Here is a 72,089-nt window from a genome sequence, read left to right on the forward strand (position 1 = left end):
TTTTACATTAATGACTTTATTAATTTGTTATTAATAGCATTTATATTATGAATTTGATTAGTTTAATTATTTTTAAGCTATTTTTTTTTTGGGTACAGCTATATTATGTATTAATTATAAAACATCTCAATTTCTCATACATAAATTAAATTAAAAAATATCAAAATCATTAAATGTTAATTATATAAATTTTATAAAACAATAAAAGAAAAGCAAGTAAATTTTATATTTTTACATGTAACAAATATATGAAGTATCATAGTTATGTTAAAATATAAGAAGAATATATAGAATATTATTTCTTTAAATTTATAAAAATATTAGTAACTTCTCTATCTATAAGTTTTCTAAAATTATTCTACTAAACAAAAATTTATATCTACCCCCTAAGATGGTGTAATTTTGTTTATAAATATTTTACAATGATTCCTAATATCTCATTTGGTAAAAATGATTAATTTAATAGAATAATTAATTATTAAATTGAATTGTAGTCGGTCTTCACTTAACTCGACCCAAGCGATGCCTACATTAAATCAATTGATTTGTAATGGTAAAAAAGAAGAACGGGGCTCACGGATTGTATTAGAGTTGAATCTTCCCAGATGAACGAACGTGACTGTTGTTATTTATTCTGAACATAAGTAGTATATAACAGTTTCTAAGAGATGTTTCTCTTCACGAAGAGATGTTTCTCTTCACCAAGTGATGTTAGTCTCTCTATAAATAGAGAAACTTGGCAGCAAAATCAGATATGAAATTGGACATAACAAAGCCAATTTCTCTCTCATTTATATTATTCTAAATCATCATTCACTTCACTAATGCATGAGTGAACTGTGAGAATCATATTTTTGTAAACTATATATTATCAAAGATATGTTTGTTGTGTTAATGCAAATTACATCAAGGCATTCAATATCCTGAAGGGAATTCGTCGTTCATCTCAATTGCATCCAATATACATTAATTGGTAGGGGCGAATTGTGCATACACGCTTTGAATTTTCAAGTGCTTCCATCATCAACATCATTTTATTTAAGTGTTGCGGCATCTTTCCAACCCATATTTTCCCAACATAAGAGAGTGATATATATGATCACAAAAAATATGTGTTTTGTGGCAGAGAGATAATCAACTGCGTGTTCCATTTAATATGAAACTTCCATAAAATATTAGAACTTACATGTGAGTTTTACTTAATTTAAATTTTAAATAAAGCTGAGTAACTATCATTATTTAGTGTAAGAATAAGAATCATAATTTAGCATTTTTGATATATGAAGAAAGACATGTTGTATTGTTGCATGATGAATCAGCCATGTGAAATAGAATTTGTTAATATTTTGACTTCACAATCACATAACACTAATTGCAACGTGCACCATTGAAATGGCACCTCTTATTTTCCTACTAAAATCATTTACAATAAGATTGAAATACAAAGGTAAATATCCAAATTGAGTTACAACCACAATTACCATTTGATTGCAGTTCCATCTAAAACATTATTTCTCCCATGTAAACACACGGTCCAAATTCTTGTAGAACTGATGAATTATGAACACTATAGCAATTATAGAAACCAACCAACATAGTCCAAAGCTGCAAACACCACCACTTTGCTTAGAAACTGCTAGTCCCTGACTTGAAGTTTCATCCCTGCAAGTAAGAACCTCTTCAAACAGTTTTCTATCTAATTTTAGATCATATATATCAATGTATTTTCTCAGTTGGTACTATTTATGAGAACTTCATGCAAAAAATCATCTATGTTACATGATTTTTCTTTTAACATGTCTTCAATGATTGACTAAAACAAAAGAAGATTCATTTGGGGTAAATTGTACTTCATTTTTTTTGTTGCATAAAATAACTTGCCTTGTGGTTGGATTATATTGAATTTTTGGCTGTGTTGGTGCTGCTAATAGGGTTTGAGATGCTGCAGCTTCGGGTTTCAAGACCTTGGGGTTAGGTTGCACTTCAGCTGTTTGTTTTTTTGCTGCAGTTACTGACATTGATTTAGGATCCTCGGGTGCCTCACTTGGAATTGGTACCTTTCTTGCCTGCAATGCAATGAAATTTTTTCCTTAAATTTCCAATGATTACTAAAAATTTAGAATCAAGAAAGGAACACCGTTTGCAGAACTTACTAAGTTCCTGAATTGAAGATTATAGAACATTTGGATGTATCTTTCCTTTGCCAACTTTTGCTCCTTGTTCAGCTTTCTCCAAAACCCATAAACTGATCCCATGCTCAAGACTTTGTTTGCATATATCTTCCATGTATAACTGCAAGGAAAAAACATGCAATGGAATTAAGAAGAAATCCAACCATAAATTGTTAAAGTGCACTTGTTAGTTAAAAGTTACCTTTCATTGATACGCTGAAGAGCAGCTTTTGAGATCCTGGTCCAATATTCAGAATCAGTCTTGCACTTCTCAAAGAAATCAGCAATCTTGTTGCTTGATTCATTTCCATTGTGGATATCAATATGAAAACCTGAGACCCCATCAACTAGAATCTCTGCTGGGCCACCTTGATTTGTTGCAAAAGTAGGTAATCCACAGTTCATGGCCTCAATGACTGTGAGGCCAAAGGCCTCATACAATGCTGGTTGCACAAAAGCTCCCTTTGTGTCCGCAATGCACCGGTAGAGCTCTCCGTTGCGGTACCGATCGGTCTGCGCTGCAATCCACCTGAATTGACCCTGGAGTTTGTGTTCCTTTGTCAAGAAATGCATCTTCTTGATTTCTTCAGTTTCCTCTCTGTCCTTGGATTTGGATGGATTGAAGAATCCTCCAACAATCACAAGATTCACCAAACTCCGCAGCCTCTTATTCTTTGCATACCACTCAACTAGGCCACTAAGGTTTTTCACTTTGTCAAGCCTAGCCATGGAGAAGATGATTGGTTTCTTCCTGTCTTCCAAATATCCTCTGTTCCAAACAAAATTGAGTTTGAATTAGGCTGTTATAGACTTATAGTGACATACTTCTATTACTATAATAGAGACTCACATGTGTTCTTCATTGTCATCCTTATTATAAAGTAGTTCTTCAATGGCAGGATGCAATGTGGTCAATCTTTGCTTTTTCTCGGTGAAAGGGAAGTAGACAGATTGATCAGCTCCTGGGGCAGCAATGTTGAGCTTTGGATCAAACACATTGATGCCTGAGACCACGCGACAAAGTCCAGGCATAGTAAATGCAGTGTGGGTTTCATACTGTCCTGGCCTATCCTTGCTGATGATACAAATTACAAAACAATGCAAAGTTACCTTCTTGTTACTATTAACCAGAAGATAGTGTATAAGAATCTATAGTTCAGAAGAAAAGGCCAACCTTCCTGCAATCTCTTGGAATGTGCTAGTTATGATGAAATCAGCAGCATTCATTGCAATTAGGTCAGCTGTGAACTGACTTGAAAAGTGATACTTTTCATCAAAATCTTTCCATTTGGCATCTGAATCCTCATACTTGGTCTTCTCCAAAGCATGAGCAATGGTTGCCTTCATTTATTATGTATGCATAAAAGTTTTAGTTCAAAGTGATCATAAAAAGGAAAGAATGCACATGTTAAATGTGGACTCTTGGAATGAACCTGAGTTACTCCAAGTTTTGAAGCCATTAAGGATGACACCAAGTTTCCATCAGTGTAATTCCCAATAATCAGGTCAGGCTTTCCTTCCATGAGTTCAAGAATCTTGGTAGTAGCATCCTGTTTCATGAACAAAAAGAGGAACATAAGTACATTATCTGTTGCAGTTTTTTATTCTTCTTCTTTCTCTCACTGTGGAGGATAGGGGAGAGTAGAATCAAATGAAACATGATTGTCCATGCCTGAGAAAATCTTTCTAAATAAGGGTAGATATCAAAACGGGACACCCATTGGCGTAGAATTCCCTTCTCTGTATAGAAAGGGACCCTTAGAATGTGGGAGTGCTTAGTGTTGATGATGGGTTCCAGTTCTTGGTTACAGGTGGTCCCTTTGGCATCTGGTATAAGACGAGTAACCTGTACATGATGGAACATAAGTGTCAAGCCTTTAGGGATAAAGGAAGAAGAATGATGAAAACAAGAAATGTGATAGCTTTTACTTTTTTTTTTTACTTTAATTGAAGAATAGTTTGTTTTACGTATTAGTTCTTAGTAGCCTACCACAAGAATCTGGGGCTTCACATTTAGGCCTTGCAGCTCCATCCTCAGGAGTAACTCCTCCTCCATTGCTCTTACTTGATCAAGAATATATACCACCTGTTAAGAAAAGCAACCCCATCAAAGGAAAAAGTGTTATTCAGTTCCCGGGTAAAGGAGGAATGTTGTGTTAGGTCTTCAGCAACCAACGTAAAACTGGTCAATATTTTTAATATGGACCAAACAGGACAGAAGTCTGGTAATCCATATAGCTTACCTCACTTAGTGGGATAATGCTTTGTTATCGTTGTGAAATGTTGCAATGTATGTATTAGAGTGGTAATTTTGACAAAATTAGGCTAGATTTGAAGGGTGGTTGTTAGATAAATAACATGTTAAGTATGACTCATACATCTAGGAGTCAATATACAAAATTTTGATGATCTAGCTGGAATTTTCCTAAATTCAACCATGAAAGAGGAGAGATTCACACCTGGCCTCCAGTATCTGGCAATCCTAGGACATCTGCTTGACCAAAGTAACCATGAATAGAGAAAATGACTATGTTGAACATGTTTGGAAGCCTGTTGAAAAGTGATTCCAATTTCACTGGGTCTGCTGCCTCTAGTACCTCAGAAAACATTCTCATTGTCTCTGTAACCCTTCCTGCAGTGTTCCCCCACCCTTTATCAAAACCCCATTCTTTTAACCTGTTCACAGCGACAGATATCATCAATTCATAATCATAATGCATGATTGTAGTGGCCTTTCAAAAGCAAATTGAAATAATTCATAAGTACTTTAATAAATTTTTAACTCTGTTTGAACTTTTTAACCTTTTTCCAATCTGTTAGATGTACTTTGATTCCTTATTGTCACAATTCAGCCATAAAAGTAAGAGAGTTTTAGATGGTGACCTGTTTTCAAAGTTCTGGTATGGTGTGTCTTTAGGGTGTGCAGATACATATGTTTCTGCTACCTTTAGTGCTCTCTGAAGCTTCGGTATGGTATTCAAAGTGTCATTGATCATAAGATTCTGCAGAATGGGAAAAGAAAAATCCAGTGGTTAACCACAGTTTTCCACTATCATAAAATCATATTTACTATTTTTTTCTTTTGTAGACATTTCATTATGGAAAATGATTTGTTGACATCTACATAGTGCAAACACCCAATAGACATCGGTAGTCAGAAAGGAAGAGAAGAGACAAAACTAATGTGATATATAATGGATATGATAAGAAGAGAGACATAGGTGTTTGTTGTATGTCTAAGTATCATTACTGTTTCAATATTTGACACACTCATGCCTTTATTTACCTCTCCTTGATGGTTAAGGCTCAATAAGTAATCAAGCAATGGATTTGTACAATTTGAGCTCTCGCTTAACCTTGAGGACAAGACCCTGGTAGTAAAGTTTAGTCCATTTCCAATAGAAGAAGAAAGAGCCATGCGAGGTGTGGAGAAATCAATAGCTCCAAAATCCATCTCCAAAGCATTTTCATCACTTGCCCTGCACATTCAAGACATTTTAAGCATTTTCCTCACTCAGAGAGAAAGCTAACCATGAACAGAAAGAATTGGATAGCTGTTAACCGACATTAGCTCTCAGAGACAAAAAAGTTTATTGACCTCTCTTTATTGATTGAGAAAAAAGACTTTTGCTTTAGGTTTAACTTGTATCCAGACACGTACTTACCAGTTCTCATCAAACACCATTTCCTTGTATTTCAAGTATTCTGGAGCCTCAATACCTTCTACTTGCAAATCATCTGCATTCACTTTAATAAATTCCCAGAAGCCAGGATTAGGCCTCACTGCAAAAGCAACATATGGTGGAACAACAGCTGCTTCCTGCACATATATAGTTCCATTTCGTTCCAAAACTAAGTCCCTTTTTAAATCAATGTGTTGTAACTTGTAACTCTCTCAAAAGAGACAACTGTGAGTTGTAAAATTATATATACCTGAGTGCAACTGATGATGAAACCCAAAAGCCCTTCTAAAAGCTGTTTCCTCTCATCCTTGTCTTCAACTGTTTTAACCACAGCCTCCATTATATGATGCTGTTTTATTAACCTTTTCCCACTTGCAACTAATCTGTTTCATATTTTCCTCCCACAAGTTAAACAAGGAAACTAAAGAATGGAGCACAGAAAACAATGTGAAACTCGTATCAATGTGTTATGTAATTAGTACCTGGCAAAGCATTTCTTCATATGGAAGCGGCTCTGCCTCAAAGCATTTGGCATGCTCTCTGTAATTGTATCTGATCTCTTCAACAGTGAGCTTGAGGAAGAAGCCATTTTTTGAAGGAAAGTTGAAATTGACCAATAAAACAAATTGAGAAAGTTTGGTTTTCAAATTCTGCATGTTTTGGATAGTGTAGGGGATGGTATTTATATTGGATTTTGGTTACCATTTGCATGAAACAAAGACTGAAAGAAAGAAAAGAATATATGAAATATGGTGATGGGGAGAAAGCAAGTTTAGACTTTAGATTGCCCTTTGTGTTGTTTGTTTTAAAAGTGGAGGCAAAGAATGTTTAAGGAACATGAAATTGTCCTCTTAGGTAACATGGTTGTTCTTTTCTTCATGACATTTCAAATGCACACGTTGTTATTGAGCAGTTTTCTGACTTGCATGTAGTTTATGATATCTGTGTATGGTGTATAAAGCATCGACTTTGTGCATGGGAAACAATTTTCATTTTCAGGTTTTGCATTTTATATATTTTAACAGCATCTAATTTGCGCTACGCTATATAAATAGATAATCCTTTCTGTATAGCAAAAGTATCGTAGAAAAGTCAATTACGTATACAACAGTTCCAGTTAACTTCTTTAGTCCTTTATTTATTTACTTTAAGAAAATGAGCTTAAAATACGTATAAAACTAGTATCATAGCACGGGAAACTATTTTTTAAATTTTTTTTTCAATTTAGAAAATTTATATTTAAAATATATTAAATTTACATGATTTGAAATGAAAAAAAAAATTGATATAGAAGTATAAGAATTTAATAAATATCAACTTTGAAATAAATAAATCAATAGGTTACTGATTGAATATATAAATATAATCTACTAACGGTATGAATTATTATAATGTGTTTTAAATCCAAATCCAACCAACCGACACAAGCTCACTGGGTCGGCCTAAATGACTAAGGCCCAAATACAATGAGTAACCTTAAACAGAAAGGTTTTTTTTACCAAATTTTTGTCCAAAAAAAACAATGGTTTTTTTTATATAATCTGAGCGCCAAACTAAAGTATTTTTATTATTTGGATAGTGGGGAGAATGGAATGAGTTACAAACTTTTTTAATATTATCCTTACTATAAAAAACGATAGTTGTGGTGGTTTTTTTTTTTTAATTTAGAACCTTGATATATCCGTCGAAATAATAGTTGTGTGAATCATCCTCCGAATCCACAAATTGATTTACATATGGATACTACTCTATCTTTAAGTAGCATCAATTAGCATTACAAATTAACAAAATAGAGCTTGGAGGATGTTTCGGTTGAATTGTTTGGAGGTTAAAACATTTTTCAATGAATTATGGTGTTAAAAGGACAAATTTGCTCGTCATTTGCTTAATTATCTTTACATCAATTATGTTAGGGGTTCTACAAATGACTTTAGGTAACGTCTAGGCTAAATCATTATAACTCTAGACGGACCAATGATAGTATGATACTAATGAGTTAGAAATATTATATTTTATCACTTATCTTGAATATCATTAGTCATCCGGCTAAGGTTATTCACCTAAAATTTTGTCAATCATCATTTAGATATTGATCTTATTTTGGATAGCAAGCTTATAAAGCTACTTAGGCAATGCTTCTCTGTTTTAGTTTTGCCACTCATAAATAATGGTGAACAAACAAGTAAAGATGTGAAACTTATGGAACAATTGCTAGTCGACATATGCTAATGCGTGACAAAATCTAATGTTAGTAGACATTTGCTTCACAGGCACAAGGAACTGTTAAAAATGTAAGACTTATCAGCAAAGCAAACAATGATGCACTTGAAAAACGGGAAGGGAGAAGACAATACCATTAGTGCAAAAAGGTGGAGGGGAAGGAAGTTATGAAGAGGTAAATATGTATTTTGATAATTTTATAAGATGAACAATGATTTTCTCTTCCTCCCAAATTGAGGGAATAAAATTGTTAGAAAGCAATGGTATTGATCGAACTTTATCAGTGGGTTTCATCCTCTTTTAAAGGATACAAATAATGAATCATTTTTCTCCTTCCACTCTATTCCATCTCCTTCCCCTAATCTAAACAAAGCATTAGGGGAGTTCGTTTCAAGTTATAGAATCACATTTGTGGAGAACAATGTTGCCCATGAATTCATTACCATGGAATGTCATTATGGGGTAAAAACAAATATATAAATATATATATAATAAACACAAAATATATATATATATTGTGTTTATTATTTCCGATGATATTTTTATATTAAAAATTTTTAAATAGAAAATGTCTAGAAAAAACATGTGTTGGTGAGAAATAATTTTCATTCAAACGACAATATTAGATTGTTACCCTTTGACATCAGAATGTATGAATTTATGTGCTTGAAAATCCAACATCTCAAAAATGCATTTTTCAAAATTTGTACTAAACTTTGAAATGTAACATCCTCAATCTCACTAGAATTTTTAAGATCCCTTAATACAAACGGCCTACGGAGTGAACATGCTCACTTCCACCCCGAACCCCACACTCACTAAAACTACTATGCACACTTTAAAAATGTGTTATTCTATATGGTGTGATAAAAAAACAAAAGAAACACAAGAACTAATAAAAATACTAAGATGTATGGAGATGTGCATCTGCGAAATTGCACAATTGTATCATTCGGAAAGTAATTGACACATCATCAGTCTCAGTTCATATTGTAAAAAGTGGTGTCTCTCTCTAAAAAATTGTGTTTTTCTCATTCACAGGATTTGGCACATTGATAAAGGAAAATGGAAACTAGAAACGTTACACCAGCCATTGAGATTAGAGTGAGTAACAGCTAATTTGTAGTGTGACTATGCCAAAAGGGACAATCAGAGAAGAAGGAATGAGGGACAACATGTGCAACAAGGTGTGTACAAAAATGCATAATACGTTTTGAAACCATAACCAGGTGTGACACAAAAGGGTATGGTGAACAGAGACATTGACAAATCTTGAAAATATAGTGGGTATAATAATGTAAATGGGTATGGTGAAGAGTTTGAAAGGACTTGAGGGTATGGTGAACACCTCTGTTGCATGGGTACGGCTGTTTTGGCCGCGTACCCGTACCGGGTACGTACCCGGTACCCGGTACACTGTGGGTACGTACCCGGTACCTACCCGTTCCAAAAAAAAAAAAAAGGTTCCTGGGCTCAAAATAATGACGTTTTGCCCCCCCTTTTTTTTTTCTGGCTCAAAACGACGTCGTTTTGGCCTTTATATATTTTTTTCCTGCTCAAAACGACGACATTTTGCCTTTTTTTTTGCATAATTTATTTATATTTAAATATTATGTATATTTTATTATATATTATATTTAAAAAAATATGCATATATCTAACGTACTCGTACCCCTATTTTTTCAAAAATCGCGTACCGCGTACCCAATACCGTACCCGTACCGGGTACCGTACCCGTACCCGTGCAACACAGGTGAACACTAAACAGAGACATAAATGACAAATCTCGAAAATATTGTGGGCATAATGTAAATGGGTATGGTGATGAGGTTGAATGGACTAGAGGGGTTTTTGGGTTGAGGGAGGCTGCTGAGGAGAAAAATGGTTTTCATGTGTCAGCCAAATTTTTACACATCCAGTCACAATTGTCACTTGCAAAACAGCACAGCATAATTACCATTATAGACGGATAACATAGAGAAGTAACAAGTTCAACCACCAACATTGTTTCAAAAAAAAAAAAAACAAGTTCAACCGCTGACATGAGAAGGCAAGCCAACATGAGAAGGCAAGCCAACAAAAGCAAGTAACAAGTTCATCGACAAACATTATCAGAAATTTTTAACAAAAGCCAACACCAATGACATCAGTACTTCAAAACACCAAATGCTATCCTTCCTAACAGTAGAACATCACCCATCAGCTCAACTATATCCGGTTCAAATCGAGTTGTTTGCATGGCCGATCCAATGCTCAACTCGAACTGGTCTAGGGTTTGGTTCATAGTTCAACCGGTCGGTTCGAGCCGAATTTAATAACACTGGCTCCATCAATTAGTTGTAGCAATCCCCTTCAAAGTTCAAAACAAATAAGAATAAGAAAGAGAAGAGGATGGAGGAAAAATAAATCTTGAATGGAAGAAACATGGTTCGTGACTTCAAAATGAGAATGTCATTATTGAGTAGCAGCTTTGTTCACTTCGGATTTGATGCAGAAAAAACGAGGCAATAGGGAGAAGAAAGAGAGGCACAGCCGCACTAGTTTTTTTTGTTATACACAGCCGCACAAGTTAATTGTGGACGTTAATGTGTTGAGTGTAATTTCTATGCACCTACACCGTCAACCAATCAGATTGTAAGGATTTGAGAAAGTTTCTCTTTTTATTTTACTTTCATTAATTGACATGACACATCCTTAAAATCTGATTGGTTGACGGTGTAAAAAAACTTTACACCGTCAGTGCATCATCCTTTTTATCTAATGTGTTAGCTTTTTAGGATTTTCAATTTTGTGGGCTTGTCTGGGCCCAATCTTATTTCTTAATATCTACTTTTTAAATATGAAGTTTCCTGTGGGGGGGGAACTAAAGCTTTTTTTTTTTGAAAAGTAACAATTCAAACATAACAAATATAGAATACATTTTTTTTGTTAACAAAGATAGTATATATATCTTATTAATAGTTTAATATATGTGTATATATATAACATTTAAAAATGAAATTTAGCATATACCGAGTCAAGCGGTTCAATCAATGATTTAGTGGTTCGACCATTAACCCATCAGCTCAGTACCCCGACTGAGTCAATCACCGGTTCGAGTTTAATAACATTGTATGTACCACTTGAACCAACCACTTATTAAGATTGTTTGTTTGGATGGTGGAGAGAATGAAGTTTTAATTTTTTTTCTTATATTACTTACCCTGAAAATATTAATTATGGTGTTTTTTTCTTATGCTTTTGAAACTTTAAAGAACAAATTCGCTGCGTCATTTGCTTAATTGTCTTTACATGAACTATGCTATTCAATTTGATCTTATTTTGAAGTGAAAATTGCACCAACATTCCATGAGGTTTATTATTATTGGACAGAACTACTGATATTCTCTCTATTATTTAAAAAGATAATAATTGCTTATTTTATTGAAAATATTACACTAACCTCCTCTGATATTTATTATCATTGCATTAACCTCCCCTAAGATTTATCACTATAATACTCAGTACCCATTTGTCTTCTATATGATATATGAAAGAGGAGAAGTTAGTGCATTTTACAAACTAAAAATGAGGTCAGTGTAATAATGATAGACCTCAAGGGAGGTGAATGTATTCCTCCTATTTTGAATAACAAGCATATAAAGCTACTACTTAGGCAATGCTTCTCTTTTCTTAGCTCACGTTTTTGTTAGTTCAGCTTTTCAATTATGTCACTCACATAGATAATGGTTAACAAACAAGTAAAAATGTAAAACTTATGAAGCTACTGCTAGACCGGGAGCCTAAAGCATGAGATAATGGATTAAGATTAAAGACCATTGAGAGAATCAAACGCCACAATTTTATCCAAAATTTTAAGGCATTAAGATTATGGATCACATCTATCAAAAATTATTTATTTCACGCATTCTTAACCAATGTAGAACTTCAGCTCATACTTAAATTCTCAATATTCTCCCCGTCAAGTGTGAGTAGTCACCACCACATTACTATGCTCCCCTCTGCGAAAGCTATCTAAACACTCACTGTCGTTCGCTTCACTGTGTTAACGGAACATACCGCCTGGCCACACCGTCGGGTAAAGTTTCGATATAATGAGAAGTCAACATAGCTACACCAACCATTGGCTCTTATATCACTTGTTGGGAAAATAGGGGGAGCCCGAAGCATAAGACCATGCACCAATGGTCCGACACCGAAGATCAACAAGAGTATCTAACATCAAAACTTTACCCAAAACCTTAAAGCATTGAGTTTATGTCTTATAAAGTATTCACCTCACTCATTCATAACTAGTGTGAGATTTTAACTTAAATTTGAACCCTCAACAAATGCGTAACAAAAACTTATGTTAGTCAACGTTTGCTTCACAGGCACAAGGAACTGTTAAAAGGGTAAAACTTAGGACAGCAAAGCCCACAATGACGCAGTTGAGAGAAGAACGACCAACGGCACAAAAAGGTTGAGGATAAGGATAAGGAGAAGGTTATGGAGGGGTAAATTTGTATTTTGATAACTTTATTAGATGAACAGTGTTTTGTTCCGTCTCGCTCGTCCCAAATTGGGGGGAATAAAATTGAAAAAAAGCAATGGAATATGACAGAATTTGTATTATTTTCATGGGTTTATTCCCTTTTAAAAAATACAAACAATGGATCTCCTCTTTATTTCACTCCATGTCATCTCCTTCCCCTAATCCAAACACGGCCCTAGAGGGAGTTCATTTTAAGTTATAGAACCACATTCATCGAGAATAATGTTGCCCATGAATTCAATACTAAGAGTGTCACTAGGGTGTAAAAAGGTTGTGTTTATTGTTTTCGAGAAAATTTTAAAACAAATTTATTAAAAATTTTGAAATAGAAAATGTGTAGGGAAAGCATGTGTTGTGGAAAAAAAATTGTATTCCCATGAAAATGTAAAATTATCGCCCATTGACATGAGAATGAATTTTAAATAAAACATGGGTAACTCACATACCTAAAGATCTAACATACTCGGGAATACATTTTTCAAAACTCGTACCAAATCTATGAATGCAACATTCCCAATCTTATTTTCTTGAGAATCTTTTGAGATCCCTTGAAACAAATGCCCTAGGGAATGAATTGTGCACACCCACGCCAACTCTACCCCCTCTCCCATTATTTTTACTCACCTAAAAAGTACTATCCACACTTTAAAAAAATTGAGTTATCTTGTACGGCATGATAAAGAATTAATAAAAATACTAACACTTTGTTTGGTTAAGGTGACTTTGGCAAGAGAGAGATGGCAAAGACAGAGGTTGTGAAGAGTTAAAGCAACTCTCTCCGTTTGGCAGATATATTACTGTAGCGCAGAGAGAGTTTTTTACGTGGGCTCCACATGCTTTTCTTCCTCTCCTCAAATAGCGAAGAAATGGAGAGCTGCTGTACTTTTTCTCTGTTTTAACTATTTTATCCTTACAATTTGAGTTGTCAGTATTTACTTTAATGGACAAAATTGTCAATTTATTAAATTATTATTTTTTATTTTACTAATATTCATTATCCACATCATTCTTTCTCATCTCTCTCTCATTTATCTCTATCATACCAAACAACCTCTTAAATCCACTATATTTCTCACATATTTTTCTCTACTCAATTTCTCTCTTCTCTACTCTCTCTTCTCTATCTCTCTCCACCCTACCAAACATAGTGTAAATGTATGGAGATGTGCAGTTTCGAGATTGCACAAATAATCAATATCAATATCGTGTCATTCAGAAATTAATTGACATATCATTCATCTCAGTTCGTTTCGTAACAGACAATGTTTCTCTAAGAAAAAATTACACAAAATAACCCTTTCACTCATTTTTTGTTTCCCCTCTAAAAGTTGTTTTTCTCTTTCACACGATTTACCTTTTTAGGTAAAAAGATGCAGCAGTGTACCTAAACGAGAGGAGAAATGTGGCAAAGGGTTGAGCGTAGCAATGGAGCTTCGATGAAACAGAAGAAAATGCAACCGTAGATGGCCGCAAGATGATGCAATGAATGACCAACTATTTGGGACATCATTGCACTTGTGGTTGATTCAAGTGAGTAGGCACACAATCGTTGAGGGTTTTGCCCGATCCGTTGCAGGGGTGTATGGCATTTGGAGGAAAAGGAAAATGGAAACCAGAAACTGTACACCAGCCATTGAGAATAGAGTGAGTAGAAGCATGTTAGTTGTGTTTGCAATGTGACTATGCCAAAGGGCCAATGAGAGAAGAATGAATGAGGGACATCACGTACAACAAAGGTATGTCTAAAATACATGCTAAGAATTGAAAAAAATTCAAAGATTGTATTGTTTGTGTAAAAAATAATTTCCTATGTGAAAAAACTTCCCACTCTTAACTTCACTGTTAACTCACACCTTCACCCTTGTCAGCCCCTTCCTCAGTCTTCAGCCCTAACCCTCTTCGCACCCATTCTCCGGCAACCTCCAATCCCCTTCCCCAACCCTTTAACATGCAGCAAGGTTCTCATTCAGTATCAAGGAAGATAAACAGCAGAAAATTCAGACTTCGTATCTTAATCTCTCACAATCTATTCATATTGGAGAGATTAAAACCAAATAAAAAACGCCTTCAGCTGGATCATTATCTCAGTCAAAAACTGATTTCTCACCATGAACTTCATCATCCGCAAGAAAAATGATTCATGAACCACTGAATAGTAGAAACACCCATTTTTCCTGCGAATTTGGCCAAATAATAACACTGAACTAACCACCTAAATACACATGGCTAACCATAAAGCACAGAACTGTGTAAAGTTGAAATTCCTAAATTGAGGATTTCACCAATTAATACACTGAACTAACCACCTAAATATTCTGTGCTTTATGGTTAGTCATGTATATTTAAGTGGTTAGTTCAGTGTACTATTTGGCCAAATTCCTAATTTAGGTGGTTAGATCAGTATATTATTTGGCCAAATCCGCAGAAAAAAGGAGTGTTTAAGGGTGTTTTACTGTGTAGTGGTTCATGAATCATTACTGTCATCCGCAAGCATGAACAGTGTTAAATCTTGAAACCATTACTGGGTTTGATACAGGTATGGTGAAGACGTAATTCAAATCATGAAAATATAGTGGATATAATGTAAATGGGCAAATCTTGAAAATATAGTCTGTATAATGTAAATGGTGTGGTGAATAGGTTGAATGGACAAGAGGGGGGACATTCTTATGGGAAGAGGGGAGGCTGCGGAGGAGAAAAATGGCTTTGATGTTAAATAAAATGGTCAAAACCAATTTTTTACACATACAGTCACAATCGTCACTTGCAAAACACAGCATAATTAACATTATAGACGGATAACATAAAGAAGTAACAAGTTCAACCAAATATTGTCTCAAAAAAAATTGTTCAACCACTAACATGAGAAGGCAAGCCAACAAAAGCAAGTAACAAGTTCATCCACGAACATAATCACACGAAGTTTTTAACAAAAGTCAAACACCAATGACATCAGTACTTCAAACAACCATATGCTATCCTAACAGTAGAACATCACCCTCTTGACGTTCTCCTTAAGTGCAGGTAATGGCCTCACTGCAGCGTTGGCACCAGGTGCCCGAGTAGTTCGTCCACCCATTCCGCGACCAGCAGCAGCACTGGTCATGGAGCCACTGTCAGAAGTTTCAGGCTCCATATAGAACCTTGCTCGGAAGGCTGCGAGATGGGCATAGTATGCTGGAGGCACTGCAATTGTCATACATAAAACAGAATCAGGTACCAAAAACAACCTATAATTAAATTTGGTTCTTCTCAAGTAAAGTGTTCACTCTTCAGGAGATAAAAGTGAAGACTTCATAACTATTGAGTAGAAAATCAATGATTGAATGTGTAACAAAACTAAATATTAGAGTTCGAAAGAAAGCTCACCAATAGATACAGATCGTGTGCACCTTGCATAGCTGCAGTAAATATTTTTAAAAAAAAATTAAATATCTTGAAATTTGGGAAGATTCCAATATCACATTACTAGTTTAATACTTACGTGTAGCACAGGTTGTTGGTAAGGCTTTGTAAACCATCAGCAGTGAAGTTGTTCTCGTCCCACAGGACGTGGTAATGCGCAGGACGGCTTGTGCCCTGCCAACATGATTCCCATAAGAATATAATCCACTTTCAATTTAAAAGAGACGAAAGAGGCAAAAAATCACCTGGATTCCAGCATGGGAACAAAGATAAAAATCGAACTCCGTTGGATGGCAGATCTTGGAGTCCACCACAGTGCCTGCAACATTTACAGGTAGTGTTCTTTGGCATCAGAAATGAGAAACAAGATTATTATACAAGAATTGCCATGTATCAAATTAGAGTAAATACCAGGCAAAATATTGCCACTCCGGTCAACAGAACTCTTGTCATGATGGTTACTGGCAAACAGCCTCGTGTGGTGCCGCTTCTGAACCACAACAAAAGTTACAGGAGGCTGGTAGTTGGGCTCCAGAGATGCACAAGCCTGGAAGTGGTGAACAGATTGTTAGCAATAACAACAAAGATTGTTCAAAGTTGTTGACCAAACAAGAAAAATATTCTTCACCTTTCGGATAGCATCAAGCTCAAACAATAAAACTTGATAAAACTGCCCTTCACTTACACCATCCCTGAAAATAATAATTTAGAATATCATATACGGATATACCAACATAAAAAGATCACAATGATCATAAAGGACTTGAACATAAGACTACCTGTAAAATATGATGCGCTGCGGCTTTTGTCCTGTAGCCCTCCGGAAAGATATAAGAAGTTCCCTACAAACAAATAATATAATAAGAAAACTAGAAAAACTGAACCACAAGGAATTATCAGATGCCGCATGTGCATTAATGAACAAACATATGAAGAAAGAGAAAGACAGAGAGTACTTGATCATTCCACCAGTTAATGTTCCTCTGACTGGATCTTGCCATTGTTTGAAAAGATCTTGAATGAGCTCCTGCCGATGTGCTTGGGCACAAACCAAACCAGCATACTTGGTGATTTCAGGATAATCTTGAGAAGCCACAACCTACAGTATCAACAAGCATGATTTAAAAAAGAGGCAAATATTAAGTATTTTCAAGCTTTCACTGCTTGGCCTAAACACACAAATAAAGAACGTACAGCTGCTATTGATGGACTAGAATCCTCCCCAGGATGTGGATGAGTGACATCTGCCCCAAAAATAATTGTAGGCCTGTCACTGACTAAAGGAATGCGCCGTGAAAGAGCATCAACAAGAACCGTGTTCCTGCCCCCAACCTTTACATTAATCTTCAAAGCTACATTAGCTAAGTACTGCTTACTCATTTTGAAAACATGTTTTGTTAAGCAGCACTGGGAGACAAGCCCAAGGTCAGTCTCACAAATCCTTTTCAAGTCCCCTGCATACCAAATCATACAATGAAGAGATCCACTATTATATCAATCAAAATAACACTAGAAAGGAAGGTGAGCAGAGATCAGTTCAACAGCATACCATACAGAGAGCCATTGTTATCCGGCAGAATAACAATTAGCAGATCCAGTTCTCTCCCTTGCAACTTATTTTTAGCATCGTGATAGCGCGTTTTAAGAACTTTCTCCACTTGATCAGGCCTAGCACTTAGTGGGGGGACCACTGGCTCAGGATTGAATGCCTGAATACAAGTACCAGAACAATCATGTAATGAAGTAAACTATCTATTAGAGAAATAAAATTAGCAAGAAGAATTTATTCACACCATGCCAGATATATAACACATTTGGGCAAGTTCATAGCAAAAGCCACGGGCAACACTATCCTGCACATTCCTTGAGAAGTTTATGCAGAACCAGTTGTTGACTGTCCCTCCATTGACCATTTTCTGAAATAATGAGACAGCAAAAAGATGTTTCAAACTTATATAGCAAGAGAAAAACAAAATTAACCTTAACATATTTACTCAATTCTAAAGCCTCAAGAACCTCTCAAGAGAAGAGAATCTTAAACATGTTCCACAGTAAGTTCAAGTGCAGTGCGCCTAGAGAAAATACCTTGTTCATCATATTCCATTGCCCAACTTGAGGAAGACAATCCTTTTCTCTACCAGTATCATGGTATTTGAGCTGAAGGGGAGGAAGATAATGTCAATTGCCATAAAATAAAATCAAGACAATGAAACAAATAAAATTAAAAATATTGATGAGACAAAAAAAAATACCCAAGGTGGAGGAAGAATGCGAGCTTCAACTTGAGCAAGCTTCTCACTGATTTTGATTCCAAACTCCTTAGCATAAGGATCCTCATGATAGGCATTGTGATGAACAGTCTGTACAGCACAAAGGCATGAAGCATTAAGTAGGGAATAAAGCAACTAATAGATCAAACCATAAACCTTTAAATCCAAACAAGAAACTGACAAAATATGAAAAGAGCTACAGAAGTACACAGAATAAATCAGCAAATTAAGAATCTACATATATAATTACAAAAAACACCAGGTCCTAAGGTAAAAATTATTAAACTATTCATGACCAATAAAAAAAACATATATATATATATATATATAACATGAATGCTAAGACAATATTCTTCGAACCTGCATGATATCGCGCTCCCTCTCAACAGGACGCTGGCATGTGACTTTAAGCAAAGCAGTAATTTGTCTCTCATTGAGGCGTTTTGAGTACCGTTGGCCTTCTACTATCTTGCAAACCTACATTACAAACAAGCAATTACTCACAGACTTGTCCACGTAATATCCAACAGCTAATAATTGGTTCAATTTTTCTACCTCCATTGGTAAATAGTTTGGTCTCTGTGTATTGCCCACTTGCAAACAAGGCCACTGAGTGTGTCGAATAACAAAACCATAGGTCTCCATGAAATATTCAACAACAGACTTCATTGTACCCCTCTCGTCCACAGGGAACCTAAAATTATTGATAAAATAAAGTCAGGAAAAGAATTCATAATTAGCATTAGAAACAAAAACTGTTCTTATTACTCACGTCAGCTCTCTAGTAGCCTGTGAGGTCAGACCAGAGATACGATACTTCCGTCTCATGTTACCACGATGTGTTACTTCAACTTTGATACCACGGAGTGCTTTTTTTATCTGTCACACATTAAGAAAGGAAGTTAGTTTGTGGGTTTCAGGACAATCCCATTCTCATCATTTCTTAAAAAGCCACGCTGTGAACCAAAACCATTCAAAGATTTCAACTAATGACATCAATTATCAATGACATCAAAAAACAAGACTTTCAAGCATACAATGGCATATCATTATTGCATTTCTGATTTAGTTATCAGACCACTGAGATTGTAAAGATTTTAACATTGAAAATAGTACTGACAAATTTTGCAGGATAAAAGATGAAGATATACAGAAAGGGCTGTTAACAATCTGACCTTGACGCGGTCAGCATCAGACAATGGACGGGAGGAGACATCCCTGCTCAGCAATTGATTCACAAATTCTATGACTGGCAAAGGCTCAATAAATGCCGTTGATGACATGTCTATACATGAACATTTGGTTAGTAATTTCTCAAGGAAAATGAAGAAACAAAGAATCTAGAGCTAAATAAAAGAAATGCCAACTAAACAAATGAGATTTACATACCAATGTTCAGGGACAGTCCCATTTGTGTGGGACGAATGCTCTGATAGAAACCACGCCAACTTTCCAATCCCTCACCTAAGGGCTGCCTTCTACCAAGATCAGGTGAATAGAATGACCTCCCCACTGGACAATACCTGTAGCATCATAAGTGTCAAAACCAGGCATGGTGAACGATGAGTTCAACACAGGAAGTCAACAAACAATTAAAAACTACATCAAGAACCTGGTAGTGGGGAGTTCACGCAGAACAATGTCTAGAACCTGTAGAGCTTCCTGAGGAGCATCTGTTTGCCTCCCCTGTAAAAACAGGCCCAGGTGGTGAAGATCCGCTCGTGCAGCCAATTTTATCACAACTTTGAACTCCCTATCCCTCCTGTTTCAAAATAAATCAAAAGATAAACAATTAAACAATTAAACACGTAAGAAGCCATGTAGAAACATTTGGAAATAGACATTAAGCAAACCTTGGTGCTGCTCCAGCTCCCTCATCATCATCAACTAGGGTGATTCTGAACTCCTTTGAAATGAATGGCAGTGCACCTGCAGTATAAAGACTTTTCCGGCCATCATAGGCAGGAAGTCTCTTTCCAAGGTGAGACTCTCGGTACAGCCTCACCAGCTGCTCCATGACAGCACGGTTCACACCTCTAGAAGTAACTTCTGGAGTAATAGTTACCTAAGCAACCAAGAGCAGCAACAATATAAGCACCATGTTACCCACAAAAGGATTAACAAATATTACCAATCATTAAAGGTAGAACTTACATCATACTGATGCAGATCTTTATTAGGCAGCTCCGCAAAGAAATGATTGGCCTTAACAATACACTTGGTGCCATAGCTACCCTTTCCAGGGCGGAGGGGAAATCTCATAGATGATTTACTTGCAGGAGGAGGAGTAGGCACAGTTTCAGTTTCCACTACCATCTGGGACATCTGCTTCTCAACTTCAGACACGTCAGGCTGAGATGATGATGAACTCGCCTCATATGGTGGAGGCTGAGGAGTCACCCCAGCTTGATATGGAACTGGGGTTGCTTGGTGCAGCTCGGGAGCTGGTGGCCTAGATGGTGGGCCACCATGTGAGGGACTTACGCCACGGCCACTGCCCATACCACCACCTCCCCGGCCTCCGCCACCACCATATCCTCCGCCGCCACCACTATATCCACCGCGCCCTCCTTGCTGAGAAGGGCCTCCCCTCCCCCTACCTTGATACTCAGGAGGGCCGCCATACTGCTGTTGTGGCACCCCATGGCCACCGCGCCCCCCACCACCATAACCCGGCCCACCACCACCACCATAGCCGCCGCCACGTCCACCTTGTGGTGGACCACCATAACCTCTACCCCCTTGGGGTCCCGGTCCTCCTCCTCCCGGTGCAGCAGCAGCCTGTTGAGGAGGCGGAGCACTCCTCTCAGTAGAATGAGAGTGTTGGCCCTCAGAACCTTCACCCCCACTAGGTCCATCAGTTCTCCTCTTCCTAACCATGATGAACCCTGCATACACACAACAACCCAATAATGATTTTCCGTATAAAGAACCAGCCACAATATATATCACAAATGTAATCAGATCAACCCAAAAGGTAAGAGTATAACAACACCAACACCACAAACTGCAAATGCTAGAAAACACCCATCAGCACACACAATCATAATGAACTTCAATTCTTACCAAAAAATCAGCAGAAATCATCAAACCGATCAACACACACAACAATAACTAACCAACCAGAATGGTAAGATAATCATAAACCCTAGCTCAAACTGAAAACATTCAATAAATTTCCCGCAACAGCACTCACAACGAGAAAAACAACAACAAAATCAAGCGCTGAAAAAAAATAGCGACAAATTCAGTGTTAATCAGTTGAAAACTTCACAAAAAAAAAATTCATCTACCTAGGCAAAAAGCAAAACGGAAAAAAAAAACCAAAACCTAAAATCACCCAGAACCCCAAAAAACACATACCCTAAATCTGAAAGCAAAGCACAAATCCATCAAAAGCCATGAGAATCAAGCGAGAAAAAACAACAATCGGAAACAAAATTCCAGAAACAGATCAGAGATGAATAGATCTACACAGCACCAACACTCAAAAGCAAAAGCAAAAAAAAAAAAAAAAAAAAAAAAAAACGAAAATGAAAACAGTGAGAGAAACGGAACCGATCTATACCTAGAAGAAGAGCAGAGACGAGAAGAAAAGGAGAAGAGCAAGGTTGATTTTGCTCTGAGTAGCAGAGAGAGCGAAGTGAGAGAGATGAAGAGAAAAAGAGCAATGAATAGTGTTTGGTTTGGAGTGAAAAAACCACATGAAGGGTGTGAATTGGACATGTTATAAAGATGGGGTAGGGCATTGAAAATGACCATGTCATCCCTACTCTCTTGCCCTCAGCATCGTTATCCAAGCTCCACTTTTCGCTACCCTTTTTACTAAATTAATTTCTGTTTATTTATTTTGATTTATTGGGTTTCTCTATCAATATTTTTTTAAAAGAAAGTTGTTGTTTTATTATTTTTTACTTTTTTAGGCTGGATCAAGTAGATAAAATAAAAATATATTAATTAATAAAAAAAGCGGAGTTTATTTTAATATCATATATTTAAATATTTTATTTCTTTTTTTAACAAGAGGAAATGTATTTACATATTGTATACTTCAATCTATATCTTTCTAGAGTATTCTATTTCTTTACTATAGATTATCCCATTTTAATTCTCGATATATGGTTTTACTTCTCTTTTTTTTAAAAATTAAATTAATATATGTTTGTCCGGTCTCATATCCTATGCTTGAAATGGACTAAAAAATTATAACGTAGGGGATGGGATATAAACGGGTACAGTCTGATCCGCAAAACATATTAAATCAATCTGAGCCGAACACATTATGGTGGGTTGGATTGGATCATCGGTTTCGTTCGGATTTTTATTGCTGCATCCGATTATGATCGGTTCGAGTATCGGATTAGGGAATTGGAAAACCGATCAATCTGAGCCAACCCAATGAATTGAGATTTTTCTTACATTCAACCCAAACACACTAGCTCATTACATTGCCTATTTGTATATGTTTGGAGATGCTGGTTTTATTTGGATTATATCATATTATCGATTTTTTTCTTGAGAAATGTTGGATTTTTCTATATTTTCTTATAATTTTTCACGTTTTTTTGAATAAATTTTCGTACAAATTTCTAAATAGTATTTTTTTTCTAAATCTGAAGAACCAATCCAATTAAGATCAGGTTGGTTTTGTTCGAGTTTCAAAACAATAAACATGAAATCTGAACTACCTCAAACCGAACATGTTTGATTGTTTTAATATTTTTTTATTTTTTAGGTTGTATCAAATAGAAAAAATAAAAAATAATAATGGAAAAAAGCGGATTTTATTTTAATATGTTACATTTTAAATATTGTATTTTTTTTTAACAAGAGGAAATGTATTTAAATATTGTATACTTCAATCTATATCTTTCTAGATTATTCCATTTTTTTAACTATAGATTATTTCATTTTAATTCTCAATATATGGTTTTACTTCTCTTTTAAAAAAAATTAATTAATATATGTTTGACTCTTCTAAAAACTTATACTTGAAATGGACTTATAAGTTATAATGTAGGGGATGTAAGTGGGTACAGTCCGATCCGCGAAACAGATTAAATGAATCAGCTGAGTCGAACACATTATGGTGGGTTGGATTTGATCATCGGTTTGGTTTAGGTTTTTTTGCTGCATCTGATTGTTATCGGTTCGGGTATCAGATTTAGGGATTGAAGAACTGATCAATATGAACCAGGGAATGGATTGAGATTTTTTTTTACATTTAGCCCAACCAGATCACCCCAAAACGTAAGAGTATAACAACACCAAAACCAGAAACTGCAAATGCGGCGACTAGAAAACACTCATCAGCACACAATCATAGTGAACTTCAGTTCTTACCAAAAAAAAATTAGCAGAAATCATAAAACTGATCAACACACACAACACAAACCGACCAACGCAAATGGTAAGATAATAATAAATCCTAGCTCAAACTGAAAACATTCAATACATTGCTTATTTATATTTGTTTGGAGATGCCGGTTTTATTTGGATTATATGCATTATGTCATTATCGAATTTTTTTCTTTAGAAATGTTGGATTTTTCTATATTTTTATTATAATTTTTCATGTTTTTAGAATAAATTTTCGGATAAATCTCTAAATTATTATTTTTATTCCAAATCCGACCATCCGAACCAAACCAATCTGATTGAGATCACGTTAGTTTGGTCGAGTTTAGAAACAATAAATATAAAATCTGAACTAGCTCAAACCGAACATGTTTGATTGTTTTATTATTTTTTAATTTTCTAGGCTATATCAAATAGATAAAATAAAAAACAATAAAGAAAAAAGCGGATTTTATTTTAATATGTTACATTTAAATATTGTATTTTTTTTAACAAGAGAAAATATATTTAAATATTGTATACTTTAATCTATATCTTTCTAGATTATTCCATTTTTTTAACTATAGATTTTTCCATTTTAATTCTCGGTATATGGTTTTACTTCTCTTTTAAAAAATATTTTAAATTAATATATGTTTGACTCTTCTTCTCATATCATATAAGCTATAGTGTAAGGGATGTAAGCGGGTATGGTCTGATTCGTAAAACAAATTAAATCAATCTGAGTCTAACACATTATGGTGGGTTTGATTGGATTATTGGTTTGATTCAGATTTTTTTCTGCATCTGATTGTTATCAGTTCGATATCTGATTTGGCGATTGAAGAACCGATCAATATGAACTAGGTAATAAATTAAGACTTTTTTTACATTTAGTCAAACCATATCAACCCAAAATGTAAGAGTATAACAACACCAACACTAGAAACTTCAAATACGACGACTAGAAAACACTCATCAACACACACGATCATAATGAACTTCAATTCTTAAAAAAAAATAGCAGAAATCATAAAATTGATCAACACACACAACAAAAACTGACCAACCAAAATGGTAAGATAATCATAAACCCTAGCTCGAACTGAAAACATTCAAAACATTTCCTATTTATATTGTTTTGGAAATGTTGGTTTTATTTGGATTATATGAATTATGTCATTATCAAATTTTTTTCTTTAGAAATGTTGGATTTTTCCTATAAATTTTCACGTTGTTAGAATAAATTTTCGTACAAATTGCTAAATAATACTTTTGTATTCCAAATCCGACCATCCGAACCGAACAAATCCAATTCAGATAATGTTGGTTTGATTCGAGTTTATAAACAAAAATTATGAAATCTGAACTAACTCAAACTGAACATGTTTGATTATTTTATTATCTTTTAATTTTTTTGGTTGTATCAATTAGATAAATTAAAAAATACTAATTAAGAAAAATAAAGAAAGAAGCGGAGTTTATTTTAATATCCTACATTTAAATATTGTATTTCTTTAATTTATTTTAACATGAGGAGATATATTTAAATATTGTTGTATACTTTAATTATATCTTTCTAGATTATTCCATTTTTTTAACTATAGATTTTTCCATTTTAATGGTCAGTATATGGTTTTACTTCTCTTTTAAAAGAATATTTTAAATTAATATATGTTTGACTATTCTCATATCCTATACTTGAAATGGACTTATAAGTTATAATGTAGGAGATGTAAGCGAGTACACTCCGATCCGCGAAACAGATTAAATCAATATGTGTCGAACATGTTTGATTGTTTTATTATTTTTTACTTTTGAGATCAGGTTTGTTTGATTAGAGCTTACAAACAAAATTCAGGAAATCTGAATTAGCTAAAATTGAACATGTTTGATTGTTTTATTATTTTTTTACTTTTTTCGGATGTATGAAACAGATAAAAAAAAGGATTTATTTTAATATCTTACATTTAAATATTATTATTTTTTATTTTAAGAAGAGGAAATGTATTTAAATATTGTATACTTCAATCTATATCTTTCTAGATTATTTCATTTTTTAACTATAGATTATTGCATTTTAATTCTCGGTATATGGTTGTACTTCTCTTTTAAAAAGATATTTTAAATTAATATATGTTTGTCTCTTCTAATATCTTATACTTGAAATGGACTTATAAGTTATAATGTAGGGAATAAAAGCGGGTACGGTCCGATCCGCAAAACATATTCAAGCAATTCGAGTCGAACACATTATGGTGGGTTGGATCATCGGTCTGGTTCAGATTTTTTTTTCTGCATTTGATTATGATTGGTTCGGTATCAGATTTGAGGATTGAAGAAACGATCAATATGAACCAACCCAATGAATTGAGAATTTTTTTACATTCAGCTCAAACACACTAGCTCATTACATTGAACATGCAGGCTTTGTTAGGCTTTTTGTTTATTTGGTAGGTGGTCTTGTATAGGTCATGTGGGTTGTTTGTTTGGGTCCTTTTGGGGAGGTTAGGCGGGTTTTGGTTTTGTTTGTTGGGTTTTTTTTCCGGCTGTTTCTGACTTTTTGATCTCTTTGAGGAGGGTGTATATCGTGACTATTTCCTCATATTTAATTTATAGGCTAAAAAGCATTTTTGGCCCCTGATATTTCAAGTTTGTGCAAATTCTGCCCCTACTATATTTTTGTCGACGTGTCTACCCCTCATGCTTTCAAACAGTGCACTGTCTACTCCTCCGTCAGTCAGGCTTTCTCAGGAGAGGTTCTTGAGTGGATTTGAGAGATGAAGAGGAGTAGATGAAGTTGATGATGATCAAAGAAATGATATAAATTAAATTTGTTTGATGTATATATCAATTATGTATGTAACTGAACTGGTTAAATGCATGTTTTGCTACTTACAGAACTTGAGTTTGAATATCTAATGCCCCTTTTTCCAATTTCACTTGTAATTTCCACATGGCAGGTCCAAAAAATTAAAAAAAAAAGCCAAATCAGCTCATTTCGTTAGTTTTTTAACGTCTGACTGACGGAGGGGTAGACGGTGCACTGTTTGAAAACATGAGGGGTAGAAACATCAACAAAAATAGAGTAGGGGCAGAATTTGCACAAACTTGAAACATCAGGGGCCAAAAGTGCTTTTTAGCATAATTTATATTAATGCAAATTTCACTTTTGAAAAAAAAAATTGTCTATTTATTTTTTTTCTTTAGAAATGTTGGATTTTTCTAAAAAAAATTATACATTTTCGTACAATTTTCTAAATAATATATTTTTTTGCTGTTAAAATAGATTTTTGTACAAATTTCTAAATAATATTTCTTACATCTGTAATTAATGCTTTTTAAAATGAATTTCATATTAATTTAAGATATTCACATTCCCTCTTTATTAATATATATTTATTTATTTGAATTTCCAAAAAAATTATTTTACAAAAAAATGAATATTGAAAGTTAAATAAATGTGTCTTAAACACCATATATGATACAAATAAAATTATAATATCAAAAGTATTTTTATATGATACAAATAAATATTTCAGTTGTTGCTGTTTTGTTTTCCTTTGTTTCATTTGGGAGAGTATGTTGTTCTCTTTACCTTTTTTCAATAAATGAACTTTTGTTGTGAAAAAAACTATTTAAAACAATTGCATTAAAAATGATTTTATATAATTATTATTTTATAAATTTAATATAAAATTATCTAACTACTCCCTCCGTCCCTAATTATAAGCTAAAGTTGTAAAAATCACGCTTATTAAGAAAGTCTTAATTAATGCATTGGTTTTCAAAAAAAAGGTACAACTTTCCATGTCTACCCCTATTTAAAATAGCACTTTTTAATCATTATACTACTAATAGTGCTCCATTAACAATAAATGCAAGGATAAATATGGAAAGAAATATTAGCTTTTACAACTTTAGCTTATATTTAGTGACAAAACAAAAGTCTCAACTTTAGCTTATAATTAGGGACGGAGGGAGTATATTATATTATATTATATTATATTATATTATATTATATTATATTATATTATATTATATTATTATTTTCCAAGTATAAAAAATATTATATTATATAGTATATAAATGTAAAATTGACTTGAATAAAGTTTGAATTGACTAAGCATTAATGAAAGAAATAATTACAAGTCCAATTTTAAAATTTGGAAATAATTTAACATAAATGTATAAAATTTGACTTTCAGTGCAAAAATTGATAAGTTTTAACTTATTTTTAATGATTTTGCATTATTATTGATTTATTGGTTTAGATAAAAGAAATGAATTTCCAATGAAAAATATAAACACACATATGTACATATAAGTTTAATTGATATGTATTGATTTTTTATTTAACACAATTATCTAATTAGAATACCCCAATGTTTCTTGACATGATTAAATTGTAATTTAAAATAAAAAATGAGAGATATAATTGAATGTATGTGTAAAATTGTTTATACTATCAATTTATATAAATTTTATCCTATATATAAAAAAGTAAAATTGGCATGACTAGAAAATAACTTCACTAAGTAAAATTGACTTTACTAAGAGTTAGTGAAAGAAATTATAGCTACTCCAGTTTTCAAATTTTGAAATAATATAACAAAAATTTATATTATTTAATATATTATTTATTATAAGAATATTAAATGCTAATGTTAGTTTATAATAATATCCATTGCTAATAAGAGCTTGTTCTATCTTTGAGCGGTGCATGTATATAGAGAATGATTTGTTGGAAGAGATGGTTCCGGACGACTCAATCCATATGACTTGACAGTGTTACAGCTAGCCTACACATGTTTACTTTTAAGCAGATACCATAAGGAAGGCTAGCGCAACCTGGTTCAGAAACATACCACTCCCGACTTAATTGGAAAAGTGTAAGAGCTGTTTGACACAAGACCGAGATGAACCGTTTAAACACGATGGCACCAAGCCCAATGTACGCCGAGAAACTCCACTTAAAGGATCTCTCACACACTTACAAAGACTTCGAACATGGACATTAAGACTACAAATACAAGTTCATTTATTCATTCATGTAAAGAATAATAAGTGTTTGAAAAGTTGAATCAATTAAAGTGAAAAGGTTAGTGAGTAGTTTCTAATGGCTAAAATTGAGTCGGTAAAAAATCTAATTTAAATGTGCTATTAGAAACTTCTCACTATAATTAATTTTGTCTTGAAGTAGAGAACATTCATATCATGGTGAAGTTAACTCTTTTAATTATAATTTTTTAATTCACACTCAAATCTAAGAGTTTATTTGACTATAGTTTTTGAAAATTGTTTTCTATTTTAAAATACTAAACAAAATTGAAATTCTATTTGTCACAATTTATTCAAAACAATTATCATTTTCAATTTTAAAAACTAAATTATCGGTATATGAGAATAATTAAAATATGTTGCACGCGAGTTGCGCGCCAATCAAACTAATCAAACAAGTCATGGCATGCAGGATTGTCAATAAGTTGGACGCGATGTAATGCAGAATTGGACGATGTTAATCATTTATTTCGTTTGTGCGGCCTTGCCAACGCTTCATGAGGATATCTCGTTTGCTGTCTGGTTTCGGAAATTGGTGCAGCAATAGTAGGTAGTGGCGTTGTGGTGGGCGTGACATTGGAGAAATGAGAGGATCAATTTTTGGGACCGAGCCATGTCAGGTCAATTTTGTGCTTAGAGAGATTATGGGGGACATTCATAATTGGCTTAGATGGTCAGGATTTGATGGACGCGGTGGCAATGCTTCTGCTCTAGGGAAACACAAACGTACATCGTATGGGGTGTGGGGTTGTAGTACGAGACAACCATATAACACTTAGGTATATGGGGTTTCTCTTAGCCTTGGCCATGGTAGTGCCTTTCTTGCGGAGATTTTAGCAATGGAACTCGGTTTGCAGTATGCCTAGGACCTTGGATATAGAGACATAGCTTGTGTTTCAGATTGCGGCAGTGTGGTTAGTGCAATTCAGAGCACTTCAGATATACCTCTGTACTGGACACGTGATATAATTGTAAGGGTTCGTCCTATGCTCGCTTGGGAGTGAAGCGTTGAGGTTGAATATGTGTCATGGGAGAAGAACAACACTGCTGACTGTCTTGCTTGACAGACGTCACAGATGGGTGCACAACACGTTTGGAAGTTATCATCATCTTTTGCCATTAAGGCTTTGTTTGGATTGGGGGAGGGGGATGGAGTGGAGTGGAGTGGTGGGGAAGGTGAAAGTGATCCATTGTTTGTTTTATTTAAAATATGATGGAATTGAGTGGTAAGTAGTGGTCCAAGGTCCATCATGCTCCATTACTTTCCTTCAGATTTGCTCCCCCCAAATTGGATGGAAATGAATGGAAGGAAAAACTGATCTCTTAATTAAATTATGAAAATACAATTTTACCCATGGTAACCTCCATTCATAACTTCTCCTAGTTGGTGGCCCTATTTCCTCCTATCACGTTTATTTTTCTCCCATCACGTAACAATCTTCCCTGTTTATCCAGAACTCTGGTGCATTCTTCATTATTCCTGCAAGGACAGCACCTCCAAGGTACACCATATGTTTCCTACGTGGTGGATCCTCAATTCTTAATCGTAATTTCTTCAATATATCCATCTCTGTTTCCCTTCAGAACAACATCAAGATAACAAATTAACAATCATGTTTCTTTTTCCAATCGGCTTGGTAGTCCAGGATATATGGTGCTCCCCACTTAAAACTATGTGTTGATAAAGCATCATCCTTGTAGTTATAGCTTCCCTAGCATAGCTTTTTCTTTTAATTTTCAATTGCTTTTTCAGATTGTCTTTTATTTTAAAATAAGGGTAATATAAGAATAACAAAAATTATAACTCATTCCGCTCCGTCCATTATTCAAACAATGGAGTGGTAACTTTGTTCCGCTCCGTCATAAAATATCCAAACAATGGAATGAAATTTTTATTCCATTCCGCTCCGCTCCATTCTGTTCCATTATATTCCATTCCGCTCCGCTCTATTATGTTCCATCAATCCAAACATAGCCTAAGACACTATGCCTTGATGCCTTAGTTTAGTTTTCCTACTTTTTAGACTTCCTTTTGTAAAATAAAAAAAATCAAACAATTCTTAAGAGTTTACTTAAAGAGAAGAATCAAACATCTAACCTAACTTAATTTCTTAACCTTAACCTTCAGTAGTTAAAAATTAAAATAGCAAAAAGAAAACCTAAAAAGAAGTAGAGAAATTGAGAAAGAGAGTGAGGGTGGTGGTGATGAGAGGTGTGGGATAGTGGTGAAGGTGGTGATCAGGGTGTTTTTTGACCCAATTGACCGAACGGGTATCACGTATCATCAGTCCGAGAGAGAGAAAATGCTAATAAATTGCTATTTAACATTATTTTTTAATACTACATGTTTATTATTTTAAAATATTGGGAGCTTTCTTAAAATTATTCAATGTAAATATTAAAACGAGGAACAAACTTTCCATATCACATCTTCGTATATGATCAATTTTTTAGTTTTACTAACATACAGAACTTGTTCATCAATGATATAACTTTTTTCTTTCTTAAAGAGATACTATTTTTAGTTTCTAAACAAATACCAAAATATTTATTTGAATAGTTTTTTGAGTTTAATGGATATGCACGTTTTACACTGACATCCAATCAATATTTGTCACGTAGGGGAGAGAGTTACATTCATTTTTAATTTTAATTAAAATAAAATACTTACTTGTTTTGCAGAATTCAATTGGATGTCAGTGTAAAACTATTTTACACTGACAGTGCATATCAACTAAATTCTAGTTTTTTTCTCACATGTATTTTTCAGGAGAGACAATCTTATTTGAATCGAAAACATTTACATTGTGATGAGACTAATTAACTTTTTCAATGCGATTTTTTCATACACAAGATTCGAACCCGAGATGCAATTAAGCGAAATTAAATATGTACAATCATCTATTGTAGGGATGGCAGAGAAGCCCGAACCCATGGGCACCCGACCCAACCCAACCCGATTTTTTTGGGTGAAAACCCGAGTTAATGGGTTCGGGTTCGGGTTTTACCCGATTGCTGAAAGTGTTTTCGGGTTCGGGTTTGGGTTTGGCTAAACCCGCACCCGAACCCTACCCGAACCCGGTTTGTATAAGTGAAATTCCAGATATATCCTTAGGTATATATATGTTATTAGAATAGAATTAGGGTTTGAGGTCACAGCTTTCTTCTCCACTTTCAGATCACGGCTTTCTTCTCCTCTTCCAGTTCTGCTCTGTTTCCTTCTTCCGCCCACGGAGCTGCCATTCTCCTCTTCCAGTCTTGCTCCGTCTCCTTCTTCCGTCCACGGAGCTGTCGTTCTCCTCTTCCAGGCCCGCTCCGTCTCTTTCTTCCGTCCACGGAGCCACCGTCCAAGCGTCCACGGAGCCGCCGTCACCTCCGCTTCAGGTTTTCTCTCTTCCCTTCAACCGTTTCCCCTTAGCCTCTGTTTGATCTGGAACAAGGTTTGGATGAGGGGTTTGAGGTGAAATATAATGTCAATCAGGAATGCATCAACTGCCTGGGAAGGGAGGAAGGAAATTGTCACTGGAGAAGTGATGATTTTGATAAAAAAAGTGGCTTCTTCATGCTATTAGTGCTCAAGTAGAACTAATGCTGCCTATCTCTGCTCTATTCCCATTCTCAATACTGATTCTCATGACAAAAGTATGTCTTCTATCTCCTCTTCTCTATTCTTTAATTTCCCCTCTTCCCAACTAGAGCTACTATAATAATCTTACATGCATATATCATAGTCTAGTTTTATTCAAAGTCATATGTTTTCTTGAGAATTGGAGATTAGATTTCCATTTTCCAGCTGTAGGAACCCTCCATTAGGCTCCAGTTTAGGAACAATTGTAATTGGAAATTGGATGGAAAGGACCCACTTTGGGTCAACACTGATTTGGATGTTCGGAACAACTTTGATCAATTTATCAATTCACACTTTTGGAGTATGTAGTTTAGGCCTCCGATTCATTGTATATACATCAAATAGTGAAATTAAAATCTGTTCATTCATGATTAGATTAACATATATATATTCAGTTGTCTGTGGTGTGCATTCACACATGGTCTTCATTCTGCTCTCTTGTAAGTAAGCCATTAATAAATAGCTTATTCTGTTTGAACTTTGAAGGAGCATGTCAGCAAGATACTAGCATGAAATTAGGATTCAAGAAGATTAATTACAAATTTGAAAATCCATGTTTAACCATTAATGAGTATTCTCTTTGCAAATCTTAGGATAAAAAGAATGACATATTACTTAATGTAGCAAATCCAGTATGACACTTTAACCTTCAACCTGGGCTAATATTGATGCAGCATCTGATTTTGCATTGGTTGACTTAATATTGCACACCTAAAAGGTGTAAACGTTGCTGTTATAAATGGTAAAAGAAACTGCTATTCATTCTTCATTTTTTATGGATTCTCAAATGCAGATGGACAAGAGTTATGAAGTTCTTTGCAAAATATTTAGGGATGAAGCTAATGCTGTTTTGGAGAACTGAGAGCACCATTGGATTGGGTCGGGTTTCCGGGTTCAGCTGTTTGTTTGAGGTTGTGTGCGGGTGTGGGTACGGGTCGGGTGAACCCGAAACCCAATGGGTTCGGGTGTGGGTTTAAGTTCACCACCCATTTCGGGTTCGGGTGCGGGTGCGGGTGTGGGTTTTTGATTTCGGGTTTGGGTTTGGGTTTGGCAAAACCCGCACCCTACCCGACCCATTGCCATCCCTAATCTATTGGTTCAGTTCGGATTTTTTTTTTCTGATTATATAGATTATGAAATATTTTATTCTTTTGGAGATGTTGGACTATATGAAATTTTAATATTTTTTTACATTCTTAGAATACATTTTGCATAAATTTTAAAATAATATTTTTTTATTCTTAAACCACCCGAACCGAACTAATCTAATTGAGATAGGGTTGATTTATCGAGTGTAGGATTTAAAATTAGGAAATCCTGACCAAAATCAAATATGTTTGATCATCAATTCGGATATTTAAACACCTTAAACATTAATACTAAAGTTAGTATTTTTTTTTTTGACATTAGTACAATAGTTGTAAATAGTTATTAATGCATGATTCATCCGAAAAATATAGTTATTAATGATGATAATGATAAGGAGGGGCACAGTATTTTATTGGGCAGAGCATGGGAATTGGAGAAGATGGTGGGTCCCACAAGGAAGGTACAGGTCACTGGATGAACGTATATTCATGTTTGTCCTTTAGCATTGCCAACCTTTCAGTTGGTCATTTTATTTTACATTCCTCGAAACACGCACCCACCATCCTTCAAAGTTTTCAGAATTCATCAGATGACTATTCATGCATTCACCTTCCTCCATCATCACCTTCTTCAATCACCTTCACTACTACGCCATTTGCCTTTTATGCTCCAACCACTACTCTTCCCCTTTCACCATCACTCTCCCCCTTCTTTTATGCTCGAGTAACGCCACTATATCCCTACCCTTTTTCCCTTATAGTACTGCTTTTTAAGCTGTTATTTTTCTCACAATTTATTTTTAGCATGTCAAATGTGACTCTTGTTTCATGGGGGCCCTTTAACGTATGCCTAAAGGGATGCGGGTTTTGATGGCAAAATTTTGTTTTGTAAAGAAAATACAAACTTGTAATGAGATTGAGGGTGGATTTTTAAGATGTTACAAAACATGTGATTTATCATGAAAATGACATGAATTAGTGAAAACGGCCACACAAACATTTTGTCATTTTCGACTCGGTTTTTTATTTTATGTTTCAAAAGTTTTTGTTCCGAGGTTGTCGACGACTTCTCTAATCTTATAATTGGATAAGAGGTTGCTTCGAGCTCATACCTTAACATTTAGCTCGATTGTCCCCTCCAAGCAACACCCGAAACTAGGGGACTACTGTGATCCGGAGGTCGCTGACAACCTTCCTAATCTCGTAACTTGGCGACACCCAAGGCTAAGGGTTTGGGAAGTCGCCGCGACCTTCTTAATCTTGTAACTCGATGACACTCGTGGTTAATTGATTGTTGTTCCAAAGGTCCTGAAAACTCCGCTTAAGTCGGAATCGACGATGTCAGGGCCAACGACCCATTCAAGGACTTCGCAAAAAAAGGATAAGGACCCTATCAAGTAACGTGACACATGTTGATGTCGCTAAATTGATGATTGAGAGATGACACAAGCAAGACCAGGTCACCAACATAGTGACTGAGATACGATATAAGCAAAGACCAGTAACAACGACGTGGTAACCGATGCACGACACTAGCACCCGAAGGAGATAACTTAGCCAATAACACTTTGGCTATCCCACACAAAACCCTATCAGAAACATCTACACATAGCGGTGGTGAAGACCAAACTCACATAACGACAGGTACGGGATCCACCTAATGTCATGACTAATCTCAACCCTTAATCATTACTACATGGAAAACAAGCGCATGATCAAGTGGTGGCTCGTGGAGCTCGCCATCACTAGCACAAAGTGAAAAGGACCTTACTTGAGAATACTCTACAAAATAGAGGATCGGGCGCGATAGGGTTGACCCGATCTTTCTAAAAGCCTGCTACATTCCGGCGTCAAACCCCTCAAAACACACAATAATTGGCGTAGTACAAAGATCGCACTGCCAAGAGGCATGGTTGAGGCGTAGATATTAGAGCCAAACCCAAAAGCCCCTTGTCCTTGCCCTTTAAATACCAAGCCATTCCAACCCTAAAAGGTAAGTTATCTAGTTCTAATCTTTTCTAGCTTTTCTCCATTTTTCCGTCTGACTTAGGCACTAGAGTGTCTTCGTAGGTAACACTGACATAAGCTTTCTTCGGCGCACCACCAATCCACGACGTCTCAACATGCCAACCACCATGTAACACCCCGATTTCGGTGGCGTCACTTTAGTAACCAAAAATAAACTTAATGCGGAAAAACGTGAATATTTTTTTTTCCGATAATAATATAGACAAGACTGAAATAAATGAAACCCAAATGCGAAAAATAACAGAACTAGTATACAATATATATAACAGCCCCCGCTGTAAGTAGCAACCTCGTCACGAGTAACCTCCAGTGACGGAAAGAAGAAACATGTAACGCCCGTAGGCAATATGTACAAACCAAATATAAAGGTGAAGTGTCCGCAACACCATCCCTCAAAACTGAGAATAAGCTGGCCCATCGGCCTGAAAAGACCTCCTAAGTCCAACCAACTCTCTGTGATTCCCGTAAAGAAACCACACAAAAAGCTATAGGCGGAACTACCCTGTCCCCAAAGAAACAAATGATGTTCAGAGCTAAGACTCTACTCCTACACTAATCCTATCTCGAGGAGCTCACACCAGCACTAAAACCTACACGCTGGCATGATTGTCGTCTGAATCAGAATCCAGAACGACCAAGTCTACAAACACTATCCGACCTCCCCTCGCAACCGCAATGCGCTCCGGTGCTGGACTAACGGGCTTTGGGCCCGAACCATGATCATCAATGATCGCAACGGTGAGTGTGCTGGACTCTGCTGAATGCACTCCCACAGGCTCCTCCTCGGAGGGGTCCTCATCATCCGAAGACGACGGTGGCGGCGGTGCTCCTCCTAATCCTGGTCCGCAGTGCACACCAGGTGGCAAGTTGAAGCTGATAGTGCTCCTCCTCAGTACTCCTTCCCTATCTACCCTATCCTCCATGATCCTCCCGGAATACGTCGCGCGATGGCTAGCGGGGTCTACCACCCACGAACCGGGGCCATCCTGGTCAATCATCTCGTATCTAATCCCCCCCGAAGGGTGGACCATTGTGAACCAGTCTGCAATGGACATCTGACAAAAGGCGTTGTCCGCCAAAACACACACAGAAGACGCGAGGGTCAACTCCAAAGAACTATGTAGATAATAAACCCAATAGGTACAGATAAGAAATAGCCACTTAGGCTTATAACTAGGGATAACATCCTAGGGTTGCATATTCCACAAAGAACATAACGACAATAATAACATTCAACATGCATCAGGTAAGATTAACAATTATCAATCACACTCAACAACTAAGTCAGTATGCATGTTGCATGACATGATATGACGGTTAACCCAGTTAACCACATGCATTCCGGAAAGGGATGGACATCAAACGGATCAGCCCTAACACCAGCCACGGTGGGACCATTTCGGCCCGCGTGCCTCTTACTCCAACAACAACGGTAGTCAGATCAGCCGTAACCCGTAGGTCTGTCATTTCGGTCTGCTACAAGAGACGTCTACAAACGCTCTTACACGGCATTCCGGGTCTTATGACCATTTTGGAAACCGACGAGGTCCAGAGTACGTCCTGTGTTAATACCTCATTAATGTTGCATGAATGCAGGATGATTAGTCAAACAACGTCTCCGAATCTCACTCGACACGTCGCCACGTGTTCTAGCTAAACTAAAGTCTCTAAAAGCTTACCCTAAGGTAACAGTCGATTCTGCGACAAAAGACACTTCTTCACAACAACACATAACTCATGATGATCTCCAAATCATCCGACTCATCTCCATCCGATGGTCAAAACTGCTCAACGAGCAAGAGTATCAACATACTCGGAAACTATCAATTTCCCGGACTTATCCCCCGGATAGCCCAACAACACAGCTGCTCCAACAGCACAAGAGCATCAACATACTCAATACTTCTCAACTCCTCAACACTTGGATCCGACGACACTTCTCGTTTTCCAAAACTAAGATTTGCATCCGAAGCTTCCTTTCGAGTTTGTTATCATTATTTGAAGATTTAGAGGTTGTTTAATGTCTTATGAGTTTTCTTTTCAAAATAATATCCTTTTAGTCTTATCGCAAAATCTTATAAGTTCTCGGGATCTCCTAATCCCCAACTGACACCAGAGAATGTCTCCATCCCTGAAACACCATAACAAGGTCCGAATCTCATTCGTCCTATCAAACTTTCTCAAAACTCTCAAAATAAAATCGGCATGACCTGCCCGCTATTCTCACTACTCAGAATCTCAGATTTCATTGCAAAAGCATAATTAACTCAGCACAATCAACCAACATGTCATATATCAACATATTATGCAATAACCACGTAGCACTTAGCATATAAGGCATGCATCACACATCCTAAATTACCCACTTAGCACTTAGCATGAAATTCAATCTCAAAAGCATTCAGTAGATGAATCATCTACATTGTCAACCGAAGCCTCAGAAAACATTTTTCCAATCAAACACAAACAAGTGCATAAACAGTAAACAATGTCGAAAGCATCGACCCTAAGCATTAACTAGAGATTCAGTGAGTAGCCCTCACCTGAAGATTCTCCAGGATGATCTTCTAACACTTCTTCACAATCAAAGCCTTGCTCCTCTGGGAATTCCTCAAAATCACCTTTAGAGCAAAACCACAGAAATACTATCAGAATCTATCAGAAACTAAGCTATCAATACTTACTAAGGTTACACGAAGTAGTATATACTCCGAGGTACGATAATCTAGCGCGAAAGGACAAGTTTTCGAAAAAGGAATTTTCCCCCTCCCCCCTTAGAGTGCTCGGCCACTTTTGGTAATTGTGGGGTTCGATTTTTCTTCGATCAAACTTGGTTCCTAGGTTATTATTAGTCATAACTAAGGGTATTCTAAACTCGGAAAAATTATCGGATCAAAAACTGTCGCAGGGGTATTTTGGTCAATATTTTAGCTCAGAAATTCAAAACTGAAATTTCGAAAAGCAAATTGGATGGGGACGTCACCAACGACGTTTATGACAACTAATCCTACTAGCACTAAGCTAAGGCGATAGTTTTCAGCCCAAAGGGCGAAGCTTTGCCCCAAAATGGGTATTTGAGTCTAAAATTGATTCCGGCGGAATTTCGGCGACATAACGGAAAAACTAATCCGACAGAAGTGATCTTGGGCACGTAAGGAAGATGTTTAGAATCAGAAATGAAGTATTCAAGATAGTTTTGCAAAAACCTCAAAACTATGAGCACAGAAAGACATAGAGAAAAGCTATAGAAAAAGCGATCAGAGGTAAGGATTAGCGACTATACCTCGAAACCTTGAAGTAGCAACTGATTAATCGATGATCAAGCAAGGAATGAACAAAAACTCTTCTTCCTCTTCCTCTTGGTGAGCTCGCGGGTTTGGAGAGAAAATGGGTAAGATATTTGCCATTTTTTCCTCCTTTCTTGCTATATATAGAGGTTGGCAAAACGCGGGAAAATGAAAGTTTCGCGATTCTGATTTTTCCGGCTTCATTCTCCGTGAATTCTAAGATATGTTTTGGCAACATAAATCCAAAACTCAAAAGAGGTTTCCTAGTATTTTAGGTGACTAATGCAAAGTCGGTGTAAAACTATTTTACCCGATAAGTTACTTTTTGCATCGAATGTCGGAATAGAAAACTTCCTTCTGAAGAAAGATTGAAATCATCAAGAGAAATGGGTGTACGCGTGTAGAATCTTCATTTGAAGCTCTGAATAGAGAAAGTCTTCATTGTCGGGTGATTCTAGGGTTTTGAAATACCAGGGTTTCGGTTTCGGCAAACTTCCGATGATTGGAATCGGACGTTCGTAGATTCTAGAGTTTCGCCTCGAAACGATTGTCATACAATGAATAAGAGAAGTTCTAACATTTCTCTGAAGATTTTTGGAATTAACTTCCATCGTGCCTATAAGTGAAAACTAGCTATATACTAGGGTTTCTGCCCTAGGTTTAAGCGTATAACGATCGTGCTATAACTTTTACCGACTTTGGTACAATCCTTAGACTTTTCCCGAACTTTCTCCTTCATAAACTTATTTCATTTGGTAAACTCTAGTTCAGGTTTCCCTTCACGATACATCAACCCTAATCGTGAATAGGATTCTATTTACTTGACATAAGTTTATAAACTTGGGCCTTACACACCATCTTCAACCTCGCCCTTCCCCGCATAGCTCTTTTCGAGGATATTGATCGTATATGTTCTATTCAGTTCCAAAAAATAATTTTTAGTTTTATAAATTAATGTTTTTTTGTGATTTTTAGTTTTCAAAAGTAGTTGTAAATTTTGTAAATTCGTAACAGTCATGACGGTGATGGACGTTAACCTGTAGTGGCAACGATGGTGACAATGACAGAAGGCGAATGAAGGTGGTGGTGATGACGACGACAATAATGGTGGATGATGGCGGTGGAGGTGGTGGTGGCAATGCCAATGCTGTAGGCTGGTAACAATGATAACGGTGGTGGTGATATTGGCAGTGACTATGGCGGTGGTGACAGTGGATTGTGGCAATGGTAGCAGCGATTGTGGTGGCAGTATTGGTAGTGGTGGAAGTTGGTGGTGGCGATGGTGACAACAGCGGTGCATGGTGGTATGGTGTGGAAGGGGATGACGGTGTGTTACACATGTTCTTGACATTAAAAACCATAATCACAAACTCTTTCTTTTAATTTTAAAATTAGCTTGAAACTGTTTTGAAATTTGTTTATGAAATATAAAATCATTTAATCTACCTATTGATGATGAATAAGACATGATAAGAGAATGATATATAAGCTACTTGAAAATATTCAATCAACCGCCGCCACCACCACCATCGCCACTGTCATTGCCGCCACCATCACCGCTTTCATCATTGTCGCGGCCGCCACGCTCCACCACTGCCACCATCATTATTGTCACTTCTACCACCATCGCTGCCATTACTACCCTTCACCACCATCGTCGCCACCACCACGATCCACCACTGCCACCATCATCGCTACCACCATCGTTATCGCCACCACTACAACTACCACCACCGTTGCCATCACCATGACCTTCCAATACCACCACCTCCGCCACCACCACCCGAACTGCTACTGCAACTATTGCCACCATCGCCCTACAACACTGCCACCACCCTTCACCGCCATCGCCACCACCACCACCAACTCTACAACCACCGCCACAACCCCCACCCTACATCACTGCCACCACTACTGCAGCTACCGCCGCTGCTGCCACCATCTTCACCACCCATTAACATCATCCTCACATTGATATTATCTATTATATTCAATATTTCACAAAGCATTGGATTATATTAACTTAAACAATGTGATAAGTTATATAGTGTATGACGAAACGTTGTATAGTACCACCTTCGCTCCTATTTATAAGAATGAAAGAGAAGAAAAATCTTGGTCATTTTTATAAGAACCAAATGAAAGTTTGAGCTATATTAATTATTTTTTTCCCAATGATGTCCTTATTAGTTCTAACTTGTAAAATGTGTCTCATTAATTATTTAATCTCTTTCTCACTCTTCAGGGTAATTTTAGAAGTGTATTTTAATTCAAGACAAATTTAATGCATTTTATCTAGTTTAACTATATTTCTTAAACTATGTGAATTTTTTTTGCTTCTTATAAATAGGACCGAATGTAGTATTAAATTTTTATGAGACTTTATCCTATCAAACCTAATAAGCTAATATAATCGAATCTTATACTATACATCACACCAAACAACACATATTTCAAATTTCCTTAACAAATTCCCCGATATTATAAGTGGAAACACAAAATTATGATGTCTTTTTGAACTCCATCTGCTTTAGGTCAAATGTAAGTAAACCCCAGCTTTAATGTTTCGTATATTGGATTATATGATTTGGTATTTCAAGCCAGGTTAATGGATATATAACCCTTTAAGAAAGGAAGGTGAATGAATAGAAGTATAACAAGAATCCAAGCATGCTCTAACATTGTTAGGCATTGTGTACTCTTCGTCGGTGGTTGATTGATCCTTAACTAATGGATTGGGTACGTGGTCCTCCAACTCTAGTCAGTCTCAACAATTGCTAATGCCAATTTTGAAAGAGAACAGTTACAAAAGTACCTTATCTCCTGTTATCCCATTAATCGAGATAAATTGTTAGCCAAAACACAAGATTAAAAGAGCACCATGAAAGGAGAGAAATTAATGAAGCAAAAAAGTCATCGTGGGCTCAGATTTCTCAAATCTTATCATTGGCATTTGTCATCCAAAAATTTGATAACTATTCTAAACATAAACAAAGAAAATAAAGTTATGTTTGACTAACAATTTTTAGTTACACTAAAAAATAAGAAAGGAGAAAAACCGTTTTATATCTATAATATATTTCGGAAAAAATACTAGCAATTCTCACTCTAATACTATTTTTCTAACACTCCGTGATTAGTTGAAATTCATACATGACCTACTAAATTAGATGTGAGGCACATAATTAAGTGAGCGCGCTCTTCATAAGTTTCAACATATCCATGATGAAATGTTGGAGAGATAATGTCAAAGTAAATGTTACTATTAGAAAATAACACAATTGAAGAAAAATAAACATAATTAAAATATAAGAATATTCCGTGGAAAGACTCCAAACCCGTTTAAGAAACCACGATCATTATCTAAATCGACAACCAAGGAAAAATCACTATCTTAAAATTATTACAACACATAGACTTCTCTGAACCTCTCCCCAATACCCAGTACCCGCACACTCTCACCAAGCAAGTATTTAGACTAAGTCAAATATAAGTTTAAAGTGCTACTGATACATCTAAAAACAAAGAACTAGAGTATAATATATAGTATTGTCCTCTCCTTACTTCACTACACTAAGCAATGTAAGACTTCACCAATAACATATTTTTGACCTCATTTATTTAAGATGTTGCGCGATGTGGGACATGCTTCACCATTGAAGTTAACCCCAACAAACAATTGCTAGCAGCTTTCTTATTTTCATTTTGTGTTGACTAAGGTTTGATTCCTGTAAAATAGGTGAATTTTAATCTCTTGCCAAAGTAAAATTGCAAAAATATCTCTAATCACTACAAAAAAAACGTTATTTAGTGGGGGTTATTTAGCGGGGGTTTTGATAACCCCCGCAAATGTCATCAATTTTTATTAGTTAAGGGGGTTTTTAATAACCCCCGCAAAATTTTCATTGATTAACTCTGATTTCACTCTCACTCACAGAACAGAACTCGTTCTCAGTCTCACTCTCACACAAGAACTCGTTCAACCATGGAAGCTCACGATTGCAAGCGATTTCCACTGATTTTTTCTCGCTTTCCACCGATTTGATCTCGTTTTGCATCGATTTGATCTCGTTTTCCACCGATTTCAACCTTCCCCGATTTCACCGTTCGCTTCCATTTCCGTGGCAACAACCACCGCACGCCGTCGTAGCAACAGCCTCCTCCGCCGTCGGTATGACCTACTTTGCTTCTCTTTGCTATTTAACTGTGCTAAAGAGAAAGGAAAACGAGCTTCAAAAGCTGACTAACCGCTTCTCCTTCTTCATTCGCAGTTCTCTCTGTGATTTTCTCATGGATGCATCCCTCAGAGACTCAACAACCTCTAATCCGTCGCATGCTGCATTCTCCGGTACCGATTTTTTCTTAATTAACCGATTCAGATTTCTAAATTAGGTTTTCATTAGTTGATTTGGAGATTTCTCTCCTCTCCGGTATAATCATCGATTGAAAACGGTTTAGGTTTGAATAGCTTAATGGATAATCAGATCTGAATCAGCTCGAATCAATTCTCTCTCTGTTGAAATTATGTGTGTGTACTGTGTTGTGTTTATGATCTGCTAAGGACATTGGTTTTATTATGATGCATTTGATGTTTCCATTGCTATAGAAACATACAATATTATGATGCATTTGATGTTCCCATTGCTATAGAAACATACAATATTATGATGCATTTGATGTTTTCTGGCATATCTTGTGCAGGAGTATCGTCCTGATTAATTTGTTTATCATGACAGGTTATCATATTTGTTGATAACTCAGGCGCGGATATCATTTTGGGTATTTTGCCATTTACGAGGGAGCTTCTTCGCTGTGGGGTTCAGGTATGGACCAATGTGTTGTATTACTTAGAATTTATTTTGCATTTTAAGGAATTTAGAAGAACTGCATGTTTTGTTAATCTATTTTAAGTACTTTAAAGTAGAGTAATTGTTACTTATTTTAGTTGTGATAGTATTTGCCAATTTTAAAGTTATGTGAAATTGAAGGTTATTTTCATGTGCTTTTCTTATGGATGTCTTGTTCTTATGAATGTAGGTTGTACTGGCTGCTAATGACTTACCCTCCATCAATGATGTGACTTACCCTGAGCTACTTGAAATCATATCAAGGGTAAGGAGAGTTAGGTTTGGCAAATTTTTGCTATGATGACCAAGTTCTCTCCTAACACTGTTATATTAGTTACCAGTTAAAGGATAAAGAAGGAGGTCTCATGGGTGTTAGCACTTCAAATCTTGTAATTGCCAACTCTGGAAATGATTTACCTGTAAGAAAATCAACTTAGTACTTTGTTTGTTATCTGGTAGATTTATATATGATGATTACATTACATGTTTCATTCTTGTTTTGTTCAATGGATTGCAGGGCATTGATCTTAATAAGGTGTCAGAGGAGATTGCTTTCCATGCAAATGATGCAGATCTTTCCTTTTAACACTGCAATTTTTTTGCAAGTAAGGTAAACCACTTCAATCATGATACCATCGTTGTTTGATATATTATTTCTTTTTGGTTTTTGGTTGAGTTAACTTGCAGTCACATTTTTATATTTGTGGCAGCTCAATGATATAATTAATACCACTCACATTTCAATTAAAAAAACTTCTCTTTCTGATTATTTCTTCTTGGACAATCAAATCCTTTCCAAACAACAAAAGCAGAGTGTATTTGCTTGAGAACATTGGCCTGTATCTCTCTTATGATTTGGCTTACTCACTAGCCTTTTGTGCTACTTTTTTCTTTCTCACTTCTTTCTGCAGGTCTATGCTTGTTCTTGATAACTGGAGTATTTGCTTACCTGCATTCTTGAGGATCTGAAGGAGGTTCGTTTTCTGCTTTAGTTAGATTATGTACCTTACTCTATCCTTTTTCCTCCTTTTTGAATTTTAATTCATTTACTTTTTACTTAAGCACAAGATCAAAATCCACACTTAATCTATGTTTGCTCCTCCGCAGCTTGTGATTGTTGAGTTTCTATCTTACTTAGTTCAGTTAAGTTACAATCATGGTTCTTCTTTCAAATCAGTTTTAGTTTAGAAAAATTTGTCCTCTTTGTATTTTATTCACCTGCATATTTTTTGAGTTTTTTTTTTAATTTTTAATTTAAATATGATGCTTCTTTTGTCTTTGACAAAATTCTTGTCTTGTTTGAATACGGTTTTCCACTCTCATTCTTGAGCCTCATGAACATAGTTAACTAGTCTGATTTTTGCTTTTTCTGATTGTTCCCCTCATGCTGCAAAGAGAGCTCCATTTTTCTTGTCATGATAGCATTATCAGCAAATTCATTAACTATTTGTATTGATTTCCTCAGCTTCCTTCGCATGTGAGAATTTGGTGAAAGAATCCTCCACCCTTGACTCGGGTCAGAAACAGCTCAATTTACACAAAAGAGCTGTCCATAGACTTTCCGAGTTTGAAGGTCATAATTCATTGCTATGAGTTTTGTTCTTTTGCTGATATCTGACTGCTTTTTTCTTTTTCCTTGAAAGTGAGTGAATGGAACAATTTAAACTTAGTACTTCAAGAAAATGTTTTGAAATATTTTTGCTTGGCTTATTTTTTTAATAGCTTTAGCTTATGAGTCGCAATGTCACATTTGTAAGTGCTTTTCATTGTTCAAGACTATGTGTGCGTTTCGGTAAACAACTTAATTAAGTGCTTATAAGTTTAGGTAGTATTTGAGTAAGATTATGACCTACCTATGGTTTCATGATTTGGTCAGCTGATGTGTGTTTAGGTAGTGCATGATGTAAACTGGACCATTTTCGTTTTATAAACATGATGTTGATTATTTTTGTGAACTATTGGATTGGTATGGCTAAAGCAAGGAATTGTTCAAAAATGCTTCTGATCCTTGTCTTAATGCATTAGCTTCTTAGATATGATAAGATTGAATGAGGCTGACTAGTCCTGGGGAGTACCTTGATGATTGCTTCATTAATATTATCTACACTATTCAATGCCTTCATTAATCTATATAACTGACTATTTTGGATTGGGGCATTTGGTTTCTTTTTGTGATGGTGCTTGGTGTGATTGTAAAGGTCATGTGTGATATTTTATGGGGATGGAGCTCTCATGTTGCAGCACTTTGGATGGGTTTTTCAACATACTATTGTGGCTTTTAGGCTGGTTCTGTTAAGTGCAGGATGCTGAAGTGGATTCTTACTTGTTGGGACTGTCAATATCTTTACTGTTTTATTTTCTTTTTGGCTTTTATAACTGGTTGTAGTCTCATGCTGCACTGGTTGTCAAGGATGCTGAAAGTAACCTTTGTGTATTTTATTTCTATATTATATACCTGTGATGCATTGAAGTCCTTCAAGGAACTGAAAGTATATATTCTTTATATGATAATCCAATTTCTAAATAGTCAACTACTTTATATTTCACAATGTATCAGGGTGTAAATATGGTTTGCTTCCATTTACATCTTTGCCTTTTATCTTGTGTTGGAATTATATATGCCAATAATCAGGGAATGATTTTCTTTTTAAATCGTACTTTTTTCTTTGAATTATACTTTAATACAGTAAGTTCGGGGATTGTTAAAAAGTAATAGGCCTGCTTATGCTGTATGACCAGCTTCTTTCAATTTCTAAAGTATAAGTAGATACTCATTGGCTTGGATAATGCCATTATACTTAACCTTTTTCTTTCAGATTGTAAAAGTCATGAGCACTTGGGTTTGATCTTCTACTGTATATAGTTGCTCCTGCATACTTATATGCTCTTAGGGATTGTTATAACCTAGAAGAATCAAAGACACTTGCCACTTACAAATCCTTTACTTGTTCTGAATGCTTCTGTTTACTGCTTAGAATTGTTCAAATAATCACCTGGCAGATATAGATCAGATCCAAATGGCCTAAGTTTATATAGCTGTTGTCTGTAGGACATAGAGCCCATTTGGCTACAATAAGTACTCTTTGGATTATAATTTATATCAAATCTTTAAGAAGGACTTAGAGTTAAATAATTTAGCGACACTATTTCCCTTGGAAAGCTTGGGTAGGTCGTGGATTATGGGTTCAGCTGCTGTTCCACAAATGCATATTGTCTTCAGTTATTTTCTGGTTAATTTATTTTATTTTCCTCCCCTGAAGTTTTGAGTTTATCTTATTCCAATTTTTATTTCAGAGATCTGGGCAGTCAAGGTTTGAAAGGTCTCATAAGCAATCAGATTAGTCTTTTGTCAGACTTGGTAAGCCTGTAAGTATCAGCAGCAAAATGTTCACATATTCTTATCATCTTTCCCACCATGTGGCTTATATATATTTTTTATGTCAACATGTACTGATATATACGGTTGGAAACATGATATAATTGGCTGAGGTCCATAAAACTTCACCTTGTTTTGAATTGCTCTGTTGTTGTTCATGTGTTCTGTGAAACTGCAGTTATTATTATGTTCATTAATTTTAGAAGTGTCTTGATAAGCTTATATAGACAATTAGCTTATGATATTATTCTATTATCCTATTTCTTCTCTAGCTTATCTTATGGTTAATAAGTAAACTCAACAATTAATGAGGTTAAAAATGTCCCTAGAATAAACTCTAGTAGTCAAGGAAGGTTTAAGGGAGGTTTAAAGCTGTAAATAATCTCTTGCAATTAAGGGAGGTTGAAAACTCCCGTTAAAAAAAGCTTATGGATAAGGGAGGTTTAAAACCCCCGCTAAAAACTCCCGCTAAATTCATATGCAGGTACCAGGGTTTGCTAAAAACCCCCGTTAATAATTTGTGGGGAGTGTAACTTCGAGATTTTTCAAAACCCCCGCTAAGTAACTCGCGGGGGTTGAAAACCCCCGTTAAGTGCAAAAAAAACCCCACTAAATAACGTTTTTTTTTGTAGTGAATGTTAAGAAATAGTGGTTTTTAATACTTGTCGAAGCTCCAATAACTTTACCAAGTGTTCAGTCTGATCCTATGTGCCACGTCCCTAAAACTTTTGTTAAATTTGTTATTATCATTTTTTTTATTCTGTACATAATTTCTAAATTGAGATGATTATGTCCACCAAAAATTTGAGATGAGTATAAATCATTACGAATTGTTTAAAAAATTACTAAGATATTTAATAATTTATGAAAATAAATATTAAAAATATTATAAGTTGAATTATTTAAGTAAGAATTCAGACCTTGCACTTATAAAAGATACCTCAGCATGATATTGTAATTCGTTACTAGTGCTTTTCAAAAAACAAAAAATTCGTTACTATTTAAGGTTTGGGTTATCTTAAAATGTGAAAGTTCACACTCACCGTTAGTTTTGTAAGGGTTAATGGTGAAATTCGTCACCGAATTTGTAAGTGAGTTTGATTTTAGTCACTTTGAAGAAAAATGATGTTTAGTGACGGTCAAACACCATCAGTAATTGTAAAAATGACCGCTACTAATTAAACAACATTTTTACTAAAAAAACTAAAATTAAATTCACTTATAAATTCATGGACTAATTTGATCATTAACCCGTTTTGTAATTTCGTCAGTTTGTAATTTGGTCCCAAATTATTAAAGTGATCCTATCACATCCTTCGGAAAAAAAATCTGTTACATGAACTACTAATTGTCCCTGTCTTCCTTTCAGGCCCACCATCCTTTAATTTATCGACAATTCTTCATTGAATATTTATATACCCTTAATTTGTCCCATTAGACACTATGTACGACAAAGGGAAAACATGTTGACATGTTGACATGTTGATCAGTAATTAGATAGAAGATACAACCACCATGATGAAAAGGAATCTAGAAGAGAATAAATTTGATGAGCTTAGATTTTCCCCTTATTCTGAATTCCTTCACCTGAGACCACTTTTTCTTCTTCTTTGGTAATATTCTGCGAGTTTACACCACAGGTAAACGAACTAGATCGAAATGAATAATGAGCGTATCATAGTATCCTCTCTTGTAATTTGAGAAAACCCTTCATGCGGATAGCATGGAAAGAGCACCGAAATCAACAATCCAAGAGTAGCCACCACAAGAAACACTCAAGTAATTATCTTCTTATATATAACTTGTTCTGCTATATCAGGGTGGTGAAGGATACTTTTGCTGTACAACAAGGTTACCTTCAATTGTTTAAGTGTTGTAACATTCATGTTTGCTTTTGTCTTTTTTTGAGGGGCCTATATGTTAGCAAGGATGGTAGCATGCTTTATTGACTTGGAGTCCCTTGGCTTGGAGGATCACGAAGACTGATAGCTGTGTTGTGCTTACACTAATGAAATAATGCTGCTGGTCTCTGGGATGTGCACTATTACTTTGTAGGCATTGGGTGGGATAGTGGAATTGTATTAATTCAATTTTTGTAATTTTGCATAGTCCTCCTTGAAGATTACCCTTTGATTATTGATATCATGTACTCTTTTTCCTTCACCATGTTTTTACAAGGGTGTTTTTCCTGGTAAGGTTTTAATGAGACATGATCTCCTTAATCCGTCTTCAAGGAGGTGGTGGGTGGTGGGCTTCTTTGAGAGTAGGTGGTTATCAGATGATGTTATGTTAATTGTTACTCTATTATTTTCTCTTTTTCATTTTCCTACTTGTATTGGGTTGAAGTAGGGGTGTACAAGGGACGGGTTGGGACGGGTTTTGGTTAACCCTAACCCGGCCCTAAATGTTGATCGGGCCAATTCATAGACCCTAACCCGTCCCTAGACCCGAAGCAACCCGACATTATGCGGGTCCAATTTAGGACGGGTCTATGTAGGACGGGACCGGGTTGGTCTGAGGGACAATAAGTTTAAGACTATTTGATACTAATTGTAAAATTTAAAGATAATAACATACTAAAAGAGTTATAAGTTGGAACTATTTTTTAGAAGAAATAACTTGAAAGGATCCAATTCTTTCATAATCTATTGCACTTGAGATGTTTACATTTTGTTTGATCATTTCTTCACTTGTCTCACATATGCATAATACACACACATGATTTTCTCTTGTTAGAGCATGAAAGTGTCCATAGTTTGACCAACGTTTATTCAATTCATAAGGTAGATGTTAAACATTTTAATCTCATCTACATGGTATAAGATAAATTTGAGCACCATGTATCACATTTTAATCATTATAACAAATTAAAATTTTATAAAATATATATGTGGGACGGGCCGGGTGACCCGAGTGTCAACCCGAACCCGACCCTACCCGAAGTCGGGTAACTCGAAGATCAACCCGAACCCGGTCTCTTTTAATGATCGGACCGGGTTGAACCCGGCCCTAAAGGCTTGGGCCGGGACGGGTTGGCGGGTAGGGCCGGGTCTTGTACACCCCTAGGTTGAAGTACCTTATACTTTATTTCAATATATTTCTTATTGCCTATAAAAAAAGTAATTATCTTCTTCGATGAAGAAGATATATCATCTACTGTTGCAACTAATGCAATAGGATTTTCCTCATTCTTCTAGGTATTTATGAGGTTTGGAAAAACATTTCGAGACTTATGGTCTCTCGTAAGGAATTTGCATTCATTTTTCTTATGGTCTTCCTTACCACAATAATAGCATATGACTTTTGTAAGACCCAAGTTTTTAAACTTATGCCAAGTAAATAGAATCCTATTCACGATTAGGGTTGATGTATCGTGAAGGGAAACCTGAACTAGAGTTTACCAAATGAAATAAATTTATGAAGGAGAAAGTTCAGGAAAAGTCTAAGGATTGTACCAAAGTCGATAAAGTTATAGCACGATCGTTACACGCTTCAACCTAGGTCAGAAACCCTAGTATATAGCTAGTTTTCACTTATAGGCACGATGGAAGTTAATTCCAAAAATCTTCAGAGAAATGTTAGAACTTCTCTTTTTCCATATATCACAATCGTTTCGAGGCGAAACTCTAGAATCTACGAACGTCCGATTCCAATCATCGGAAGTTTGCCGAAACCGAAACCCTGGTATTTCAAAACCCTAGAATCACCCGACGATGAAGACTTTTTCTATTCGGAGCTTCAAATGAAGATTCCACACGCGTACACCCATTTCTCTTGATGATTTCAATCTTTCTTCAGAAGGAAGTTTTCCATTCCGACATTCGATGCAAAAAGCAACTTATCGGGTAAAATAGTTTTACACCGACTTTGCATTAGTTACCAAAAATACAAGGAAACCTTTTCTTAGTTTTGGATTTATGTCGCCAAAACCTATCTTAGAATTCATGGAGAATGAAGCCGGAAAAATCAGATTCGCGAAACTTTCATTTTACCGCGTTTTGCCATCCACTATATATAGCAAGAAAGGTGAGAACAATCACAAAAACTCCTCCATTTCTCTCCCAAATCCGCGAGCTCCATTGAAGAGGAAGGAAGAAGAGCTTTTGTTCATTTCTTGCTTGATCGTCGATTAATCAGTTGCTACTTCAAGGTTTCGAGGTATAGTCGCTAATCCTTACCTCTGATCGCTTTTTCCATAGCTTTTCTCTAGACTTTTCTGAGCTGATAGTTTTGAGGTTTTTGCAAAACTATCCTGAATATTTCATTTTTGATTCTAAACATCTTCCTTACGTGCCCAAGATCACTTCTGTCGGATTAGTTTTTCCGTTATGTCGCCGAAATTCCGCCGGAATCAATTTATGCCTTAAATACCCATTTTTGGAGTAAAGCTTCAACTTTTGGGCTGAAAACTATCGCCTTAGCTTAGTGCTAGTAGGATTAGTTGTCATAAACGTCGTTGGTGACGTCCCTGTCAAATTTGCTTTTTGGGATTTCAGTTTTGAAATTCTAAGTTAAAAATAGTGACCAAAATACCCCTGCGACAGTTTTTGATCCGATAATTTTTCCGAGTTTAGAATACCCTTAGTTACGGCTAATGATAGCATAAAAACCAAGTTTGATCGAAGAAAAATCGAACCCCACAATTACCAAAAGTGGTCGAGCACTTTAAGGATGGAGGGAGAAAATTCCTTTTTCGAAAACTTGTCCTTTCGCGCTAGATTATCGTACCTCGGAGTATGTACTACTTCGTGTAACCTTAGTGATGTATTGATAGCTTAGTTTCCGATAGATTCTGATAGTATTTCTGTGGTTTTGCTCTAAAGGTGATTTTGAGGAATTTCCAGCGGAGCAAGGCTTTGATTGTGAAGAAACGTTAGAAGATCATCCTGGAGAATCTTCAGGTGAGGGCTACTCACTGAATCTCTAGTTAATGCTTAGGGTCGATGCTTTCGACATTGATTTATTGTTTATGCACTTGTTTGTGTTTGATTGGGAAAAATGTTTTCTGAGGCTTCGGCTGACAATGTAGATGATTCATCTACTGACTGTTTTTGAGATTGACTTACATGCTATGTGCTATGTGGGTAATCTAGGATGTGTGGTGCATGCTTTATATGCTAAGTGCTACGTGATTATTGCATAATATGTTGATATATGACATGTTGGTTGATTGTGCTGAGTTAATTATGCTTTTGCAATGAAATCTGTGATTCTGAGTAGTGAGAATAGCGGGCAGGTCATGCCGATTTTATTTTGAGAGTTTTGAGAAAGTTTGATAGGACAAATGAGATTCGGGCCTTGTTATGGTGTTTCATGGATCGAGACATTCTCTGGTGTCATTTGGGGATTAGGAGATCCCGAGAACTTATAGGATTTGCGATAAGACTAAAAGGATACTATTTTGTAAAGAAAACTCATAAGACATTAAACAACCTCTAAATCTTCAATTAATGATAATAAACTCGAAAGGAAGCTTTGGATGCAAATCTTAGTTTTGGAAAACGAGAAGTGTCGTCGGATCCAAGTGTTGAGAAAGTTGAGAAGTTTTGAGTATGTTGATACTCTTGTGCTGTTGGAGCAGCTATGTGTTGTTGGGCTATCCGGGGGATAAGTCCGGGAAATTGATAGTTTCCGAGTATGTGATACTCTTGCTCGTTGAGCAGTTTTGACCATTGGTTTGAGATGAGTCGGATGATTTGGAGATCATCGTGAGTTATGTGTTGTTGTAGAGATGAGTCTTTTGTCGCAGAATCGACTGTTACCTTAGGGTAAGCTTTTAGAGACTTTAAATTAGCTAGAACACGTGGCGACGTGTCGAGTGAGATTCGGAGACGTTGTTTGACTAATCATCCTGCATTCATGCAACATTAATGAGGTATTAACACAGGACGTACTCTGGACCTCGTCGGTTTCCAAAATGGTCATAAGACCCGGAATGCCGTGTAAGAGCGTTTGTAGACGACTCTTGTAGCAGACCGAAATGGCAGACCTACGGGTTTACTGCTGATCTGACTACCGTTGTTGTTGGAGTAAGAGGCACGCGGGCCGAAATGGTTCCACCGTGGCTGGTGTTAGGGCTGATCCGTTTGATGTCCATCCCTTTCCGGAATGCATGTGGTTAACTGGGTTAACCGTCATATCATGTCATGCAACATGCATACTGACTTAGTTGTTGAGTGTGATTGATAATTGTTAATCCTACGTGATGCATGCTATTTGTTATTATCGTTGTTTATGATCATTGTGGAGTATGCAACCCTAGGATGTTACCTCTAGTTATAAGCCTAAGCGGCTATTTCTTATCTGTACCTATTGGGTTTATTATCTACATAGTTCTTTGGAGTTGACCCTCGCGTCTTCTGTGTGTGTTTTGGCGGACAACGCCTTTTGTCAGATGTCCATTGCGGACTGGTTCACAATGGTCCACCCTTCGGGGGGGATTAGATACGAGATGATTGACCAGGATGACCCCGGTTCGTGGGTGGTAGACCCCGCTAGCCATCGCGCGACCTATTCCGGGAGGATCATGGAGGATAGGGTAGATAGGGAAGAACGCTTGGTGGAAGGAGTACTGAGGAGGAGCACTATCAGCTTCAACTTGCCACCTGGTGTGCACTGCGGACCAGGATTAGGAGGAGCACCGCCGCCACCGTCGTCTTCGGATGATGAGGACCCCTCCGAGGAGGAGCCTGTGGGAGTGCATTCATCAGAGTCCAGCACACCCACCGTTGCGATCATTGATGATCATGGTTCGGGCCCAAAGCCCGTTAGTTCAGCATCGGAGCGCATTGCGGTTGTGAGGGGAGGTCGGATAGCGTTTGTAGATTTGGTCGTTCTGGATTCTGATTCAGACGACAATCATGCCAGCGTGTAGGTTTTTAGTGCTGGTGTGAGCTCCTCGAGATAGGATTAGTGTAGGAGTAGAGTCTTAGCTCTGAACATCATTTGTTTCTTTGGGGACAGGGTAGTTCCACCTATAGCTTTTGTGTGGTTTCTTTACGGGAATCACAGAGAGTTGGTTGGACTTAGGAGGTCTTTTCAGGCCGATGGGCCAGCTTATTCTCAGTTTTGAGGGATGGTGTTGCGGACACTTCACCTTTATATTTGGTTTGTACATATTGCCTACAGGCGTTACATGTTTCTTATTACCCGTCACTGGAGGTTTACTCGTGACGAGGTTAGCTACTTACAGCGGGGGCTGTTGTATATATTGTATATTAGTTCTGTTGTTTTCGCATTTGGGTTTTATTTAATTCTGTCTTGTCTTAGTTATTATCGAAAAAAAAATATTCACGTTTTTCCGCATTAAGTTTACTTTTGGTTACTAAAGTGACGCCACCGAAATCGGGGTGTTACAACTTTGGAGCTAGACGTGGAACGACTTTTGTCTTTACTTTAGCTTCTTCCATAAGAGCATCTCCAATAGGGGTTGCTTAAATCTAGTTGGCAACTTAAGCAACGTTGCTTATTTTGGAGCACCACTGGAGCAACATGACGTGACAGTTGAGTTGCTTAAATTTAAGCAACGGTTGCTTATTTTCTCTCTCCTTACTTTTTGACTAAAAAATTATATTTTCTCTTTCATTCATGTACTTGTATAGTGTCATTACCTTGAAATAATATAAATATAAGAGGTATAATGGGATCCAACTAAAAGTAAACTAAGCAACCGTGGTTGGAGCGAATTCTGCTTGGGTTGCTTAAATCCTATGTGTCAGTCTGGACCCACCGAAATAGTTTTTAAGCAACCCAACTAGCAACTATGCATTGGAGATGTTCTAAGGCTCATACTTCCCACGTGCTTCACTTCTTCCTCGTCTCTCATCTATGTTATCTTCGTAGTGGAAAGATAGTCCACGCTCATTCTTTTTGTCTTCGATGAACTTTTCAAATTCAGAGAAAGGGAAGTTTGGCTTGTGTTTGGAGATGATGTAAATTTACATGTAGAGTCCATCCGAATAGGCAGAGCAAACCGACTTGTCATCGCTAGGGATGCCAAGGGAGAAGTCAGCAACACCCTCGGGAAAAGTTTCGGTGCACTTGACAAAATCCTTTTTAACGGACTCCACCATGTCAGGCGGAAGAGCACACTTGTCCTACAATTTCAACATTGAAGTCTTCCATGTCCCTTAGGGATGCATGAATCTCTAAAGGTTGCTCGATGCACCTTTTTCCCATTAAGAGAAAATCTACAAGGATCAGGTCAGAATCTAATCCTGGGGATAGTTGCGAATAACGTAGTCGCTAGAAGCACTACTACAATCGCTCAAACTGAGTTCCTCTAAAAAGGTAAACCCTTTTCCTTGTCAAGGGACGAAGGATGAAAAATGTTTAAAGGGGCGGCGACGCCGAGAGTAATCGGGTTTCCGAGTGTGAAACCCTCACCGAAAGAATGTTTTGAGTTTACCTTACTCCTATTCTCGTTTAAAGGGCGAGTAACCAGTAACCACCATCCCTCGCAATAGATAAATTAAAAGAAAGGAAGGGAAAAAATATACCTAAGAAGATCAAGTCATTTTGGTTTGGTGATTGGTAACAGAAGATGAGCAACATAACACAAAGTCACCTGACAGAAGAGCTAGGAGATTTGTTGGTGGAGAAGAAGAGAGTCGAGTAAAGGGAGAGAGTGAGCTTCATGGTTTTAAAAAGTGGGAAATGCTTTCGATTCTTCAGCCCCTCTCCCGAAGAAAGATAATTGGACAATAGAAGGAAAGAGAAAAGTAAACAGTCACAACTCACAAGTTTTGACGAATGAGAAGGTATAGGATAAGTAAAACCACCGCACCCAATTGTATGGGACGCTAGGAAATTATGATCATGTATAACGACCAAGCAGCTAGAGAACCTTCCAGCTCAGACAATTGAACAAAATGACATCCTACAAAATGGAAAGATAAAGGATCTCGTCAAACAGGCTTGACACGCCAAGTTGGGGGCTTCTGTACGGGCAGCTAATAAGCCACCCGATATGAGGATATCTTGACCGACCAAAAGGCACGCGTTGAAGCATTTGCCTTGAGTTTGAATTGAATGGCTCGGGCGGGAGCCTCCCGTCCGACTAATGTACGTTCGATCACTAATAGACCGAAACACGACGAACTAAGGCAGGACGCTCAAAGGCCACCTTCCTACTTGAAAGCTCAGCTTAAAGAGTCTCCTCGCACTTACTAAGACTATCGCCGTGAGTACAAAGCCTATAAATATATATATGTTTTATTGTTCATTTGTGTAAAATGTTATTCATTCTTAGCATTTAAGGGTCCGTTTGGTAGTCAGAATAGGATAATAGCAGGATATGATAAATGATTGGATAAGGACAAGATATGATAAGAGCAGGATATGATAAATGATTCGATAGGGACAGGATAGACTCTTATTATATCCTGTGTTTGAGATGGACAGAATATTGATAGGATGTGATACACCAAAATAAAAAAGTATGAAATTTTCCTTTGAAATAAAAAATACATATTATTTTTTTAAGGCTTAATACATCAGAAGGCCCCTGTAATTGTAAAGGGAATCAAATCCAGGGCTTGGAAAATTTTTGCATCAAATTGGGTCCCTATGAAATTTTTTTTAATTCAATTAAGGCCAAAGTGTGTCTGATGCTGAAGTGGCTTCAATTTTAGCCTACTCAGCTTTTCCACGTGGCATTTAAAATTATTTTTTAATTGAAAAATTTTAAAACTTAATTTTTTAATTCCAAACCCTCTCAAATTAACCCCAAATCATCTTCTCATAACTTAAAAAAAAAAACTTTATATAACCTAATAACTTAAAAAAAACCTAATCTAATCAAATACTAATCCCTAATCTAATATGAGAATCCTCAATTAAACCCTGACTATTCATCTTCATTCTTCATCCCCAATTTCCACCCTAGAGTGGAAGAAGATAGAACCTTCTTCTCCCCACTTTCATCCCCATCTGGCCAACACAGGAACTGAGACAAGCAGATCTGGGTTATTTGCAAGAGATGCAAGAAAACGTTCATCCCCTCTTCCAATTCCTCTTCTTCGTGCCGTTTCCACCCTTCCTTTTCCGCACTCCCGAGGCCATGAGACCCACCGACGTTGCATCAAGTTTGGTAAGAATGAATGCTCCGAATTTCTGCTTCTAGGCCCTGTATTGCTTCTTCATCTGAACCTTCATATCCAAGCCCCAAAACCTTCCCCAACACCCACGATTTCTTGGCCTTGTCGAATAGAAAAGAAAGTTAGGGTTTGTGATTCAGGTAGCTATGAAAAAGAGGATCTGGTGTGTGATTTTGGGTTTTCTTTCTCCATTTCTTCTTCCCCTTTCTCCATTTCTTCCTCCCCTTCTCTTTTTCAGTGGTTCTCGATTGCAGGATCTATTTTTTTTTTTTTTAAGAATATGGGTTTGAAGAATAAGATTAGGTTGCGGTGAGTGGGGTGATATGGGTTTGATGTAGAATCTAGGTATTTTCCGGGTTTTGTTTTTGTTGTGGTTGAGGATGAAGATGATGAATACTATGTTGAAGCTGTTGAAGATGATGTTGAACATGATATTGAACACGATGAGGAAGAAGATGATGAATACTATTTTCTTTGCCTAGAAAAACCCATTACCCATTTCTCTTACTCTCTTTTCTTCATTCAGGAGCCACAACAAGAACACACTCCTCTCTCTTTCGGTCTCCCCTCTCGCTCTAAACACATATTCTTCAGATCCACCCCAAATTTCTACCACAGAGGTGCAAGAATTTTATTTTTGGTTGTTGTTCTTGGTGATGGAGGAGGAAGGAGAGCTTGGTTCTTGTCTGGGTTCAATTTGGGGATGAAATGGTTTAATTAGGGATTGATTATAATTAGATTATTAGGTTAGTTTATTATTTAGATTATGTAATTGTTTAGTTAAGGGATTATTAGATTATGATTTTATTAAGTTTTTAATTTTTTTTTTCTAATTAAATAATTGAGTTCGAATTAAAAAAAATTCTAAAATTTTCTAATTAAAAAAATTATAACAACCACATGTAATTGATGACTAGGACAAAATTGAGATCTGGAGGCATTTGACCTTAATTGAATTAAAAAAATTTTCATAGGGACCCAATTTGATGCAAAAATTTTCCAGGCCCTGGATTTGATTCCCTTTACAATTACAGAGGTCTTCTGATGTGTTAAGCCTTTTTTTTAAATTTAATTTTCTAACTTTTTTTTAAAAGTGATTATTTTATTATTTTATTTTCTTACATTTTTATAAAAAAGCTTATGTTTTAATATTAACTAAAATTAAATTAGTTTTAATTAATTCGACTATTTTAATTTTTCCAAAGGGAGTCTATTTTAATTAAAATTATTATATATGTAACCAATGAGTTTTAACTTAGTAGAGGTAAGTGATCAATGATAAAAATAAATCAATTTTTAAAAAATGATTAAAAGATATTATTCTTTCAAAAATAATTTATATTTAAATATTAATTATAATTATATAAGCAGAGAAATAATTTTAAATAATATCACATGATAATTAAATTAGTCTATATTTACTATTACAATTGATATATATATATATGAGTAGTCTATTTTATTGTTAGTGAATAACTATTTTGTGTAATTTTTATTATAATATAAATAACGAAAAATAATGTTAACTATGTAGTAGTATGTGATAATGAAAATTTAATTATTTTATATGATTAAATCCAATATTTTCACATTTATAAATAAATTTATTTTTTAATTAAATTTATTAGTAACTAAATAATTTTAACTTAACAATATTGATAAGTAGTAAAATTAATATTTTGTTAAAATAAGAAATTTATATTTATTAATTAATATTATTATAAATTATATAAAATATAAATATTGAAATTAATTTTGGGTTTATGTAATAAACAAATAAAAAACTAATATCCTATCCTGTCAGGATAATTTCTAGGGGTGTAAGCGGGTATGATTCGATCAGCGAATCCGAACAAACTGATCCGAACCGAACACATTATGGTGGGTTGGATCAAATCATTGGTTCGATTCGGATTTTTTTACTGAATCCGATCACCATCGGTTCGAGTATCGAATTTGGAGATTGAAAAACCGATCAATCCGAACCAACCCAACACATTGAGAACTTTTTACATTAAGCTCACACTTTCATCTCATTACATTACATATTTATATTTGTATTAGAGATGTTAGTTTTATTTTATATTATATGGATTATGTTATTATCGAATGTTTTGATCTTAAAAAATGTTAGATTTTTCTCTATTTTTTATAATTTTGCACGTTTTAAAATACTTTTCGTGCATATTTCCAAATAATATTTTTTTATTTCAAATCCGACCATCCGAACCAATCCGATTGAGATCGGGTTGGTTTGGTTCGGGTTTAGAAGTAAAAATCATGAAATTCGAACCAACCCAAACCGAACATGTTTAATTGGTTCGGACATTTAAACACCCTAAATCCGAACCAATCCGGTTCGATTACACCCCTAATAATTTCTATCCTAGCTCCCCCTCAAGATAACTGTTACAGGATAAGAGACATGATAATGTTATCTTATTCTGCTGGCGCAACAAACAACATATTGCAGCAGGATATGATCACTGCTATCCTATCATGTCTGTTTATATCCTGTCCACCAAACGAGCCCTAAACTTCAGTTCTAAGTGAGTCTCTTGGATTATCTCTCAACACTTGCACTGACTTGAGCTTAATAACGTCTTTTGCAGGTACCCTAAACTATGTGGAACTTGGAAGCTCCACTTTGAGTTCAGAGATTGTAACCACCTAAAACAATTGTGATTCTGTATTGCGGCTAGACGAGATTTCTCCCAAATTCTCAAGTTCGAATAGTTTCAAGAAGGGAAAGGTTGTGAGGTTAGGGATAGGGGTGTGGTGGAGGGGGACCAGAGAATAAAGGGGAATGAGGTGGACTGTGATAAATGTTTTCCAAACTATTCATGTTTGAATAAATTGTGAAAAATAAAAACTATTCATGTTTGAATAAATTGTGAAAAATATAGTGAATTCAAAATCAATATATAACCAACTTTCTTAACTTTTGTGAATGTGCATCATATATAATTTTAATCTTATTGTAAGTTTTTACCGTGCATCCTAACAACATCTTAATCTCTTGTTCTCACATGGATATACAGAAGTCCCAATGGTTAGCTCAAGTAGTAAGAGTTAGATAACATAAGAGTTGAATGAGATGAAGGATGAAGAGTTCAGAGTTTGAACCCTAAGAAGACTAACAATTAACCTTTGCCTATAAAAAAAATATAGATGCACAATAGACAGTTAGCAATCACATAAGCATAATTAGGAATGCATGACAATTGGCAACGAAAAAAGGGATAAAGACATTAAACTGACCAGTTACCAACGTTTTTTGATACAAGCAATCAAAAAGGAGAAAACAAAGAAAACTATCTACTGTCTAACAAACATAGTGCCACTCTTGTCCGCAAGAAGAACCAGAGATAGCTCCGGAGGAGGATCCACCAACACGTGAAACGCTAGACCCTGCGCAGCTCCAACCTTCGCCAAGAAATCCGCACAGGCGTTTCCATCTCTAAGAGTGTGTTCCAAACGCACCTCCCACTGCCGCCGGAGGAGATCATTAACGCTGGCTATGAGCACAGTACACTCATGGAACCTTGTTGGAGGCTCCTGAATCAGAGACACCGGAAGCAGAGAGTCGGAGAGGCAGAGAACTCGCCGGAAACCCTCTTCCCACGCCAACTTCAAGCCCTGGAAGATAGCCATAAGCTCCATGGTCAAGACTGGCCCGCTGCCACCAAACCCATAGAAGCCTCGAATCCAATCTCCACAGCTATTGCGAATGCACCCACCAAATCCACTGCTATTCGTGGTGCTCCCCTTGCTGCCATCACAGTTCACCGCGACTTCACCTTCGCTTGGAGCTTTCCACAACACCAACCTTGTCAGTCGTTGAGTTGGGTATGGGATTAAAATGACTAAACGAATTCTAATTTTTTAGTCACTAATGTGACTATTTTTTTCTTTCAAAAAAAATGTGACTATTCATTTATTAAAGAAATTTAAGTATTAATTAAATAAGCTAATGAAAATAACCATTTAGTGTGTGTTTGGTTGTGCGTTTGAAACGTGGATCTAAGACTCAAAATCGGATCTGAGGCTATAACGTGGATCTCCAATGCCAAAAAGATGTTTGGGTACTTGCATCTGAGAATGGATTCAAGAAGAAAACGTGGATCTGGTTGAAGCGTCCCGGAGTAGCTTCTCCGTGAGAGAGATCTGATTCTCTCAGATCTGGTAACATCCGAGAAAACTGATTCTGTTTATACCCCTCCTTTCCTCCTTGTATCCTGACCTTATTTCTGATAAAGATGGGAAGAAAAGATGAAGACCGTCGTTGTTCATACCTTTCTCAAATCTGATATCTCCCTATCTCAGGGTCGGTGCCTCTAGATTTGTTTCCCATTTTTATTTTTTTGATGTCCCCCTGTTATATTCACGTTTTTGGGTGGAACTAAAGTCATATGAAAGGGATAGGATTCTCTGTTTCCAACCGAGTCTCCCATATGGCTCTGCTAGGGTTTTGACCTTTTAGGTTTTTGACCAAGTAGATCAAGTGGAGTTTTTTTATTCCAATCTCTGTATTGGCTGGTTTATTCCAATCTCTGTGTTGGTTCTTTCCAATCTCTGTATTGGCTTTGTCTCCCACTGAGTGGAGTGGTCCCCTTGTCTAGGAACTAAGCAACAATGGAAGAGTGGAAAGACCTTGACTTTTCACTGGAGGAAAGTGAAGCACTTATCCTTGGAGAAAACAACACCTCACCCAATGCTTTTGAAAACACAGTTGTTGGAAAAGTTTGGGCACAAGATTCCTTCAACGTGAAAGCTTTCAAAAGCACACTGCTGACTATCTGGAAAACGAGAGAAGCAGTGGAAATTATTGAACTGGAAAAAAACTTGTTCTCCTTCAAGTTTGCTGCAGCACGAGATAGAGATCTGGTTCTCAGAGGTCAACCATGGACTTTCAATGGTCATGTTGTAGCACTACAGAAGATAACAGGGGAGGAGCAACCATCTGAAATCAACCCACACACCTGCCCCATGTGGGTCAGAATTTATGATTTGCCCCTGAATCTGAGAGACGCAGAGAACCTAAACAAAATAGGAGGCAGCCTGGGTGAGTTCATGGAACACGACAAATCAGAGGAGTGTTTAGCAGGAAAGTATGCCAGAGTGCGAGTCTCAGTAGATCTGCAAAAACCTCTGAAGAGGGGTGCAATAGCCCAAATCACTCCGATTAAGAAAGGTAAAATCTTCTTCAAATATGAGAGGCTCCCTGACTTTTGCTATGAGTGTGGGATGCTGGGTCACACCTTCAAAGACTGCCCGGATAGAGATGATGACCGCGAGGAAGATGAAAAGCAGAAATTTCCCTTTGGAAAATGGATGAGGGCTTCGCCGAGAAAAGTAACTTTAGTCCGAAAGGAAGGATATGCGGAGAGTGGGAAAAGCATGAGAAAGTCTCTCTTCAAGTCAGAGAAGGAGAACTCCGAGGAAGTCCAGGAGGGCCAAACGTCAACTGAGAGAAGCTCAAAGGGGAAAGGAAAAAAGGTTTCTGCAATAAATGAAGACGACGAAGAAGATACAGGAGAAACCTTACCTGCAAAACCCCAAAGCCTTGACAAAGTGGCTGAGGTTTTTCAAAACTTCACCATTAACACTAAATCAGGCCATGAGAAGAAAAAAGAAGCAGAGAAGCAGAATGAGGAGGATGGGGAAAAGGAAGAGGAGAATCAAAACCAAGGTGAAACAGAACTGAAGAAAAGGGGGGGTCTAAAAGGATGGAAGAGATTTGCAAGATCCAATCAAACAGACGCTCCACAGACACAGGTAACATGTGCGGGGTCAAAGAGATCAGAGATGGAGATCGATGGTGTGGAAGAGGAAAACAGGGGCAGCGAGAAGAAGAACAGAACAGATATGGTGATTGATGAAATATCGGCGGTGCTGGAGGTCCAGCATTGCCGGGAGCCATGAAAACGATAAGCTGGAACTGCCGGGGGCTTGGGAACCGCCGGACAGTTCGAGCCTTGCTAAGGCTCATTTGCAGTGAAGATCCCGATGTGGTGTTTCTTATGGAGACACGAAGAAGAGGAGGTGAAATGAAGAAGATAGCAGAACAAACGGGTTTTAAAAATTTCTTGGGGGTGGACTGTAGGGGTAACACAGGGTCTAGAGGAGGTGGATTAGCTATTTTGTGGAAAGAGGGGAGTAAGATTGACATTGTATCATACTCCCTCAACCATATTCTATTTAAATGGACAGATTTTGAACAGAGAATCAACTTCTGTTGTGGTTTTTATGGCTTCCCCGAAGAACGCAATAAGGCAAGGTCTTGGGAGCTCATTTTGAATCTGAAACAAAGCATAACAGACCCTTGGATCTGTTTTGGAGACTTTAATGCCATAGTCTCTAATGAGGAGAAGAGAGGGGGGGTAGACAAAACAATTGAACAGCTGGAGAGCTTTACTCGCTGCCTTGAGCATGCAGGCTTGGAGGATATGGGTTTCGTGGGGGACCCCTTCACTTGGACAAATGGCAGACAGGATCAGGCAAACATTCAAGAAAGATTGGACCGCAGCCTAGCAAGTAACAGCTTCCAGGAGAGATGGCCGGAATCAGTAGTGAGGCACCTCATAAAATACACTTCTGATCACAATCCACTAGCAATTACAATCTCCAACCACCCAATAGAAGAAAAGAAGAAAAAGAAAAGGGTGTTCAGACTAGAAGAGCACATGACAATTGAGCATGATCTGGGATACCATCTGCGAAATACATGGAACCGTGGTGGACAAGGAGTGGAGGAAAAATTAAAGAGTGCAAAAGAGACCATAATCTCCCTGGAAACAGAATTTGGAAGCCTCAGACAAAAGGTACAGCAGCTAGAACAACAACTTAAGGCTGCACAGAACTGGAGCCCAACGAAGGAAAACATTTTGAGAAGAAAAGTACTGGATCAAGATTATGCAGATATACTAGAAAAAGAGGAACTCTACTGGCGGCAGAGATCAAGGTCCATGTGGCTCAAAGAAGGGGATAAGAACACAAAGTTCTTCCACGGGAAAGCAACACAGAGAAACAAGAGGAACAGAATTGTGAGGATCAGAAACTCCCATGGGGACTGGGTTCACAAACAAGAACGGATTGCTACTCTTATGAAAAATCATTTTGAGAAGATGTTTGAGTGCAGCCAACCACAGAACATTGCAGGTGTATGTCAAAAAATCACAAACAGACTGGACCCGGAAACAGTAGAGGAACTTGAAGAGGAGTTCACAGCTGAGGAGGTAAAGTATGCTCTACACCAAATGCATTCCTTAAAGGCCCCTGGTCCCGACGGTTTCCCAGCCCTGTTCTACAAAAAATATTGGGGAATCATAGGCGAAGAAGTTATAACCAAGGTCCTATCAATTCTGAATAGAGGGGAAGATCCATCCACCATAAATCAGACCTTTATCTGCCTCATACCAAAGACAAAGGCGCCAGAAACCCCAAGTGAATTCCGGCCAATTAGCCTATGTAATGTCATTATGAAACTAGTGACAAAATGCATAGCAAACAAAATTAAAGGCTTCCTTGGCGAGGTGGTGGGAGAACAACAAAGTGCTTTCATTCCCGGGAGGTTAATCACGGATAATGCACTCACGGGGTTTGAGGTTTTCCATTATATGAAGAAGAAAAAAAAAGGAAAGAAGGGGTACATGGCCCTCAAGCTAGATATGTCAAAAGCCTATGATAGAATTGAATGGTCTTTTCTCAAAGAGGTTCTCACTACTATGGGCTTCCCCACAAGAATCACAGATCTGATTTTCAAATGTGTTTCTTCGGTTTCCTATGCTATACTTGTGAATGGGGAACCAACTCCCTTCTTCAATCCCCAAAGAGGACCTAGACAAGGAGATCCCCTATCTCCTTACTTGTTCATTCTATGTGTGGAAGCGTTCTCGGGCCTTATATCTGATCAGATATCGCAAAAAAGACTACATGGTATTCAAGTGGCAAGGAGGGCACCAACTATTAGCCATTTGTTCTTCGCGGATGATAGTCTGATTTTCAGTAGAGCAACACAAGAGGAAGCCGATTGCTTGCTTGAAGTGATCAAAGCTTATGAGCTAGCCTCAGGACAACTTGTCAATATGGACAAAACGGAGATTTCCTTCAGCCAAAATGTGCCTCAACCAAGCAGAGATATGATCCAGCAAAGGATGGGAGTAAAGGCTGTTATAGTCCATGATAAGTACCTAGGTCTGCCCACAGTCATTGGTCAATCAAAAAAAGCAATCTTTGGGAAGATCCAAGAGAGGGTGTGGAGAAAACTACAAGGGTGGAAGGAAAAGGCTCTTTCAAAAGCCGGCAAGGAGATCCTCATCAAGGCGGTAGCCCAAGCCATTCCAAATTATGTGATGACATGCTTCAAGATCCCCACAGGTGTGTGCTCAAAAATAGAGAGCCTTCTTGCAAACTTTTGGTGGGGACAAAAAGAAAACGAAAGAAAGATACATTGGGCAGCCTGGAAGCACTTGTGCAAACCAAAGAATAGAGGGGGGCTCGGCTACAGAGACATTGAGGATTTTAACAAAGCTCTCCTAGCCAAACAAGCTTGGAGGATCTTAAATTCAGAAAGCTCTCTTCTTGCCAGAATATGGAAAGCTAAATACTTCCCAAAATGTGATTTTCTGAATGCAAAGATTGGGTACCAGCCCAGTTTTGCTTGGAGAAGCATATGGAGTGTGTTGGGCTTCATTAAAGAGGGATTGAAATGGAGGATTGGAAATGGAAAGAGAGTTCGTATATGGAAAGACCCTTGGCTGCCAGGACCAGGAAGTGGTTATGTGATGTCAGATATAGCCCCAGGCATGGAACACATGACAGTGGAAGAACTCAGAATAGAGGAGAATGGAGGCTGGAATCACTTCCAAATTAATCAACTTTTCAACCCAGCCGAAGCTAGGCTCATTAAAACCATTCCTCTAAGCTGGAGGGGGGCAGAAGATAAGATTGTCTGGAGATGGAGCAGAGATGGTAAATACACAGTCAAGTCTGCCTATTACCAACTTCAACTTGCAAAAATTGAAGCTGCTGCTAGTGGATCGAGAACTGCAAATTTCCCTTGGAAGAAACTGTGGGCCGCTAAAGCACCGAGCAAGATCAAGCACTTCATTTATAGATCAACTCACAACATCACTCCCTGCAGAGCTAATTTAAAGAGAAGAGGCATCCAAACAGAAGAATCATGCGTGTTATGCGGTCAAGAAGTACCTGAAACACAAGATCACCTCTTCCTCCATTGTCCCTGGGCTAGAGCTGCTTGGTTCCATCACCCTCTAGGAGTTCGCATAGATCTGATCCAAACCACTTTTGTCGAGTGGCTAAAAGACATATGCATGAACAACACAGAGGACATAGCAGCACAAATCTTCCAAGGTATTTGGGCAATTTGGAAGGCACGAAATGAATGTTTCTTCAACAACACCCAGCTCCAACCCAATACCTCGATGGATACAGCTATGAAATGCTTCTCAGATTGGTTAGCAGCACAAGAAAAATACAACCAAACCAAACCAGAAACAAGAGAGGAACCCTGGAAAGCTCCAGCAATTGGATGGATAAAATTCAACATAGATGCAGGCTGGACAGGAGAGAGCTCGACAGGATTTGGTTTCGTTGCAAGAGACACAAGAGGAGTTCTAATGGTGGCTGGATCTCAGATAGAAGAACAAAGAATGGATCCCCTGTTAGCTGAAGCAATGGCCTTAAGGTGGTGTTTAATGACAGCGAAGGAGTTAGGTATGGATAGTGTGATTTTTGAATCTGACTCTCTCTCTGTAATCAATGCAATGAGAACGGATTCAACCGCTTGGACTATCCAGACTGTCATACAAGATTGTAAAGCCTTAGCTAGATCCTTTCCCTCCATCTCATTCTCACATGTAAGGCGTAAAGCCAATTCCCCTGCTCACATTTTAGCCTCTGTAGCATGCAAATACCTCTCTAAAATTTGGTGGGATAGTACCCCAAATGAGATAGTGCATGCTTTGATTGTAGACTCAACTTTTTCAGATTAATACAATGATGCATTGAACCTCAAAAAAAAAAAAAAAAAGTCATATGAAAGGGGATTTGTGTGTAGCATCCATTGAAGGTTGGAAATAAAGTCAGATTTGTGTGGCTTAGCATCCATTGAAGGTTGAAGAATAAAAAAATAGAGAAAATTGATAAGAAACCGATAACATTATTTTTTTTCTTATCGTGGCTCTTATTCTCCCCTGTAGTCAATTTTGATATATTAAAATGGTTTTTTTTTAATAAAATACTTATACCCAGTTTAGTCATTACACATTTAAAATCAATTCTAATCAAAGATATCCAAACAAAATTCTCTTACAAGAATTACGTTTCTCACAATATATTCAAACATAAATTACATCACTCAAACTCACGTTTACAAGATTCAATTCTGACAGATCCAAGTCTACTCAGATCCAATTCTGCTAACGTTCATCCAAACACACACTTAATTGATGATGTACTAATCATCTTTCGATATATATATATAATTCTCCTTTTGCTTTCTAAAAAAACAATAATAATAATAATAAATAATTTTTTGAAATGTGTGGTCGCGATCTTGGGACAAATGGTAATGGTGACAATGTTAAACTTGTGTTGTGAGATCTGAAAGCATCCCCATTTCAATTTCAAAATATAAAAATAAAATAAGGTTCTCTCTCTTCAAATCTTGGTTATCAGCATCCTAGTCATCCCACTAAAACACATTATATCAACAGGAAGTAACAGAGTAACAGTGAATGGAGGTTAAATACACATCCATATATGTGAGTTATCTTATTGAGCTTGTAATCACCAATGGCAACGAGTCAAGATGGCACCCACAGGCACAGACCCTCTTTGTGCCGGTACTTACTACTTAATGGTGTTAGACCTAAAAGGTGGGATGTTACCATATCCAGAAAAAAGTCGTATATGTGGGTACCCATTTTTATGAGCCAAAAGTAGTGGGTCGTTAATAGGAGATTATATTTGTTTTGAATTGCGTAAATACTTTTATAAGACACTTGTGAGGTTTATTGTAATGGTATAAGTGCTAAATCGTTAATACAGTAATATGTGAATTCTTTCAATATTGCGTTTTTAGAGCATCTTCAATGGTAGGAATTTATTTTGGGACTTAACTCATTTTTTATGGGCCTAGATTACCACATAGGATTTAAGACACTCATAAGGTCTTCGTGCACATTTCACTCATAAGTGTGATACTGTGAAGTAGTATCATAGAAATGTTCTTGTTCAGAATACATGGTATTTAATGCTTTGTTTGGTAGATAAAAGAGAAATAGGGAAGAGAGAAATTAAATAGAGAAAAAGATCTAAGAAATAAAGTAGATTTAAAATTTCTTTTTTTTTTCTTCAGATTTGGGGTTTGCACACACACACTCCGTTCCTCGCTGAGGTTTCTCTCTGATGCAACATCAAACCCTAATTTCTCGATGTATCAAAAAAAAATTGTTTTTTTTAAGTTCAATGCTCATTTGGTTAAGAAAAAGCAGCCTGCAAATAGAGAGTAATCAATTTCAGCTGGGGGTACAACCCACCATAACTGATTTTGATACTTACAAGCCATAGAGGCCAGGATATGAGCTGGCATATTTGCCTTACATTTTACATGAGAGAAAGAGCAAGCAGTAAAACTATCAGCTAAGAGGAGGCAGTCCAGAACTACATCTTGGATAGTTCATACACTTGATTCAACTCTTAGAGTTTTGATGACAGACAGAGAATCTGATTCAAACAACACACTATATATCCATTCCTAGTTCAGAGGCTTGGTGCATGCACCAGTGTAGTGCGCGCTAATGCTTCTGCAATAAGAGGCTCCAGTCTTTGTTCCTGTAAATGAGTGCCAACTGCTAGTAGAGCACCTATGTGTGATCAGGCCACAAAACCAAACCTTGTTGAATTTGTACCAGTCCATCCTGCGTCAACATTAATTTTGATTTTTCCTTCTGGCAGCGCTTCCCAGGTTGGTTCTTGCTCAGCTCGAGTTCTTTCTCCCCTCTTTTCCTAGGCTTCAATCCATTAATTCCTCAAGTTGGCTCAGGGCTGTCTTCATTATTTCACCCGAATCTGGTTTTAAATCATTGAATGTTGCATTGTTTTTCAGCTTTCAAAATTTAGATGTTGTTAGATATGATAGAGAGACGAAGAAAGAGAAAAGAGAAAAAAAATTACTTTTTATATTAAAAAACAATCTTTTTTAGCTTTGTCCATTTTCTGGGGTTTAAACCGCCAATAAGTTATTAAATCTAACAAAAATAAAAATTCACACAACCCCATCTCTCCTCAATTTGAGGAGACTGAAAAAAGGTGGTTTTCCCACCTTGTAGCTTCCCCCCTCTCCCACGTAACGAACAAGGGAGGTTGCCTTCTCTTCTCTATCTCTCTCCCCTATTTCTCTTTTGCCTACATCTTCTCAAACAAACATACCTCTCATTTGTGAGAACTTATCCGGTGCGCAGTTTACAGTCTTTCACACAACTGCAATATCAAGTTATTCAAGCGATATGAAGTTTAACATCGATAGATTTGATGGAAAAATCAATTATTTCTTGAAAAAACACAAGTCTTGGATGTCCTAAACAATTAAGATTACACAAAGTGCTGAAAAATCTTTGCCAACGTGATCAAAGAGAAGTAGGAGGAATAGAATTTGAAAGTTGCAAGTGCAATTAGTTGATGCTTGACCAAATAAATCAAAACCTATTGTGTTATATATATTTGAGGTACTAGTTTTATCATATCAGTCAAAGTATCCGAGCAATGATAAATATTTTTTTATTTCAAAAAAGTATACAAGATTGCTTACATCTTATCCTCAACCACTACTAATATTTTATTTTAATCGATCAGATTTTTTTAATGGATTAGAAAATTTATTGCTCACAAATTTGTGTGTAGAGGTGTCAAAGTTCGTTAATATACAAATATATCTCAACCACACTTACATCAATGACATTTATATTAGTGTTACTAAAATTTTAATGAGTGATATTACAATGCATACAGAGAAAACATTAAGATAACAACAAGGGGGTGTCACAAGTGGCGAATGTGCATTTCCTTAAGGGATTTCATCTAGGCTTCTGGCCCGGGTTCGATCCCCTCTGAGGTAAAAATAAAAATCTTTGTGGCCAGGGACATCACTACCGTATCCCGAGCAAGATTAGTCACATGAGACCCCTTTCCCCAGTGAAGACTGATGGCCAAATGAGAAAAAAAAAGAAAACATTAAGATTAAAACATGTTCACTCATGCATTCTGATTCAAGTAACTAACATAGTACCTCTGGTCCTATTTAGAAGAACCAAAGAGAAGCAAAATCATGGTATTTTTATAAGAATCAAATGAAAGTTTGTGTTATATTAATTATTTTTTTCCAATGATTCTCATGTTAATTCTAACTAGTAAAATGTGTCTCATTAATTATTTTCTCTCCTTCCCACTTTCCAACACTAATAACAAAAATTAATTTTGAAAGTTTATTCTAATTCAAGACGAATTTAATGCATTGTAGCTAGTTTAATTATATTTCTCAAAGTATGTGAATTACTTTTTTGTTTCACTGAAAATCATATAGAGCCCATAAATTTTTAAGAACAACAGTGAACTAAGATAACTTTCAGAGCACTAGATTTATCTATCTTAACTAGTAGCTCGATTTCGTAAATCATCCAGCTCTGTTGGAACTGTGATTTGTTTAACCTTCAAGGAAGGCTAGGCATGGCTACAACGACACTAAGAGAAGTAGAGCTGACAACTTTGAGACCATGAAAAATTGGGTAGCTCAAAACCAAACCCAACATTAGAAGGGGAGGAGGGGGGAGAGGATGAGAGTGGCAGATGCAAAGATGAGCGGATGAGGCACAACGCAGTGGCAAGGCGGCGACGTCATCGGCAGAGATGACATGAGTAAAACATGATTGTAATATTAAAATAAAAACTAATCATAAACGACCATTGCAAATCACAAGTTGTCATATTTATGACCAACATATCATTAAACAAACTCATGTACACACTCCACAAAACAATCTTACGAATAATACAAGTTACACAACCACGATTTGACTTAAATGTCTTTTGTTAGGACACTACCTCAAAAGTATTGTTCAAATATCTTAAACTAAAAGCAATTAAGCAAATGCAAACAATATAATCTTGTATAGTTAAATTATAATATTTTTAATGTTAGACCCGACGGGCTGACCCAACCCCTTATCTTGACCAATCAATTTAATGAGTTAAAAAAATGAACTAAAAAAGGGTTTTAGAGTTGAAGATACCTAACTCAACCCAAAAAAAACACGACCCAAATGGGCTGACCTTGCGAGTCAAGCCCATTTTGTCACCGCTATTTGTGTGATCATCTCATTTTAAGCAATTCAAATTGACCAAATGTTCATGTGCCAAATTACCATCCAAATCTTCCTTTTGTCATAGAAACATCACGGATGCACCAATAAAACGAACAAGAAAAAAACTGAACAAACACATAGCACGAAATAATAAAATTGGTGATACAAAATTATGAAGAATACGTTTAACTAACATCAAAGTATTAATAGATAAACAATTAAAAATGTTCTTTCACAAGTTATTAGTATTCACATCTTAGCGACATCTTAGTGAAGTTAACTCTTTTAATAGGTTTTTTTTTACAAGTCTTAAACCCAAAACTTTATATAAGAAGAATCAACCAAGTATCTTATGAACAAAAATTCCCTCATTGTGTTATATTTGCTCCTAACTATAAACTGAATTTGCACATAATATTAGTAATATAATCATTTTTTATAGCCCTATGCTAGTACAGCAACCACCAAAAATGGATGGTGGCTTTTCATGCGATATTAAATGGGGGATGTTCTCCCAATAGATTAGTTGTTTAGTGGCTTCCGCCGATGGGAATATGCCCATATCATCTGGCATAATGCTCCATCCCTATTGGGGTTCAAAAAGATGATCCCTACTTAATGGCCTTGTCCATATCATTTTTTTAACAAATTAAATGTGTTTTTTTTTAAATCT

At 36.5% G+C, this 72,089-nt stretch overlaps 5 protein-coding genes across 5 annotated transcripts; 2 read left to right on the forward strand and 3 right to left on the reverse strand.

Annotated features, from left to right (window-relative positions):
• Nucleotides 1–1,249: 1,249 nt before the first annotated feature.
• On the reverse strand, nt 1,250–6,524 carry LOC130738644 (sucrose synthase 7-like). Its single transcript, XM_057590738.1, has 15 exons — nt 6,337–6,524; nt 6,105–6,237; nt 5,837–5,991; nt 5,458–5,650; nt 5,055–5,173; nt 4,631–4,847; nt 4,162–4,257; nt 3,844–4,017; nt 3,605–3,721; nt 3,346–3,512; nt 3,022–3,246; nt 2,374–2,940; nt 2,154–2,292; nt 1,882–2,066; nt 1,250–1,662 (listed from the first exon to the last, which is right to left on the reverse strand). Exons 1-15 carry the CDS (start codon nt 6,441–6,443, stop codon nt 1,509–1,511), a joined length of 2,748 nt encoding a protein of 915 aa, XP_057446721.1. The 5' UTR covers nt 6,444–6,524; the 3' UTR covers nt 1,250–1,508.
• Nucleotides 6,525–15,372: 8,848 nt separating this feature from the next.
• Nucleotides 15,373–22,011, reverse strand: LOC130738646 (protein argonaute 1-like). Its single transcript, XM_057590739.1, has 22 exons — nt 21,852–22,011; nt 20,438–21,171; nt 20,137–20,348; nt 19,896–20,045; nt 19,673–19,806; nt 19,459–19,568; nt 19,056–19,162; nt 18,839–18,977; nt 18,644–18,760; nt 18,266–18,373; nt 18,099–18,170; nt 17,807–17,929; nt 17,563–17,722; nt 17,208–17,467; nt 16,970–17,112; nt 16,793–16,855; nt 16,642–16,705; nt 16,425–16,560; nt 16,259–16,332; nt 16,093–16,187; nt 15,978–16,009; nt 15,373–15,794 (listed from the first exon to the last, which is right to left on the reverse strand). Exons 2-22 carry the CDS (start codon nt 21,161–21,163, stop codon nt 15,589–15,591), a joined length of 3,231 nt encoding a protein of 1,076 aa, XP_057446722.1. The 5' UTR covers nt 21,164–21,171; nt 21,852–22,011; the 3' UTR covers nt 15,373–15,588.
• Nucleotides 22,012–42,625: 20,614 nt separating this feature from the next.
• On the forward strand, nt 42,626–47,362 carry LOC130738647 (damage-control phosphatase At2g17340-like). The gene is made up of 9 exons (XM_057590740.1): nt 42,626–42,883; nt 42,984–43,060; nt 43,449–43,535; nt 43,750–43,824; nt 43,901–43,978; nt 44,077–44,169; nt 44,471–44,533; nt 45,025–45,132; nt 46,854–47,362. Exons 2-6 carry the CDS (start codon nt 43,007–43,009, stop codon nt 44,143–44,145), a joined length of 363 nt encoding a protein of 120 aa, XP_057446723.1. The 5' UTR covers nt 42,626–42,883; nt 42,984–43,006; the 3' UTR covers nt 44,146–44,169; nt 44,471–44,533; nt 45,025–45,132; nt 46,854–47,362.
• Nucleotides 47,363–60,350: 12,988 nt separating this feature from the next.
• LOC130736776 (uncharacterized) lies at nt 60,351–60,695 on the reverse strand. Its single transcript, XM_057588566.1, has one exon. The coding sequence runs from the start codon at nt 60,693–60,695 to the stop codon at nt 60,351–60,353; it is 345 nt and encodes a 114-aa protein (XP_057444549.1).
• A 972-nt stretch (nt 60,696–61,667) lies between these two features.
• On the forward strand, nt 61,668–62,957 carry LOC130736777 (uncharacterized). Its single transcript, XM_057588567.1, has one exon. It carries the CDS (start codon nt 61,668–61,670, stop codon nt 62,955–62,957), a length of 1,290 nt encoding a protein of 429 aa, XP_057444550.1.
• Nucleotides 62,958–72,089: the final 9,132 nt, after the last annotated feature.

This window comes from Lotus japonicus, chromosome 2, assembly GCF_012489685.1.
Source record: "Lotus japonicus ecotype B-129 chromosome 2, LjGifu_v1.2".
NCBI classification, from domain to species: domain Eukaryota; kingdom Viridiplantae; phylum Streptophyta; class Magnoliopsida; order Fabales; family Fabaceae; genus Lotus; species Lotus japonicus.

What these genes read in the sequence shown, in the direction of transcription:
- LOC130738644 (XM_057590738.1), bottom strand. Translation starts at nt 6,443, where the DNA reads ATGGCTTCTTCCTCAAGCTCACTGTTGAAGAGATCAGATACAATTACA. An exon ending in TCATCATCAGTTGCACTCAG is followed by an intron (nt 5,992 to 6,104) that starts GTATATATAATT and finishes ATATATGTGCAG; the next exon opens with GAAGCAGCTGTTGTTCCACC. An exon ending in GCCTTAACCATCAAGGAGAG is followed by an intron (nt 5,174 to 5,457) that starts GTAAATAAAGGC and finishes CCCATTCTGCAG; the next exon opens with AATCTTATGATCAATGACAC.
- LOC130738646 (XM_057590739.1), bottom strand. Translation starts at nt 21,163, where the DNA reads ATGGTTAGGAAGAGGAGAACTGATGGACCTAGTGGGGGTGAAGGTTCT. An exon ending in TTAACTGGTGGAATGATCAA is followed by an intron (nt 16,856 to 16,969) that starts GTACTCTCTGTC and finishes ATTTGTTTGTAG; the next exon opens with GGAACTTCTTATATCTTTCC. An exon ending in GTTCCCATGCTGGAATCCAG is followed by an intron (nt 16,188 to 16,258) that starts GTGATTTTTTGC and finishes TCATGTTGGCAG; the next exon opens with GGCACAAGCCGTCCTGCGCA.
- LOC130738647 (XM_057590740.1), top strand. Translation starts at nt 43,007, where the DNA reads ATGCATCCCTCAGAGACTCAACAACCTCTAATCCGTCGCATGCTGCAT. An exon ending in GTCGCATGCTGCATTCTCCG is followed by an intron (nt 43,061 to 43,448) that starts GTACCGATTTTT and finishes TTATCATGACAG; the next exon opens with GTTATCATATTTGTTGATAA. An exon ending in ACTCTGGAAATGATTTACCT is followed by an intron (nt 43,979 to 44,076) that starts GTAAGAAAATCA and finishes AATGGATTGCAG; the next exon opens with GGCATTGATCTTAATAAGGT.
- LOC130736776 (XM_057588566.1), bottom strand. Translation starts at nt 60,695, where the DNA reads ATGGAGCTTATGGCTATCTTCCAGGGCTTGAAGTTGGCGTGGGAAGAG.
- LOC130736777 (XM_057588567.1), top strand. Translation starts at nt 61,668, where the DNA reads ATGGAAGAGTGGAAAGACCTTGACTTTTCACTGGAGGAAAGTGAAGCA.